General features: G+C 30.9%; 7 protein-coding genes and 1 pseudogene across 13 annotated transcripts; 3 read left to right on the forward strand and 5 right to left on the reverse strand.

Annotated features, from left to right (window-relative positions):
• Window positions 1-4518: 4518 nt before the first annotated feature.
• Window positions 4519-9724, reverse strand: LOC124821552 (putative WRKY transcription factor 47). Of its 2 annotated transcripts, none has more exons than XM_088092084.1 (6): window positions 9348-9724; window positions 9173-9244; window positions 8910-9050; window positions 7651-8046; window positions 5444-5557; window positions 4519-5319 (listed from the first exon to the last, which is right to left on the reverse strand). In XM_088092084.1, the coding sequence occupies exons 1-6, from the start codon at window positions 9591-9593 to the stop codon at window positions 4732-4734; spliced, it is 1557 nt and encodes a 518-aa protein (XP_087948210.1). In that variant the 5' UTR covers window positions 9594-9724; the 3' UTR covers window positions 4519-4731. The 2 variants fall into 2 exon arrangements, with proteins under 2 accessions (XP_087948210.1, XP_047149407.2); XM_047293451.2 differs by having other exon boundaries at window positions 7651-8025; window positions 9348-9720.
• A 5662-nt stretch (window positions 9725-15386) lies between these two features.
• LOC148198143 (uncharacterized) lies at window positions 15387-19361 on the reverse strand. 6 transcript variants are annotated; one of them, XR_015786469.1, is made up of 5 exons: window positions 18857-19361; window positions 18510-18704; window positions 17187-17253; window positions 16861-17028; window positions 15387-16509 (listed from the first exon to the last, which is right to left on the reverse strand). XR_015786469.1 is itself a non-coding variant. In XM_088114761.1 (4 exons), the coding sequence occupies exons 2-4, from the start codon at window positions 18621-18623 to the stop codon at window positions 16456-16458; spliced, it is 336 nt and encodes a 111-aa protein (XP_087970887.1). In that variant the 5' UTR covers window positions 18624-18704; window positions 18857-19351; the 3' UTR covers window positions 15387-16455. The 6 variants fall into 6 exon arrangements, 2 of the variants coding, with proteins under 2 accessions (XP_087970887.1, XP_087970886.1); XR_015786468.1 differs by lacking the exon at window positions 17187-17253 and having other exon boundaries at window positions 15387-15686; window positions 16334-16444; window positions 18857-19351; XR_015786466.1 differs by lacking the exon at window positions 17187-17253 and having other exon boundaries at window positions 15387-15686; window positions 16334-16509; window positions 18857-19350.
• Window positions 19362-25281: 5920 nt separating this feature from the next.
• On the forward strand, window positions 25282-26426 carry LOC124821550 (chitinase 10-like). Its single transcript, XM_047293450.2, has 2 exons — window positions 25282-25815; window positions 25900-26426. Exons 1-2 carry the CDS (start codon window positions 25343-25345, stop codon window positions 26264-26266), a joined length of 840 nt encoding a protein of 279 aa, XP_047149406.2. The 5' UTR covers window positions 25282-25342; the 3' UTR covers window positions 26267-26426.
• Window positions 26427-27277: 851 nt separating this feature from the next.
• LOC148198144 (cytochrome P450 705A12 pseudogene) lies at window positions 27278-28214 on the forward strand (annotated as a pseudogene).
• A 1441-nt stretch (window positions 28215-29655) lies between these two features.
• Window positions 29656-32703, reverse strand: LOC148198145 (putative pentatricopeptide repeat-containing protein At3g08820). The gene is made up of 4 exons (XM_088115716.1): window positions 32166-32703; window positions 31864-32100; window positions 30121-30173; window positions 29656-29823 (listed from the first exon to the last, which is right to left on the reverse strand). The coding sequence occupies exons 1-4, from the start codon at window positions 32701-32703 to the stop codon at window positions 29656-29658; spliced, it is 996 nt and encodes a 331-aa protein (XP_087971842.1).
• A 683-nt stretch (window positions 32704-33386) lies between these two features.
• Window positions 33387-34818, reverse strand: LOC124847365 (auxin-responsive protein IAA20-like). Its single transcript, XM_047324847.2, has 4 exons — window positions 34540-34818; window positions 34245-34447; window positions 33985-34084; window positions 33387-33889 (listed from the first exon to the last, which is right to left on the reverse strand). Exons 1-4 carry the CDS (start codon window positions 34701-34703, stop codon window positions 33829-33831), a joined length of 528 nt encoding a protein of 175 aa, XP_047180803.1. The 5' UTR covers window positions 34704-34818; the 3' UTR covers window positions 33387-33828.
• Window positions 34819-47947: 13129 nt separating this feature from the next.
• Window positions 47948-50908, forward strand: LOC124845768 (uncharacterized). The gene is made up of 6 exons (XM_047322929.2): window positions 47948-48500; window positions 48599-49457; window positions 49553-49648; window positions 49805-49870; window positions 50153-50218; window positions 50329-50908. The coding sequence occupies exons 1-6, from the start codon at window positions 48442-48444 to the stop codon at window positions 50758-50760; spliced, it is 1578 nt and encodes a 525-aa protein (XP_047178885.2). The 5' UTR covers window positions 47948-48441; the 3' UTR covers window positions 50761-50908.
• A 3894-nt stretch (window positions 50909-54802) lies between these two features.
• LOC124845767 (SNF7 family protein) lies at window positions 54803-58496 on the reverse strand. Its single transcript, XM_047322925.2, has 8 exons — window positions 58116-58496; window positions 57974-58033; window positions 57700-57864; window positions 56899-57081; window positions 56502-56632; window positions 55696-55864; window positions 55457-55586; window positions 54803-55257 (listed from the first exon to the last, which is right to left on the reverse strand). Exons 1-8 carry the CDS (start codon window positions 58323-58325, stop codon window positions 54986-54988), a joined length of 1320 nt encoding a protein of 439 aa, XP_047178881.1. The 5' UTR covers window positions 58326-58496; the 3' UTR covers window positions 54803-54985.
• Between the last annotated feature and the right edge of the window lie 6052 nt (window positions 58497-64548).

The following is a 64548-nucleotide window of genomic DNA, read 5'->3' on the forward strand; positions in this document are numbered from 1 at the left end:
GCATTTATTAACTTTCAATAGTATTGCTCAAGTTATAATTGAAATATTGTTTGAAATTAAATTTGTCTCCTTTAGTTATTTGGTATCTCTTACGTTATTATCTTTATATGGGACTGTATATAGTTATCTTGTGACAACCTTAGAATACTGTAAAAGTCATCTCTTAGTCTCATATAAGTAATCAACATTTGTGTTAAGAAACATATATTGTCAACATATAATATCATTAATATAGTTACATCTTCAACCAAATTGGCTCATCCTAATGAGATCTTTATTTAATTAGAATTTGGGGTTCGAGGATAAGAGTGAAGAAAAAGTATATATATTTTTTTGTTAGAAATCATAAAAATGTCTCAATCAATCATTAATTCTTTTAACCGTGTTAGTTTTATTTATTTAAATGTTGGTTTGAATTTAAATCCTTCTTCATTAATAAGTCTTTGTATTAATGAAGTCAATATTTTTTTTTAACATATTAGCTATGAATATTAGTATATGAGAAATGTCTTTTATTTTTAACCAATTTCCTTGTTATTTTCTTCAAACTTAAATAAATATTAGTGCATTTTTTTATTTTTCATTTGGCACGTATGAAAACAAGGATAAAAAGAAAAAGAACAATCTGGGTTCATCCTATCTCCCGCAATATTAAGACTTTGTTCACTTGAATGGATTTGAGGGAGAGTGATTAAGGAGATTTGAGAGGATTTGAAGGTAAATTTTTTTGTTGTTTATTTGAGTCAATTTGGAGGTAAGTGAGAGTGGATTTTGAAGTAAAATTTGTGAGAATTACTGTAGAATTTAATTGATGTGACACCTTAAAAAATTTTACTTTATCCACTTTCATTTACCTCCAAATTCATTCAAATAAATAATAAAAATTTTACCTTCAAATTCTCTCAAATCTCCTCAATCACTTTTCTTCAAATTCATTCAAGTGAACAAAGTCACTTTTAATAAAGAAAATAAGATATATATTACATTATTCATTTGTTGTCAAAATATTAGTTATTAAATTCAAAAAATCAAATTGATATCCTTGAAATAATTATTTAGTAATTTAATATGTCTTTAATTATTTCACGCGTTACTCGTGGGGTACATGGCAGCTAAAAAAGTGGCCACCAAATCCTTTTCTTTTTGGCTCTTTCTAATTCACGCTGCCTCTATCCTTCAACACACCTATTAATAGAAATTGTTTACTTTGCTTCTATGTATATAATTTTTCTTGCTCCAAATTCCAAACACTTTTCTTTATTCCTCATTTTAAAAAATAGAATTATAATCTCAATGGGCCTCGACTCTTTCCAGCTTTCGGGCTAGAGCTATTTACTTTCAGTTCTAACTATTTACACTCCCCTTTTCCTTCTTACACTCCCCATGTTTCCTTCTTACGCTACTCATCGCATACTACACTAACCCCTTTACTCTCTCAATTTTGTGACATGTTTCTGGTATCATAAAGATTCAATTAAAGTATTTTGTTTGTCGTCAATTAAATTAAATCATCTTCAATCATTTAATTTTACTACTTATTTTTCTCAAGCATTTGATTTGAAATACCTCTTTAGAAAATAAAAATAAAAATAGAGATAAATGTATTGGGTCCCGTAATTTGTAGAATCAGTACAAACCAGCATATTATTTTGTTCTTGTACTTGCTTCTTTTTGTGTTCAAAATAACTTATTTTTTCATATACGTTTTTATAATGTTGTTTCATTCAGACATTTATAAAAGAATGTTTGACGATGAAAAAATGTTTTGCTAAAATTTTCTATAGTGATTAATTATATAAAAATGGGTAACCATTGTATACAGTAGTGGCTTTTGACCAATCACATGAAAGATCAAAATAATATACTCAAATTTAAATATAATTTTAATGTTTAACTTTTATATAAACTTACTAAAATTCATTTTCTATCAATTCTAAAGTAGCGTGACTGAACTTTTACTTTTCTTATACATATATTACTTACCTTATAGGTAAATAAATAATATGAACAACTATATTCACACTAGCTTTCAGACTTTATTTCCAAAGAAAAAACTTTAAAAACAGTATATCCGACAAGATAGAAAGGTGAGACTACCCTTAAAGGCTCCATCTTTTATTTTACATAAATTAATGAAAAGACAAAAACTCTCATATTAGAAGATAAATAAATAAAATAAGTGCATATTAATGTGAAATAATTAATGTTTCTTTTGACATATCAGGTTTTAGATAAATGTATTTAAACATAATAGTGGTTTGATAAGATTGAAAAAATATTAGGTTAACATTCAAACATTGATAAAATTTGGACTTGACTTTTGATTGTAAATAAGAATGACAATCCACTCCAATAAAAAAGTAAACCAGTCAAAAAAAGTAGGACGCATCAAAGGTTGACTCAATTTTGTTTAGATAGATTAAAATCAACTGAAAACATTTTATGATTAATACATGCATCCATCCTAAAAATATATGTATATTAGATCAGTTTCTTAAACCGTTCTTAAGCAAATATTATAAATATTAGATAGATTTTGTAATAATTTATTTAATATTTAAAAAAACATTTTCAAAATAATGATAATTACTAACAATTTTTAAATTTTTATTGTCCTTGTCTTTGATCTTAAATTTCAAATACACTTTATATTTGTCAAAAGAAAGAATGTGCAAAAAAATAATAAAGTCATTTTGGGAAAGCAAATTATGCACATTTGTCAAGAAAGAAAAAAAAAATTCACAGATTGAAGGCGGAAGAGATAAAAGAGGTTTTTGGTTGTGATTGTTTAGAAAAAGTGAAGTTAGATATGATATCTTCATCAATGCAACTTGGTAACCAGTGGGTGGAGGAATTTGAACAATAGAAGAAGAAGAGATAAAAACGGTGATAAAACATGATGATGAAGAAAAGCTTCTTATCCAAAACCCTTATGACGAGACAGTGATGACGAAAACTACGATTTTCAAGAAAGAAGGAAAAAGAAAAAACAAGGTCGTGAAAGAGAAAAGGAACAATGAAAAATATGAATAAAGAAAAACACGAAATTTTCATGAAATGATATTAGATCGGTTATAACCAATCTAATACACTTTCTTTATCTATAAAATTATCACAATATTTTGTATTTTATTGGTTTCGCTACAATCAATTTAATATTATGGTCTAATTGATCTATTTTACGTTAATGACATATATAAACTAAAACTAAATAATAAAAGTAAATTAAATAGAAAGAACAAAATATTTATAATGAGTCAAACTAAAATACGTTATTCTATAAAAAGAACAAATTATCTCAAATATTTTTAAACCATGAAATATTGATATTATGATGTTATCCTCGCCAAGCTTAATCATCACTTTACTTATTCGCTTAAAGATAAAGAGGATATGTACCTTTTTATTTATTTTTTCCATGAATGTTGAACATTTTATAAGGATATTTCGATCTCAACAAATAGAAGTAGGTCATACGAAAAATTCAATGGTCAATATTCCAAGTAAGACCAATTTAACTATTTGCATAAAGTGAGCGTGACAAATTTTAACATCGTTCCAAAATATTATTTAATATTTGATATTTTTCGTTGGGCTTTTTTATTTTTGACGATGAATTTCAAGGAAAGATACTTTAAGAGAATAAATATAAATTAAGTAACGTCAGTTAAATTCTTTTAAATGGCACAGAAATTAGTTAAATTTATTTATTCTTTAATCTGACTGTGAAGAGTAAGGATGAATAAAAACAATAATTTGAAACTAAAAGGAGTGTTTTGGAATAAGAATGAGATGGTAATGGCAGCAGCATTTACGAGTATGGTGGAAAAGGTAGCTAGGATATCTAATTGCTGTCTCCAGATCCAATATCTCTGATTTCTATACATATTTTTAATACTTGTACGTGCCATGCTACTCATAGCTGTTTCTTCCCATTTGCCTTTCTCGTTGACTATTGTAACAAAGTTTTGTAATGTTATCAGACCCACGCATGAATGCAGGATATATGCTTTCGGGATCTTCAACATGTTCACACTTCTATCAATTAATGGACGTGCATGTTTCCTATGTTTGCAGAGCCACACAATAATAATAATAATAAATGTATGGTAGTTTTATCAAATTATTATGAACTCTAAATAAAGACACATAAAAGAAAAAGGCATTAAAACATGTTTTAAAAGAAGTACATTGAATGAATAGTCTTGAATTAAACACATTAACTTAATAGTCTATGCACTTTACTTAAACATGTTCTTCTAAAATAAGTGTGTTTTGAAGTAAACTAATTTTAAGAAATCACTTTAAAACATTAAGAACAAAAGGATTTCGTATATGTGAAAACTAATTTAAAAAATCACACAGAAGTAAAATTAAAAATGTCAGGTTTATCAAATAAATCATATCCGGAAAATTAATAATTTCCAACTCTTGCATGGTATCGAAAAGATCAACTCCTGTAAGTCCAAGTGAGGTTCAAACTATTTGTTGATAGAGTCATGCTTTTAGAACCAGAAGTGACTGTTGAACTCTTTCTCGTATAAAATAAATAAAAACAACCACGTGCTGATCTTCTCTTTTTTTCTGTATATACATATACTCTATTCAAATCACAAAGAAAATTTATTTGGTTTATGTAATTTTTTTTTCCTTCTTCTAAGAAATACTTAAAAGAAAAGTTCATCTAAATAAAGAAAATATATAGTTTTTCAAAACTAAGAGACGAGGAAGCTAGTTGGTGGAGAAAGTAGTGCATGACTGAGGAAGCTGCGGTGACCCAATGGCACCAGTAGTTCCGTTGTTGTTACTAGGTATTCCAATGATTGAGGAGATTGCTGCTGCCAAAGCTGAAGTGAAGTTTGGATCGGAAGCAATGGCTGCACTAACCGTTTCGACCATAGATGAAGTTTGTCGAGCATGAAGTAGGGGCGATGCTGCAGGTGGAAGCTTCTGTGAGAAGAACAAGGGGTGGCCTAGAAGTTGGTGACCACCGGAAGCATGCAGTGGGAGAGGGAACGTAGTAGCATGGGGTGGTACGCGGTGGAGGTGCATGGCGTTGGGGTTTTGGGTCAAGTCGAGAGTAATGGTCGGGAATGGTGCTGAAGCGGATAGGGTTGCCATTGAAGCGTAGGGAAGCGAAGAGTAATATCCCGCAGAGTTTGTGAGTGCTTCTTTGCTGGCTGTTGAACCTGACAAGAGCATGGCGGCGGCTGCTGATGTGGTACTTGCCATGGCAGTGGCAGCTGGTGGCAGAGGGTGATTGTGATTGCCTTCGTAGGTTGTTATCAACACGGTCTTGTCTTCTACGCATCTCTGCACCTGGGCAATACATAAATATATGATAATTATTTTCAACAGTAGAGAATAACATGCTTGATATGAAAGAGAGAAAAATCAATAAAACTAAGAAAAAAGAAATTTTGAGGAAGATGCAATGATTTACCTGTTTGCGCACTGGGCATCCTACAGCCATAGTACAGCGATAGTAAGCACGAGGGCAAGGGTTACCCTTTGCCATTTTCTGTCCATATTTCCTCCACTGACAACCATCACTGATCTGAAAATGCAACATTAATTTCTATGTTTAGTGAAACTAAGTAAATTATGCTATACTATTCAAATATAAATCTACATTCAGTGAAGTCAAATTTAAACAAATTTCAATTTTATTTAATGTGAATATGTTGCAAATACTTTTACATGAAATATGAATAACATCTTCAATAAGTATAATTAATTTAAGAAAGATTTAGAAAATGTAGTTTTTTATATAAAATAAAAAAATTATAAAGTAGTTAACCATCTTTCTTAACAAACGCAAAATTGACTATTTTAACTTGTATTTGAAGGTGGAGGAATATGTTCAATGCCTTCAAATCATTAATGAGAAATTTTAAATTTCATTACTTAATAAATGATGTTAATTTATACAACTTTTATAATATATGCTAATAATAATTGTGATGTTGTGCATACTACTTTATAACCAATTTACCTTTTATAATTATATTAATGATAAAGCTTAATTACTCACTTCAATCTCTTGATGGAAAAGTTTTAATTACATCATAATCTTTTAAAATGTTACTCAATTAAATATTTTTATATAAAAGAACACTAGTGACGGTAATAACATATCACATGTCAATTTCTCATTCTTTTTCTATTTTATTAAATTTTAGTTACCACACATGGCATGTTAGTGTTACATCATAACGTCACGTATCAATTTCAGTGTTATTATTTTAATTTTGATTTAGTCCTATCTTTAATTCAATTTAATATAATTTTTTTTTTAAATTGGACAACATTGTTCTCTTCAAATTGACACTAAATTTATTTATATAAATGTTTTATTGATATTTTTATTAAAAATATTTTTTAACATATCACATTATTATATATGTTTAATTCAATGTTTTTTTTATAAGATCAAAACTAATTAAGTATAAATATTTTTACAAAAAGTAATAAGTATTTAAAATAAATATATTATTAATCATGTTTTTTTATAAGAATAAATTAACTAGTATAATTTATTCAAATAACAAATTTTTCAGGTTTTCATCCAAATTTATTATTCGTATAAATATTATTAATATTTATATTAAAATTTAATGATAAAAGTTATTATTAACAAAATATGAGTTAATATATGTTAAAAAGTCATTTTTTTTATAAAAAAAAAGTATTATTATAACATTTATACAAATAATAAATATGGTCTTAATTTGGAGAGAGACAATATTGTTTTATTTTGAAAAACAAATTAAAACTAAATTGAATTAAATAGACCTATACAAAAACTAAATTAAAATAAAGATAATAAGATATGATATTAACACAGACATGTGATATTGTCCTACCACATTGTATTCACGTGTTACATCAAAGACTTGACACATGATAATATAAATTTTTACAAAAAATAATTAAAAGAAGTTTATAAAGATATCACACATTAATATATAACATGACATTAAGTTTTGAAATATTTTTTCAAAAATTAAAATTATAATTACTTAATCTGCGCCGCTCTTAGGCCTTGTTCACTTGAATGGATTTGAGAGATAAGTAAGAGTGGATTTGGAATTAAAGTTTGTGAAAATCAGTGTAGGATTTGATTGACGTGACAGATTAAAAAAATATACTTCCAAATCTATTCTCATTTACCTCCAAATTCATTCAAATAAACAACAACAAAATCTACCTTCAAATCCTTTCAAATTCCCTCAATCACTCTCCCCAAAATCCATTCAAGTGAATAAAGCCTTGATATATTTGAAGAGTCATTTGCCAGATTTGAAAATACATATTATCTTGTACTCCTATTAAAAAAAAGACAATAATATGTTGATAACCCTGTTTCAATTAATAAATATGTAACAACTTTATTAATTTATCAATTATTTATTCATATTAGTGTATTGTTATATTATTATATTAAGTAGTTCTTTTGATGGTCAACATATTATTTTTCCATAGTAAAAAAACAAGTGTTATTAAGTTAGTTTTAGTGCATCTCATTTTATAAGATTCCTCGTTTTAGTGGCATAAGGGATCTAAGTGCAATGGTCCCTTAATCTATAATGATTCTTAAAAAGACTAACTAAAAATTAAGTAGGCAAAAAAAATTGGTAAACTAATTACCAGTGGAGCTTCTGATCTAGCTCGTACGGAAACCCTGGCTTTCCTGAGAGGAATCTGATCTGCAGAAACTTGTTCTGCAGTTTTGGGTTGTTCTTCTAACTTGGATGAGCCCCAGCTCTGTGAGGAGGACCGGTCAAGAACATCTTCTGCAGCATCGGGACAAGCCTGTTTTCCAAGGTTCAGTTTAATGAATTGAGGAGCCTCATCATCATCTGTCTTTGACAATACCTCAACGTTGTTTGAGCGGCAAACCGATACCTCACCATCAGTCTTTTCATCACAAACCGATGCTTCATTTACCACCTCTAACTTCCTGCATACTCCAGCTGGGTCCACATTTTTTTGTTCCGACACCATCCCATTTGCCTCCGTATTCTGTTTCACGATGAATTTTAACTGTTGGTGTACAAATCCGTGTGTGTATGAATTTTGACAGTTATGTGTTAGTACTTTTGATTTTAACTGTCGGTGCAAGTACGTGTCACCACGTGTGTGTGTGAATTTCTTCAGTTATCGCTGGAGTGCATTATGTGCTGTGTTATCTGCAGCTAGATAAGACTTTTCCTTCATATGCGAGGGTCAAGTCAATTTTATCTGGAAGTACTTGTTGGTATTAATTGTCGTTTAGTTGAAATGGGAATTTCATATATAGTCTGAGCTCTGAACTGTGAAGGTCCTCTCACAGGGGCAAACAAATAATGAGATTTGTTAAGGGTTATATTCATGCCATTAATTAAATAGATATAAAAAGTATAAAGTATTTTAGAATAAATTAATTAATAAGAAAAAAAGATAAATGTTTAACATATTTGAAATAAATAATAACATTTAATTAAATATCATAAATACCTGGTAGCTGTCTGGAAAAACCCAAATAGTAATTAAACTGATATATCATAATTGTTTGAAAGAATGGATATTTTTATATACGCCGAGTAGAAAGAGTTTGAAAAACGACAGTGAATGAAAATAACACGCTTTTCAAATTTAAGTGATGCACGCTACCCTGTTCCTTCACTGACTAAAGAACAGAGAAAAAAATAGCACACAGACACAACTAACAAACCATTTCGTTAGGGTTGAAATTTTTAAAAAAAAAAAAAAACTAAAATTTAATCATCGGGCAACCCGTAAAAAAGGTGATCTAATGTAAGATGAGAATACCATTTTCAATTTAGTTCTTGGTTTCGAAAGATAAAAGATGAATCAATCTAAGGTAGAAAATTTAAATGCAGAAAATCTATGGATAATAAATCCACCTGAGGAAGCTTTTGTTTCTGCAGAGTGATGAATAACTGAGCTTGGAGTTGGGTGTAGCTTCTAGTAATCTGGTCCAGCACAGTTCTCAACTTACGATTCTCTTCCTGTAGTCTCCGCAATTGACTTTCAATGGAACTCAGCTGAGAACAAAACAAATATTATTTCAAACAAAAAAATAAAAAAATAAAAACAAAAACCAACACATGATAAATAATCACACAGTTTGATTTATGGTTTGCATCCCTAAGGGTATCATACAAACCTCAGCTTCATGATTTTCACCATTTTCTTCTTTTGTGAGTCCAGTACTTGCACAAGTTAAATTCAGTCCGGTCTGAATATATATACAAACATGAAAAGAAGTTAATGGAAAAGTGAGTCGCATTAAGTACACACAGTGATGCAGAATTGAAGAAATCCATGTAGGGAAAGCTCACGTTTACAGGGTGATGAGAGACGTGTGGGGGTGATCCTTGTGGATGAGTGTGATCTTGAAGTCCAACATGGTTGATATGATTGGTGTTGTTGGTTTTATGAGTAGCCGGAGATGAAGGTGATGATGAGAAGAAGTCCATTTCTTTGATGGGAGGATCGGTGTCGCGGGTTGTGTGATCGAAAGGGGGATTGAGGAAGTCGCCGCCGGAGCTTAAAAAGGTCAATTCACGGTGGTGTCGGTTCTCCATGTGTTTAATCAGTGAAATGCAGAGAGAGAGAGAGAAAGAAGAAAAGTTAGCGTTGGCAGTGAGATGAACGAAGGAAATGAGATTAAATGTGGCAATGCACCCCCTCCCTCCCTCCTTGGACCTTGAGGTAGGGGTCCCACAATAAATTTAATATGGAAAAAAGGTAATGTTGTAATGTAAGCAAGAGGTCTACCAAAAAGGTTCTAAGGGATTCACAACTCAGACGAGGGACCAGCCGTTTTTTCGCCACAATTGACGTCACCATAATTAACCCTCTTAGGGTAGGACCATAGGGGGTTTACTTATTAGCCAGGGTTTTCATATTAGTAAGTAACCACAGTAAAAAGATGTTTTATTTCTTCTTTCAACTTTATAACTACTGTTACACAAGAGAATTCAACCATGTTACTTCATTCTCTACAGTTGTCAACTTCCAATTTGAATCTCATAAAACAAGCCATTTCAATCCTTAATTAAAAAATTAACTTCATAATCATATATGTATATGTAAACTAAATTATATTTAATATTGTTAAAAGTTAACGGTGATAAAATATGGGAGCTAAGACGTAGAGGGTGTGACAATGAAAAATGGAAAAGAAAAGAGATATTTTATAGGGATTTGAGAACGGCGTTAAGAATAACGGCGGTTAGGGTTGGGGGAATGGATCCACGTGGGGTAGTCCCATAAGGTCAACCCAGTTGACGGCACGGCTCTTTCTATCGTCGACGGTAGTTGGAATGAGTGGGACCCACAGGATTGGAAAACCTAATCCCACTGACTTTGAAGGCAACCACGACGTCATTGGGATCAACCATCCATCTCAATCGAGGTTTATTGAAGACCCAACCTTTGTATTCCTTCCTATTTTTTTAGGACAACCTTCTATTTTCCTTTTATTTTTATCTATTCTTAATTACCCGATTACAATTTTATATTTGTCATTTGCATAATAAAGGTTTCTAGTAAAAGGTTCACACAATATATTGAGATAAACTTAAAACAACATTAACAGGATGTAAGTTTGAAAGTCACAAAACCTTAAACTAAATTTGTTGCTAGTAATGTATGAAAGGTTAGAAATGACATTCAACTCGGTTAAATAAATTAATATATTGTTAAAATAAATACTTTAGTAATACGTATTTCCATAAAAAAAAATGCACAAATAACAAATCTACTTTTTCGGTAAAAAAAAGTATTCTCCACAGAAGTTATTAGATTCTTTTATAGAAAATTAAAAATGGTAACAAGGGCATATGGCGTATTTTCATTTCTGAAAATGAAAAAAAAATTAATATAAGAGAGTGGAACAATAAACGATGGTGTAAAATATATTTTGACAGTTGTTTTTATATAAAGTAACTAAATTTTAACAAAAAAATATATTAAAAGTGTAGTACACTCCTATTTGAAAAAGAAAAGTGAAAGATATATTTTAAGGTATCTGGAATAAATACTCAAGGGAAAAGTGTTCAATTATGCGCCAAAAACAGATTAATAAACAATAATATTTTTTAACTAATTAAATAATCCTAAAAAATTTCATAAAAGAGTATGTGAAAACATACTTGATCTTCCAACTGTAAAGTATTTTATGTTTTTTTTGTTATTTTTTCGTTTGATGAGAATAAAGAGAAAGAATTTGAAATAAAACTTACTGTTTATAAAAGAGAATTATATTTTTTTTATATAGCTTATGTTACTTACTTAATTAATTTTTAATATTAATATTTTCTGATATATACGCTTTAATCATAAATTAAATTAATGAAATCACTTTAATATTTAATTAATAAAATATAATAATTTTAACACATTTAATTATATATATGTATATACCAAAATTGCTACAAGGAAATATTTTTTCTTTTGTAACAAGTCAATTTAAATTCGAATAAAGTTTCTATATTTGTTCTCAAAGTATTGTATAATTTCGTAAATTTACAAATTATATATGTAGTAATTTTTTTCAAAATTAAAACGGTAAAACCTTGCACTTAGCATGATTAATTTACCCTGTAATCTTTATTATCTTTATCCTTATTTCCTTTGTGAATTTGATGAGAAAAATATAAAGTTATTTAAATTTGACTCATTAACAAAATTTAAAGTTATTTAACAAAACAAAAAGTAAATGGGTCATACAATTTTTTGTTCGATGTGTTGGAATTTAGTTTGAAGACAGTTACGGGGAAGAAGACTCAATAAAATAAATAATTTTCGTGTGACAATATAGTTTTCCAAGCAACTTTTAATTCCTAAGTTTTTGTAAAATTGTATTGCGACCTATTTTCAAGAACTGTGTAGTTATGTTTATTCAGCTTCTATTTTATTCTCCCATTCTCAACATGCTTGCAAAGTTGCCGCTATAAACTTCTCAAAAGGTTGGTATCTTTTTTATTCCTCCGAAATTAAAAACTCCATTAATGTATCATAAGTTTAATTCTTGTGAATTTACATATATAAATTATATTTTACTGGTTAAAAAATTAATATATATTCTTACTGCCTATATGATCATATTTTATAATATGACACATATTATTATCCAGAAATGGATCTTGATCGTGTTTTTGACTAATTTTTTTTACACCCATATAATTTAAAAAGTAAAAAATAGAACTTTCTTATTGGTTCTCTCATTTGAAGTCAGTCACGTCTTACACACAATCGATCTTAATGTAAAACCATTTATTGATCTTAATGCATATATTATATTTCATTCCATATAAGACAATTAATGTTTTGTTGGATTGATATAACCAGCATGCGTGCTACTGGAAGGGGATCACATAAAAAATAAATTGTGAGTTTAATTGGTCAATGACTTAATGGTTCTGAAATCTGGATTTGATATGAAAATCCATGTAGTTTTTCTTCTCCTCGTGGAGTAGTAAATAATCATATAGAAAACTCAAGTATGTTCAAAGATGGCAGAGAATGACCAATAATATATAAGAAATTAATGCCATATTTCTCTTTCCATGTGAATAAGATGTGTGCAAGCTTTAGGAATATCTTCAAGTCAATGCCAAGTTACACAAATTTCTTTTAAATTCCTCTCTATCTTGTACATCACTTTGACAAACTTGCCTATCCAAATACTTTAAATTTACAACTCATTTTCATTGATCACGTCGTGCTTACCAACTAGCACCATATTCATTAATGTTTCTGAGCATTTAGCGTCACCTACAAGGTCGAACAGTGCCCTTTTTAATGTTTCTTCTCACAGATTACTCCCTTTATTCCAAACTTCATAATTTCCATTTCTTTTACATATATTAATTTTTTAAAATTAACTTCAAAATATATATAAGAAAAAAAAAGTCAATTAGTTACTGTCAAAATCGAGTATGCTCGAGAAGAAAAAGTAAAATTAAGATGCTTTTATTGATTCATCTTCTTTTTCTTCCGTCATTTTTCTTTTTTTTTTTTTTAATTTTCTAAATTCAAAAAAATCAACACATTACAAACAAAAGGGATAATTCATCTTCAGACCAACTAAAACTTCCATAATCAAAACTCTACTTTTATCCAACATAGAACCAGATTGAGGATTTTAATAAGAATGTATCAGGGACGGTAGTGGATGATTCTTCTTCCCAAGCAGCAGAGCTCTTGCAATAGTAATGTCTCTGTCACAGTGGTTGGTCAATCCAAAGATCACAGTTGTTTCAGAATCACACAATCTGTGGTGGAGGTGAGACAACTCTTTGTCGCGATAGGTTGTCTCTTCTAGAGTCATGATGAGTCTGGATTCTCTCTAACATTGATGATTTTGAGTCGATATGGCTTCCATTGTGACTCGTAGGTAGTTTGCGGTTTTACACACATTCAATTGGTAATTTGTGATACATTTGTGGTTCGTAATATATGATTGCTTATATAGAAGAGAGATGAAAAATTCATTGATAAATAAAATTTTAAACATTCATCTATAAAATTTTCAATAAGTATAATTTTTCGATGACTTTTTTTTATAATTTTAAGAATTGTTATAATGTTTAAAATGAAAATCATTAATTAATTATCTTAAAACAAGAAAATAACACGATTACCTTGAATATGTATATTAAAAACATTTCATGCATTGATCATTTCTTTCTTGCAAAAGATTATCTTTCTTAATTATTTGACAGACCAGGCATTAAAAATTGATAACAAATTAAAAGTTTGATTGTTATTTTTTTGCTAGGAAGTTTGTGTATTCCCTCTTTTCTTGTCTCTTCCCAATTTATTATGATAAGGGATTGAGTGTGATGTTACAAGAAGCGTGGGAAACTCAGACCTTACAACATGATAGTACTAATTGGGTCTACCAACGTGGGTAGAAACAAAAGTAAGCCATTCCAACATCCAAGGATGGAGATAAAATTATTATCCAAAAAGTAAAGGAAATGTAGTTAAATGCACCGGTACCAATTACATGATGGGTTGTTTCAGACTCTTTTCTAACATGAATAAATCGTTATATGGCTAAACAGTGGCTGGGTCAGAACGTTGGAAATGCATTGTGCATATCAATTTTTTTTAGTGATGCGTTTTTACATTTTTTTAATTAACAAAAAATAACATTTTATTTTCATATGGTGAAAATTAGTATGAAACATAATTAGATTTGTGAAAAAAAATTCAAAATAATTAAAACCAATTCATAATAACTTTAAACCAAACCACATTAAATTCATTTCAAATTACTGATTTCCTATATATCTATTTTTTAGATTATAATTCCAATTTATTTAATTAGATATATGAATTCAATATTTATTTCACGTACTTTTAGTTGAAGCATTTGTTTAACTAGGTTTTTATTAATCTACCTTTTTTTCGTACTAAAATAAATAATTTTTTTATATTTATTTGATGTGTTTCTTTTATAAGGGTTTATTAGTCTATGATATAATATATGACATTAAAGTGAAAAAAAAAGCAAGTTCTTTATTCATCTCTCTCATACAGAAAAGCATACTAACAAATAATAATTGAAACCAAAACCATAAGGTAAGTGTCTATTTGTCCTTATTACCTAAACTCTCATTCCAAATTATCCGAAAAAAACACCCTCATTCGCGCATATCCATTCCCTTAACACTTTATCCTTTAAAAAGAAAAATGTCTTTAAATCACTTATTCTTAATTTAAGTAATATATAAAATAGATTTAAAGTAATTTAAGTCACTAAGTCTCATAACCCTTCAAATATATATAACTACAAAAAGTAATTTAATAGTATTTGAAATTTTGAGTCCTTAATACCTTTAATACATAATTATTTTATATAAGACCTAGCCAATGTTGAACTAAGCATCCAACAACAATAATATATACATGGTTTCAAGTGACTCAACTTTAGTCGAAGTGTAATAAAATTAAAACATGATTAAGTTAGTCTTAATCACTACAAGAAAAATCATTATTATCTACCGCCAAAATCCGTATAAAACTTCAAAAATCCGTATATAAAAAAGTATTACATACGGATTATATACGGACAAAAATCCGTATATAAAATGATCGTAGCTAATATTATATACGGATTTTTCCGTATATAATTACATACGGAAAAATCCGTATGTAATTATATACGGAAAAATCCGTATATAAAATCCGTATATAATTACATACAGAAATATCCGTATATAATTATATACGGAAAAATCCGTATGTAACATTGTTTATAGAAAAAATTGTTTTATTCAACATCTGCACATACATTGATTACAATTAAACTTGTAATAACAACCAACCATCACAATAACTTTTATTTAACACCATATCAAACATTTCACATTAAGAATAAATATATATTACTTAAAAATCATATCAAATAAGTTTACAAAATGTCTAATATTCATAAATAAATTGTACTGTTCCTAAGATGTTAAACAATATAAATTCTACAATTAATAACATGTCAAACAACATAGAATGACAAGTCTATAATTTCCTAATAATCACTAAGGATTTTGTTCATCTTGGATTGATATTGTCAGTTGCACTCCATCACCACTCCATCACCGTGATAACAACTTCACCACATTGCATTTTCCCTTTAAGGTTATTGGCCAATAACCACATTGCATCTGTAAAAAACAAAAAGCTTTAAAACAAAGATATTCTGCACCATTTTAACCAAAACAGCAAGACTTTTTGGGCAGCAAACATCAAAGTTTTAATTGCAATAATAGCATCCAGAACAGCCCAAACAGCAAGGTATTAGGTGCAATAACAGCAAAGTTTTTATGTAGATTTTACAGCAAAGACAGCAAAAGTTTTATGCAGATTTTACAACAAAGACAGCAAAGGTTTTATGCAGATTTTACAGCAAAGACAGCAAAGGTTTTATGCATATTTAACAGCAAAGATAGTAAAGATTTTATGCAGATTTTACAGCAAAAACAACAAAGGTTTTATGCAGATTTTACAGCAAATACAACAATTTTTTTTTAGTGTAGCATTTATGTAGTCTATACAGCAAAGACAACAATATATAAACAAAATTTATAGCAGCTAACTGGAAGTCTTCGTGACAGCAAAATTTACTTGTTTTCTTTTCTCATTCAACTAGAAACAAGCATAGCATGTGCAGCAAGAATGCATTTCAATTCCCATTGGCTTAATAAATCCAGTAAAATGCAATACATAGAAATAAGATAATGCATGACACATCATATACCAATTCACGTAACCATTCCAAAGAATAAGCATTTAAAATAATTTAAAAAAAGACCCTTTTAGCTCCTAGATGAATAACGTGGCAGCAACCCTTGATTGGCATATTCTTCCACTTGAAATGCAATTAATCACCGTGCCCTTACTCCATCTATTCTACGTGCAACACCTATTTGCTCCTCATTCAGGCAAACGCAATATCAGATATGTCAGTACCATTGAAGCAACCACGGGCTGAGAATGGAAGAAGATAAATATAACCCAATGTAAATTTATGGGCAAGGAAAATCACTTTAAATATGCATGTTATTTAAAAGAATATGGTAATAGAAAAAGTGTATGAGCTTGAGCAGCTGGAAAATATGCAGAGAATATCACTTTACTCTGGCTTAGTTAGGGTATAAAAAAGATATATAATAAAATACATTTTAAGTCTTGGTTAAGAATTATTTTGATACCATAATCTGCTTTTTACCCTCCGACTTTCACCAGCACAATCAAGCATAGCCAAAAAGATATGGAATTCAAATTACAAAAACGATACATCTTGGTTGGACTTATCGTGAAAACAAAATAAACATCTACCTTGTATGAAACTTCCTGCTGCAATCTTTCATAATGGTGGAAATTGACCAAAGGTGCACTGTTTACGTCATAAACTATATCCTTTATGCTTTCGGGTACCAATCTTGCATCACTTTTGACAGGGGATGTAGACACGTCATCCCCAAATGTCGAAAGCCTACTTGATTTCTGAGGGCAAGGGATAACATAATTCAGCAACCTTAATAATCACACATACACGAACATACAGATTTCAACTAGTAACAACATTTTGTACAAGCATATAAACAGAGGATACATGATAGAATAATACTGCTAACATAATCTGGAGAGTTAGAACTAACCACACGAGAGTTAGAACTACCCACTGCTCCTCTTTATCCACACCCCTACTACCAGCAAAATGCTAATGCGCTGAAAAAAAAACAAAGTTCTAGCTGTTGTTGCTGCTCATCATAAAGACCACTAAAGCTTCCAAGTTACCTCTAAAATAGACCAATTGGTTTATTTCAAAACTTACAACGATCACAGCATCAATTTTCAAGAATCAATTTTGTATTTTCTTCTTCCTCAAAAACTTATTTAGGGAGAGAGTTTTTTTTATGTCAAATTTTCAATGATCAAAGCAACGAAAGTAACAATTTTCAAAGAATCAAATATTGTTTATTTTCTTCTTTCTCAAAACTGGATGGGTGGTTGAAATACAAACATAAATCTCTGTTAATAACAACATTCTATGAAAATATCCAAAAATGCCACACAACTGAAGTGGTGGTAGTACAACTGACGGCACATGAAGAAAGGATGATGTAAAGAATAAAGAATGAAGAAATAAAAAGCTTCAAGTGGAGAAGTGGGGCATGGAGAATGCATGTTCGAATTTTAATTTGGAGATGGAATGCAGCTGCCACATTTTCTAACACACACGGCCACCACCAAAAAGAGCACTAGCATTAAAAATGAATTTGGAAGCTCACATGGGTTGTACGGAAAGTGAGAAAGAATATGGATTGTGCAGCAAGCACACGACACTTCATATGACTCAATAAAAAATATATATAGAAGTGGAGGTGCATCACGTGAATGATGGGCATTCATTTATTTTTTTAATTCAAAAGTGCACATGGGAGGAGACAAAAACACACGGCTGAAAACAATAAGTGGAGGACCCTTTGTGACATTATATTATTGGAGAAATGAGAGACTTGATACGTGAAAGAAGAAGGGGGCAGTGTGGAATTAATGGAAAGGAAATGACCTATTTTCTTGGCTGAAATAAAATACATGATGACAAGGAAGCCATCCATATATAGGACATACCAAGGAAGAAAGTGGAGAGCACATATAGAACATCTTCTTTTAAGCATGTAAGTTTCTTTGTTTTGCTCCACCCCACATATTACTCATGCGTAACTTGGATAGAGATGCAGGAGCAATGAAAAATCTTATTCTCTGGTTTTTATTTCATTTCATTACAGGTATATTACAAGATATGAACTAAAATTAGTCATGAAAGAATATCAGATGCAAACATTAATGCAATCATAACTAATAAGTGGTTATAATAAAAAACTGAACAGGACCATTAAGCATTGATGCAAACAGAGCAACCCAATTATCAGACCATTAACCATTGATGCAAACAGAGCAACCCAATTTTCACTACTTACAAGAGAATATGGTCTTAGAAATCCTCTGACAGCACCAATCACCAATTGCTTGAAATACCCATAATCTCCACTAAGTTGTACATGATCAAGTTGTAGGAGTCTTAGTCTCTTCATTTTCTTGAAAGAACGAGCTTCCAAGCAATCTCTAATGCTGGAATGCAGTTTCAGGGACAATCCTTCGATAGCTCTTATCCCCTGTGATGAATATAGGAAAGATAAATAATTGTTGATTATTGATGCTTAACGTTTAGTTTAACAAGTTAACACAGTATTCTCTTTCACAACCTTAACTTATGCTTCATTCACTCTCAAACCAAAGAAAGTACAAAGGACCCAACCAGTGATACCTGCAGTTACGGCGAAAGCATGGCTCCAGCTCGACAACGCATCTTTCAGTTGTTCTCCTGAATAGCATTTGTGTGCAATTTCTTCCAAACCATGAGAATCCAGGAATACTCCAAAAACGGAGAGGATTCGACGTGAAGAACCCTAAAACCCTAGGTTGACGAAGGAAACCTAAATCGAAGAATCAATCGGTGGAAAGGCTTTTAATCGATAGAAAAGAGGATTTAATCGGTTGAAAATGAAGAAAATGGTGAAAAGAGGTTGGAGCCCTAACTAGAGATGTAGATCGACTGAATCGGTAGGACAAACGTTCGATGGTTGCAAAAGCCACACGCACGCACCGATGAAAACGAAGAAAAAGCTCGAAGGAGGGCCCAAGAAGTTCACGTCTTATTGAAGGAGAAGCATGAAGAGGAGTAAAGATGGGGAAGAAGCTTAGAGAATAGAGAAAAGTGAAGAAGGTTAAGGAAAGACGGTTCGAGGAAAGAGTCTGAAACTTTGATTTTTTTTAAATAATGATTTTCTAAAATCCGTATATAAAATCCGTATGTAATATTTGAATTATATACAGATTACAATCCGTATATAAATATTTGTATGTAAATGTAATATTTCTTGTAGTGAATTGAGATCTAATTAACTTGGTCTTGATTAAAAACATTGTAAGCCCATCCTTAAAAAGCTATTATCAATTTAACCTGGGTGCATCATTGACTCAATCTTAGTTGACACTTTTCTTACTTGGCCACAACCAAGGCATCTTCACTTTTAACTTTATTTAAAATATTAACTCATCTAATATAAAAACTAAGATAACAAACTGGTAGGGAATAGACCAAAATACTCCTTGAAATCATGCAATTGTCCATTCTTTTTTCTTTTTGGCACTTTTACATTTCTTTGGTTAATTACCATTGTACCCGTAAGTTTGTTTTGGTTGGAATATCTCGTTTATGCCCTTATTCCTTTTCTCAAACAAGGAATTAGATACGCTACCTTTTTTTATTTACTTTTTCCATTTTTATTATAAAAATTTCTAAAATTATTAGCGAAAATAAATTCATAAGTAAATTTTAATTATTAATGAATTTTATCGAAAATTTTTAAAATTTTAATCACCGACAATTTTAATATAATATGTAATTTACAAATTTAATGGTAAATTTTAATCACATAATCATATTATTTTACTACACATCACTAATTAATTATAGTGTTAAATTAATTAATTTAAAACAAACAAATTCATAACCAAATATTATTTCTTAATTATATTATTATTATTATTTGTACTGTGTTATTTTTTATATTAGTGTTATTGTTTTAATCTATTATTATTATTAGTTTTACATTTAATAAATTGATATTAAAATAATTTATTTAATTTTATTTATTTGTTATATAAAAAAGAAAAATACTCATAATTAATTAGTTATTTTTTCTCATATTATCCAACTTTTTATCAAAATTCTATATTTATAACTATATATAATTATAACACTCAATTATAATCATATAAATAATTATTTATTTAAATATAAGAATAATTAAATTAATTTTTGAATACAAGTTAAAAAACGGGTCTCATAGATCTTAGTTAATTTTTATGTGGCCTTAATTAAGACAAGCTTAGCTAACCTGAATCGAAACATCTTTTTATTTTTTTTATTTGAATTTTGTTGAAATATCTTTTTATTCCTGTAAGTTGAGACATTTAGTAGTGAGTGATCATTGACTTGATCTCATTTGATCAGAACACATTCCATTCATATTTAATTAGAGTATCTTTTACACAACTTCGACTAAAATATATGTTCACTAAATTCCAAAGAATTCTTCATTTTGATATCCAATCTTCATCTAAGTCTAGTTCAACATTTCTTTGACTCAAATTTTTAAAACCTGTTTATAATTTAAATCTGTTTTTAAAATTATATATAGCTTTAAAGCAAATTTAAAATAAAACTCTAAGACACTATAAGTTGGTTTTGTATTAGTTTGAAATAAGCAGCAGTAGTTATTATATAAGAGATAAATGAATATGATTTTATAAGGCAGTCCATTCAATTGCATTTAGAATGGACATGGATTAATTTTGGAGTTATGATAAAGTGGAAAATGGTGGAGTGGTGAGGAATATTGAAGAGGGTGTTTTCTTGAGAAATTTAATGTCTTGGAGTCAAATGTAGACAAATTGGAAAGACCTGCATTCCGTGAAACGTTGCAGTTGCTGCACGACTAGGGCTTTCAAAACCTCTATCTTGAAAGTGATGCTCAAACATTAAATGCCACTTTCAGACCACAAATTTTTTTCCAAATTAGTCATACTTTTTAAGAATCTATTTTCATTTAAAACTCTTTCTTCTGCTCTCAATTTCTTAAATAAAAGGACTTTATTTATAATTTCTATTCTTTTATTTATTATAATTCATGTTTAATTGTTTGTCTTTAAATTTAGTGGTTAATACCAATTTCGTCTTCTTAAAAAAAAACTTAATTTTATTTTTATTTTATATAATTACATCAATCAAATCCATTTCCTTATAATATAAGGATAAATTTTTATTGAATTAAACTTTTTTGACTTCTAATCAATTTTAATTCATAGAAAATATATTAGAAAAGGAGAAAAAAAGTTTTAGAAATTGTAGTCGTCTGCAAGAACAAATGGGAAGACCTAGTCAAAGTAAACCGACGCGACACTTCAATATACACTGATAAAAACGTGTTTCAGAATTATTTTTTTTCAGTTTATTAAATCATAACATTCTAATTAATTTTATTATTTTAATGATTTCTACAAATTTCCTTCTTTCTTAATCTTTGAATTTAGTCTTGTTTATTGTTATTTTAATATTTTTATTCATTACTATATTTCGGTTATTCAATATCAGTAGGATTTTGGCCGCACCTTCAATCTTAAAAGAATCAAAGTCCAACCCAAACTTCACCTGTATGTCAGTAGCTGCTACTTCGCTCCTTCTCAATTCACCCTTTCATAACAATAGTAATAATAATAATTAAATAATAATAATTACTATTATAGACTAATAGACTCTTAATCTCTTATTATGAAGCATTAAGTTTATACTAGCTAGCACCACAAATAATTAAAGCGAGCGTTTTTGCTTGTACAGTCAGGATTTTGCTCGTCTAAATTAGTAAGTAATTTTCTGAGTCTCTGTAAATGTAAATTGACTGAAGTATTTTTAAAATGTTTTAAATAAATAAAAATTAATAAGTTTGATAAGTTTTCTCACTTTTCTGAGGCAAAGATGGATCGATGTATAGAAGATGATGTCAGCACACGCATGGCATACGTGCATCTCTGACCAAGTTAGAATGCGGGAGAGATAAAGGAGAAAAAAACTCAACTAATTCAAAACCATTTTTAACTTCTTTCATAACGAATATTTAGCTTTTATTAAAAAATACTTTTACTTTATTCACTATTTAAAAGTTTTTTTATTGATTATGTTTTTAAATAGCATGATATGATTCTTACCTTGGATTCTATTGATGTAATTCTTTGTGTATGAAAAATAAATAAAAAATTATCAAATTTAAATATCTCATAAATTTAAATATTCTTAATTAATATTTTATTTTAAAACTTATTTTATTGAATATTTAAAATTTATATATTTTTTCAGCTAGTTCCAAATAACATCATGTTAGCTCTTATCAAGTTTGTATTGTTTTATTTTGAAGATAAATAAAATATGATTGTTTGATTTTGTAGTTTCAACCACAGCATCATAAATTTAGATAACAACAAAAATCAACTTCTATAACACTACTTCATAATAAAAAAAAGTGACATTGTTACATTTTTTAAAATTAAATGCTAAACTAAAAATTGTTTTTTTTAAGTTAAATACTAAAATAAAAGTTAAACAAGTTAAAACGTGTTTTAATGTTTGCACATATATAACCAAACATTGTTTTTTTTATAAAGATAATTAATTAAGGTTATAGAATTTCATTTTATATTATTGTCAAAGTTTTTATATTCTGTTTGAGATTACAAAATCAAAAAATTGATAATGAAAACTCAATTAAAAATATATAAATGTTTTAGATAGTTAATACATCATAATTTTTTTTACAAGGACTTACTTAAAAATAGTCAACTTTATGAAAAAAATTTAAATTTAACATCAATGTAACATAAAAGCCCTAATTGAATCATTTTTAACAACTAAAGCACTAAATTGAACCAGAACCAAATAAAAATTAAGGATCTAATTGATTTATTTATAAGAATTAAAGGAAAAATATTTTGTATCTTGCATGGGTCTATATAGCAATTAGGGTGGCGACTTTTGAACCTAAAAAGTCAGGGTTCGTGTTGGACCCACTTATTATAGGGAGGTCAGTCCATCTCAACAATTTCAAAAAACCTAGCAACTCCTTATGTACAGTACCCCCATTTTCAACTCTCTACTCCATTTTTATTTCATCAAATGTCACTTTTCATTTCTTTTTTTTTTTTTAACAATTCACTATATATACAAGAAAGCCAAATATTATATAAAGAAAACAAATTATAGAATTATTGCTTTGCAAATTTTTTATTAAAGATAATATTAATATTTCATATAAATTAGACTCATATTTTATTAGTGTTGGTGTTGTGTTTTGGAATGCTTTCATTTAAATGGCTGCAAAGGAAACATGAATCATTTCCGGTAAGATAAATGTAAAACATGAATGGTTAGTGGGACACTTTCTAAGCTGAATGTCGGCCTCAAAGCCCACATTTGTTTTCAAATTCAATAAATTGGGCCTAAAATACGGAGTGTGGCCCATATTCTAATTCAGGGTAAGTTGGAGAAGTATCATTGGGGCTTTAACTTCTAATTTTTCTTCTACACCCCACCCCACCCCAAATTTTACTTGTGATGCCAAATATGTCTCTGATGAATTTACTATAGAAGGAGTTATATTTACGGATCCTCGCACTCCCATGTCACTTTTACTTTCATATGGAACTCTATCGGTATTTTTTCTCTTTTTCAACTTCAGTTTTATTCTTCTTTAAATCATGTTGCGTTTCTATAGTAATAACTAAAAACAATATTTAACAAATAAATAAATTTGAAGAGAGTGAATAAATAAAACAAGAATACACAAAATAAATGAAATTAAAAAATCTAACAAAACTATAAGCACTTAAAAATAAATTAAAACGATTGCATATATACTATATTTTGGTATTACTTATAACTAAAATGGCTCCGCAATTATTGCATATATAGATGGAGGGAGTCAAAGTCAACCCTGGTTCATTTGGTGGGAAGGGCACTGAGTCATTACCCAAAAAACCCTTTGTCATCACTTAATCTTTTAGAAAATGAAGTTTGTGCATATTCTCTTCTCTTGTCTTATTCACCTATTTTTTATGCAAATAAATATATTTAATTTTTTTTTTGGCAATTGTGGGCAAAGCTGCAGGCTAATAATAATATCTAAATCCATGTTTTGAATGGCTTATTATGTCAGCACTCATTTCCACCTCAAGAAGTGCTCCCTTAACTGCCTAGAATTTTCTCCCATTTCCCACTCACACCTTTTCAAATAATCACCTTTTTCACTAATATCCTTAATTATACAACTTATATCTTAATAACATAACAATGCTTAAATGATACAAATTTATTTCTAGAATAGATATATTTCTACAAATATATTTATCACAGTTCTCCATAAACCTAATTCCAAAAAATTTAGAAATGATTTTATAAGTTTTCAAACAATTCAGAAACTTGGTGAGTATCTCGATCAATCCATTGAACTTAATTTATTTTGTCAGCTATATTTCTTAATTAGTAGACATTGAAAACAAATATTTAAGGAGGCCTGTACCTCTAAAAGTGAAATACAAGGAATTCCATTAAAATAACCTCAGGCCACCTAGTAGAGTTGACCTTTTCCATCTTCTATGTTAAAAATAAAAAAAAGTTACACTTGAAAATGGTTGCATGTTATAAGCAAATTGTTGTACGTAACTTTTTATAGAAAAATGATTTATTTTATACATCTAAATTTTTTATATTTTTTATATTACTTTTTTTTTAAAATACAAAAATTCATACTTTTATAACCATTTTATCCTTATATTATATATTAAATAAATATAAAAATGAATCCTTTTTATACTATTATATTGATGCTTTAAGAACGATGGAATAATACTTCTTAATCTCTCTCTTAAGCATCCTTCTTACTTTATTCATATTACTTATTAAATTTAACTTTCAAAGTTCATATAGTTTTATTTCTTTTATTTCTAAAGAAAAGTTTTTCTAAACATATTCCAAATTAATTTAGGACAAATAGACCTATAATTATTCCATGTGATTGATATATCAGGGAAATCAGTCCTTTTGCAATCAAAATTTTGTTCTGAAAATTCCCTCCTCACATCTATAAAAAGCCTTGCTCCTTGCTGCTGCATTTCAAGAACTAAACCACACTGTGACCAAATGACATCTTCATTATTTTCCATTCTTCCTTCCACCGTATTATTTTTCTCTTTTGCTATTATCTTCTCTGCACCTTATGGAGCTGAAGCACGGTTGAAGCCCAAAATACCCATCTCTTCTCTCATCACAAAAACTCTTTTTGACTCATTTTTCCTACACAAAGATGACACTGCATGCCCTGCTAAAGACTTCTACAGCTACGACTCCTTCATTCTTGCATCAAAATCCTTCCCTGCATTTGGTACCACTGGTTGTTTAGCCACGCGCAAGCGTGAGATTGCTGCGTTTCTCGCTCAGATTTCCCATGAAACCACCGGTGGGTGGGCCACTGCACCCGATGGCCCATTTGCTTGGGGCTTGTGCTTCAAGGAAGAAATTAGTCCTCAGAGTAACTACTGTGATTCCACTAACACTCAATGGCCATGCTTCCCTGCCAAAAGTTACAAGGGAAGAGGACCGATTCAACTTTCTTGGTAGAGACTCACTTACACATATTAATGTTTACTTTATGTATAAAGGAAGAAGAAGTTGAGTACTTTTAAACTATATATGTGCAGGAACTACAACTATGGACCAGCAGGGAAGGCGTTGGGATTTGATGGGTTGAGGAATCCGGAGATTGTGGCGAACAATTCCATCATAGCCTTCAAAACTGGGCTCTGGTTTTGGATGACAGAGCAAAAGCCAAAACCTTCTTGCCACGACGTGATGGTTGGGAAATACGTGCCTGCAGAAGCTGACATAGCGGCTAATCGAACATCTGGTTATGGCTTGCTGACTAACATAATCAACGGTAAACTTGAATGTGGGATTCCTGGTGATGCAAGAGTCAATGATCGGATTGGTTTTTTCCAAAGATATACAAAGCTCTTCAACGTCGACACTGGACCTAACTTGGATTGTGCATATCAGCAACCCTTCTAATTAACTCTCACGTTATCTTTTCTTTTTCTTTTTGTATTGATTCGTTTCTCTTGCAAGAATTTAATAATGTATTGAAAGAAAGCATCTACAACCTCCTTCATGGAATTTTCCTAATGTGCTCTATCACAAGTTGACAAACAAAGTTTTATGTTCTTCTTCATCGCTTAGTGCCACACCGCCGGAGGAAATTTTAATATGTACAAGAGGAGAGAGAGAGTACAAAAAATAAATATAAATAATGAAGTAACTAACACAAAGAAACTGGGTTAAAATAAGAAATTGGAAGTGAAGGTGTCATTCTTCTTAATTTATTTTGCCACCACTTACTACTTTCTGTATTTTTTTTAATCTAACTTTTAATCTATAGTTTTTAATTTACAAATTTTATGTACATCTATTGTTAAATGTTGACTCTTATTTTCTAACTTCTGGGTGAGTGGATTGTGACGTTCATGACTTATCTGCTAACTAAAAGAATTAGTAAATATAAGAATTCTCCGAGCTGTAGAAATCCCAACTTTTCTTTCTGACTTTTATTTGAAGACACCACCATAATTGAGGATCAGCCATTGCGAAAGGATGTTTAGAAGTCAATTATCATTATCCGTTATCGGCTTACTCTTCTATTATGTTTAACTAAATCCGGTTTAGTTAAATACAAATGAAACTATAAGATTAATTTTTGTCATTAAACCATTTTATAAGTTATTATTGAATTTGAGTAACCATATCTAATTTTATTTTAAAGCTTTTCGCTCAAATCAAAGAAAGACGATTGTCTCGGTCTGGGAAAAGTAGCCACACGCTTGCTAAATAACATTGTTTTATATGCTTTGTGATTTTATACTTCTTTTGAATAAAATTTTGTTCCTTTTTATGTGTTATTTTAAAAATTATAAGGTATTATTTAATTATACTTTTATTTTCTTTTTATTATATATTCAAAATCATTTTAATATCAAGTTTTTACTTTCAATTTACGAGAAATTCCTAAAAGACAACCTTTCTGTTATGATTGTTTGGAATTGAATAACATGGTTCTATCAAACACTTTGTGTTGTGTTTTGGGACAATTTGTTTGGAGAAATACTAGGATGCAGAGAAGATCAGGCAGCTGGTAAAGGAATCCTTCGAGCTTGCTGCAAAGTTATGATCAGGCAGTTGAGTTTCTGGGTGTATGGGAAAAAGGCTTTGGACGTGAGCACAAGGTACGATGAGTTGTTGGAGAAGGTGCTGAAGGAGCGTGAACAAAAAAGATCATCACGTGACAGTGAAGAACATCATAGTCATGCAGAAAACGAAAGGGATTTGATGGACATTCTGCTTGATGTTCACCACGATCCTCATGCAGAGTTCAAGATCACAAGAACTCATGTTAAAGCCTTCTTCTTGGTAACCCTCTTTCAATTTCACATTCAAAATTAAAATCTAAAAACATATTTAACCAAATCTGAAATGAATTTTTCTGTTGTGGGACGAGAAGGACCTCTACATTGCAGGGACAAACACCTCAGCAGAAGGCACGCAATGGGCGATGGCTGAGCTGCTGAACCACCCTGAAGCTTTGAAAGGGTGAGAAAGGAGATAGAGTTGGTGACCGACAATGGAAGGCTAGTTGAGGAGTCAGATGTTGGAAAAATGCCATATTTGCAAGCAGTTGTGAAGGAAACACTGAGACTCCATCCACCAGCACCAGTGTGATTCCTGGGACAATCCGAATGAGTTTCTCCCTGAAAGATTCTTCTTGCAAGAGGAGGATGAGGATTGGAGTGATGGTAAGAGAATGAAGTTCAATTTTGTTTCATTTGGAGGTGGAAGGAGAGGCTGTCCAGGAACAGAACTTGCTTTCATCTTCATAAACACTGAAGTGGCTGCTATGGTGCAGTGCTTTGATTGGAAGATTGGTGATGATGGAGGTTGGATGAATCAAACATACACCGGAATATAAGAGGGATCTAAAGACTCTATAGGTATGGAACTATATAGTTGAAGGATAGCTTAAAGGGATTGATTTGACTACTCATATCACCAAAATGTATTTGTTTTTCGGTAGCCTAACTGATAAGAACTCCATATAGTTAAAGCGTGCTTAGCAACTGCACCAACCAATTGTGATTCATATTAGAAAGTGGGTTTTTAAGCCTAACTCAACCCCACAAAACCGGCTTGTAGGGTGAGGTTTGCACCTCACTTATATATTATAATTTGGCCTTATCTCTAGTCGATGTGGGACTTCCAACACACCCCCTTCACGCCGAGGTATAGACATCTCGTGCGTGATAGTAGAAATTGGGTGGTCCGATAACGGCCCGATAGCGGGTGGAATAGAAGAATAGAATGCCCACTTAGAACTCGCTAGGATAGGCACTAACCTGGCTCTGATACCATGTTGAATATAGTGAAAAACTATATTTGGATTAATCTCCCTTGTGTAAAATACACACATAGGGTTCTCTATTTATAATAGAAGAAATATGGGCTAAGCCCAAAATACAAATGAGAAATAATAACAAACTAATTAAAAGATAAAAGATATAATATATCTAACACTCCCCCTCAAGCTGGAGCATACAAATTGTATGAACTAAGCTTGGAATAGATGAACTCAGTGTTGAACTAGATGATTTGTCTTCAGAGTGTGAGGCAAACACAGCAGCTTGTGAAACTTCAACTTCAAAAGTGGATGAAGGAGAGCAATGGTGGACAATGACAAACTGCAAGGACTGATTCCCAATCAATGATGGATGAGTGACGGGATCAACAGTGGTAGCTGAAAGCTAAGAGCTACAAAACTGCAGGGACTACACTAAATCCTCATCAATGATGGATGGGTGACGGGATCAACAGTGGTAGCTGAAATCTACAAAACTGCAGGGACTACACCCATATTTATGTGACTTGCAGTGTCTTGGAAACGTACTCCCCCTTAGTGTGAAGGTGGAAATCTGAAAGATCACAGTTGCTGAACCACTAAAACAAAACAAAATATTAAGCTACAATGCTGAAATAAAGGCATCAAAGATCCAAAGACATGTTGGAGGTCCAAAATTCTTTGCTGGACAACTCCCAAGTGGTGATACTTAGCCGTGTATCACAAGAAGATCGGGCTAAACTCTAGCATCGAACACAGTGCTAACTCTAGCACCAAACAGCAGCAAACAGTGCTAACTCTAGCACTGAACAGCGACAAACAGTGCTAACTCTAGCACTGAACAGCGGCAAACAGGGCCAAACATCGGGCTAACTCTAGCACCGAAAAGTGGCAAACAGTGCCGAACAGCGGCAAACTAAACGGCGCCGGACAGCGGAAACGGCACCTGGACAGCGATCAATAGTGGCTGGACAGTGGTCAAACGGCGCGGACAGTGGTCAAACGGCGCGGACAGTGGTCAAACGGCGCGGACAGCGGGAAACGGCGCCTGGACAGCGGGAAACGGCGCGTGGACAGCGACAAACGGCGCGGGGACAGCGACAAACGGCGCGGGGACAGCGGCGATGGTCTGGTTGGCGAGACCGACTCCGATCATAAGTTGGGCAGCCATGGAGAGGGAGAAACCCTAAAAATTCAAAGTACTCCGATTTATGCAACGACCACAGATCCAGAAAGAGGGCGAAGAGGCGATCACGGCAGTGCTGATCGGCGGCGGAAATCTCCGGCGACGCGCCGGCACGCGCGGCGGCAGCAGCGGCAGCGGTGACTCTTGCGGCGGCGCGTGGAGGCGCGTGAGAGGTCCGTTCGCCGCGATCTTCATACCACGGTGGTCGCCCGGTCGAGACGATTCCGATGGTGTGGTCGCCGGTCGATTCTGGAACTCCGGCGGCGGCGGCGGCGGTGGCCGGAGGCGGCGACGGACTGGCCGGAAAGAAGCGGCGGCGACGGTGGAGAGATCTGACTGCACGGTGCTGACTGTGGCACAGATTTAAGAGAAAAAAGAAAGAGAGAAGGGTTGCCCACTGAAATTTTAGGGGCTGCCGGCGGCCATGGCGGCCAGCCGCCGGGAGACAGCAGAGACACCAGAAGAAGATCAGAGAACCTGCTCTGATACCATGTTGAATATAGTGAAAAACTATATTTGGATTAATCTCCCTTGTGTAAAATACACACATAGGGTTCTCTATTTATAATAGAAGAAATATGGGCTAAGCCCAAAATACAAATGAGAAATAATAACAAACTAATTAAAAGATAAAAGATATAATATATCTAACAAAATATATATAGATTACCTTAGAGAAAAGAGTATTTAGGCAGTGGACTTTCTTTCTCTCTTCCACAAATGCATAATATTGTGTAATACCTTTCAGAGTTAGCTCATCCTAAGGTTAATAACGTATGACTTACGTAGATACATATCTTTGAAGTCCTTTCAGAGTTAGCTCATCCATAAGATTAATAACCTATGGCTTACGTAGATATCTATCTTTGAAGTCCTTTACAGTAACAGGAAATTTAGCAGAAAACATCAGAATTTGACGGGTTCCAGGAAGAAATTGAATTAGCTGTTCTATTGAAGGTTGGAACTCTGGGAAGAGAAGTTTATCAACCTGAGAAAATTATACAAAATCTCGTTATTGTTTATTTTCCTTTTTGGCTTGACAAACAAACAATACATTATTGGTGCAGAAGTTACAGGTACAAAGAGGAAACAAAGAAACCTAAGAACAAGAAACATGACATATACCATGTCAATCTCTTTGTACATCACCATCCAGTAAACATTCTAATATTTTATTCCAACTAAATTCATCAAGTAAATGAATATCAGAAGAATTAATGTTGAAAGTTCCAGAGAATGAATATGTAAAGGAAAAGGTCATTGGCTCAATACTTAAAACATGAATCAGAGTCACAATAAACGTAGCCATTGCTTCTGCTAACACCATCCAATCATTTCTTAACCTCATCTTCAATCCCTTTTGTAATGCTATAAACAGTATAAATTAGCTAATGTATCTCTATCATTTAGTAAATTTCAAGAGATATGTACTACCTCATCCAAACAAGCATAGAGCAATCTTTCAGATATAATAGACATTAAATAACTACAAATAACAAATAAATTAATCATGCATCAACAACGCAGCCAAAGAAATACTATTTTCAAACTTTGGCACCAAAATCTATTTGCGCATGGACAAGACAACAAAAAAATTGGCAGCCATATGTTCAACAATCAATATATACATACAAGGAGAAATTATAGGATATGCAAAAGGACTAGTATACATGATTTATACATTCATCAAGTATTTCTTATCCAATAAAAAAAAGTTTGTTTAAAGAAATGTTCAAAACCTATAGTTAAAATTAAGAGAAATTACTCTAAAAATATTCTCAAAGAATTAGGGGCTGACTGTTTAAGCTTTGAAAAATACTATCTCTGGCTTTGGAGGATAGCACTAAAACACTTAGTTTTAGATTGGGATATTCACATTTTTCTAACAACTTGTGAAAAATGTTGGACCTTTCTTGATCAGCAGTGTACCAAATCTGTGCCTTGACAAACTTATGATCCATGAGTCAGAGTTCGTTTTTCACAAACCGATTCAAAAAGCTGAGACTTTTTACATCTCAGAATGCATATATAATTTTTTACCAATAATCCCGACAAGAGCATGAGCCTTCATTGAAATGATGGAATCTGTATTATCTCTAATAATAATCTCTCTCTCTGTAACTTTTGAAACAAGTTTTATAGCTTCATGACAATCACCACAAACACGAAGGTTTTTAACAACACGAATCACATCTTTGACACTGGTACTGATCAGTGCGAATGCAACTGCTAACTTCTCACTATGACAGCCAAGGAAGTATTCCTTCTCCTCCTCTTCTACATCAAAGAGCACAAACTCAGTGTTGGACCATAGCCAGCTTCTCTCAAGTCCTTAAATAAACTTTCAAGTTTTTCATATATCCTGTGTGTTAAAGGATGGGAAGTGTCCCCTACACGGAATTCGTGAACAACCCAATCAACTCCAACCCAGCTACACCCAGGTAATTTTTGCATCCCTTTCTCACTCAAACTTGACCTGATTTTTTCTGCTTCATCCCATCGACGGCTCGCTGAATATATATTCGATAAGAGAACATAATGTCCTGAATTCCACGGTTCTAACTCAATGAGCTGCATCAACACTTGTTCAGCCAATTGGGTATCCTTGTGTAACCTACATCCTCCCAACAGTGCTCCCCAAACAATAGCATTCGCCTTCATTGGCATACTCTTGATCAGATCCCGTGCCTCAGCCAACATTTTTGCACGAGCCAAAAGATCCACCATGCATCCATAATGCTCTATAGTAGGAGTCACATCAAAAACACAACTCATGTGACTAAAATATCGCCGACCATCATCAACCAAACCAGCATAAGTACACCCACAAAGCAAACCGACAAAAGTGTTCCCATCAGGCTGCATTCCAACCTTTCCCATTTGGCTAAACACCCCAAAGGCAGCCCCAGCCTTTTCCCCGCTACTTTTTTAGTTCTTCTACTCTCAATTTTTCCGTTACCCATTTTTCTTTAAGTTGGGATGCATTGTAAGATGAATGAGTTTACATGAACTTTAGTGCAATAAGAAAAAGAGGGAATAGGAATATTTAGAAAGTGGAATTCTGCCTCATGGAGAATTCGAATTTTGCATAAGGATACCTACGATGAAAAAAATTGAGGAAAGGAGTGCGTAACATGCACACTTGTATTTTGTGTTGGAATATAATGAATATTCTCTTATCCTTGGTATTTTTCCTTCGTGTACAGTGATGATATTTCTAAAAGAGCTGAGAGTGTTGTCATTTGCTGAGTTAATATCTTGTAAAAATCTAAATCGAGACAACATTCATTTTGTAGTGTCTGTACTCACTAGGAGAATTTTGCTTACATTTCCAATAGTGTTTTTAGCTTTAAGGTTATTACAATTTTTATGCTCAGCATTTCATATTTTGTACCAGTAAAAAATTATGTTACAACTCATACTGCGTGCGTAAGAGGTGTTAGTATTCTATAATGAAACTGTTACTTTTGGAATCCCATTCCCTCCTGCGTGAATCCTTTCCCATAACCAGAAAATTTTCTACACTTTTTTTTTTTCTTTTGTTTAGTTAAATCTGCTGTACAAAGTGTTGATAATAGTAAGTGTTCAATGCATTTGCAATCTCAAACTACTTTTCAGATCTGCCCGCAATGTAACATTACTCTGTTTGCAGTCAAAAACCAGAAAGACTCTGGCATAGAGCATAGTTTCATTTACCCAACATATTAATATTACTATTTTTCTTTCATTTGGCGTCTGTCTTGAAAATTGAGGGAAAATGCTAATGGTGAATTAGAAATTGAGTTGTAGAAAGGAAACAAAAGTAGTAGCCCGGAAGGGATTAGAATGTACAACACTATTCTTTTCCATTATCTTCCAAGAAAGAGCAGAGTGAGCTATGCATATACATCTATCTGTGCATGCTTCGCTAATTAAAGTAAGATTTTCTAAAGTTTCTGATCAGCCACCACAGTAGAGTCTCACTCTAGAGGACAAAATTGGAAATCTCCGCCAGTGTCTGCACACTTAACACCCGAATGTGTCTACCCTCGTGATCTTCAATCTCTTTACTGTGGATAAGAACATCCTACACCATCGAAACAACAAGCACATCAATACACAGAATGGAACACATAATGATGCATTTGTTTCTCAGAGACAAAAAGGAATCTATCAACTTACTCCCAAGGAACATCTCCAACCATGACCAAATCCCCTTCTTCATCTTCGTATGTTAGTACATGGCATCTCTCGGGTTGCACTCCATTCATCTCTGTCCCCCCTGTTAACACGCGACAATATTTCACTGTTATTTCATACACTCTTTTCAACACATTCTTATAATCTATAAGTTAAAGAGGAACATTCATAATTTCATAATCTATAACAAATTATGAACTAAAAGTAAAAGAAATTGAATAGATTAAGGGCAGCAGACTCACAAAGAATGGTAGTGTCGAACATGTGTTCGAGACTCTTCACTAACTCATAATAGCTTCCATGAGCAAGTATATTGAGTTTCCTTCCTATTGGAATGCCTTCCATGTAGACCTTCACAAAGAAGCTGCTATGGTCGTTGCAATCATTAGCTTCAGCCGCTTGCGAAATGTTCACAAGAGGGTGCTGTGGTTGTTGCCAATGCCCCCTACATCATCAAATCAACACACGAAATAATTAGTCTTCAACTAATGAAAGTTTCAGGATTTCAGCATACATAAATAGTACCATAACACAAACCTTGAAATAGAAGAACCACCATGGTGAGCGGCGGAAATGCTGAGTCCAAGACTAAGATCAGTGGGAAGCTCTTGTGTGAGAGAGGATGCAGTGGAAATGAGAAGGTGGTGGTGGTTGCTGCTACTGCTGATGGAAGAGGAAGAAGAATTAGAGTGTTTTCCCATTGTGGTATTAAGGAAGTAGCAAGACTATGATGATGATGACATACCAAGCCGCCACCTTAACGGCTTAAATAAACGAAGAAGAAAGAGAGGATGGTCCTATTCGTAGAATCAAGACTTCCTCTGCAGCAGAGCCACTTCCCACCCCACTTTTTCTTTTTTCCATGTAATTGCTTGCTAGACCTCAAATGTTGTCATGGTAGCCGACAGCTACACGTGTCAATAACAAAACTCCAACTTGGCATCTTCCATTGACGTGTGTTTATTCCCTTCAATTTTTCACTATATATTTAGCTTCAACCCTCTACAGTCATAACCTCAATTAGTAGTAGAAACTTTAACAGACATTGGAGTTCTTAAGAATTTAAAAATATTAATGAGAAGGTTAAAAATGAATTTAATGATTGATTAGTAGTGATTTAAATTAAAATTGTGAAAGGGAGGGAAGGATATGGTAATGGTGAGTGTTATGTTAGAGGGAGTGAATTGATGGGGGTGGACAAGAGAACATCGATATCTGAAACCTTGTACATACATGTAATATCCGGTAATCAATGTTCAATGGATATAATCATCGTGTTGCGCATGAGTGACCTTGATTGGAGAGACAAAATATATAAAGGCATTGGAAGTGGTGATGCTACATAAACTGCTGTGTGTTCAGAAACATATTGATGTAGGTTCCTTGAAAGGTTCTGTGAACAGCAGAAAAACCATCAACAACACCACAACATACTTATGAAGAGAAGTTGTGCGCATTTATTACCCCTAACTTACTACCAGACAACCTTCCTCTCTTTTCCTTTTCAACCATTCAACTACACAACAAACAACCTTATTGCTACTATCATTTTCTTTCATGCAAAAAAGTTTTATCATCTTTCTAAATAATTCAAAATGTTTACCCTTTCTCTGTCTTCAAACCTAGACTATGTATTATTTCTGAGACAACAGTTATTTACACCAATATTATAATAATTAACTTCCCCCTATATATGTTAGATCTCTTTTTTTAAATTTACATGTCTATTTTCACAACTCTTTTTAAATTATTCATTCTACTAACTATTTCATATTATAATATGTTGATTTACTTCACAATATTTTATAGCCAGTAAACAATATACAAGATAAAATTAAAGAGGTAAATTCTTTATGAAAATTGAAATTTTTTTGGCATAATTATTTAATTGGATAGAAACCAATAATTATATAAGAATGATATGATGGGTACTAGTAATTTAACCATAATATTGAAAGAGTAATACAAAATACTCTTTCCGTTTTAGTTTTAAAAATATTTAAATTGAATAATGCTTTCAGCTTGTAATAAAATACTGTTTATTTTATTCTTAATTTGGTTTCAAATAAATTTTAACTTGCAGTAGATATATATATAACATATTTATTAAAATGGTAAACTTTTTTTAGTGCAATTATTTCAACAAATAATAAATTCTGATGTTATTAGCTAAATTAACTAGTTTATATTATAATTTATAAAATATACAAAATAGGCATAACATTTATGTAGACCTTTTGAATTTGAAAGTATGTATTAATCAATGCAAACATAAATATCAAATAAAAATATGTTAAAAATAATCTTAATTTATAAAAATACTAATATAATTTTTTTAATCTTTTCCTGAATAAGCTTATAAAGAAACTCATCGAAGAAAGTTATAAATATACTTGCTTTTCTTCTCTCATTCTTTTATATCTAATAAAATTTATTAAGGTCATCATCGAATGATTATTTGATCAGTTTCTTATTTTATTTTCTTAACTAACACAAGACATATATAAAATAGCAAAGTAGTTTTTTTTGCCTCTGAAAGTTTTCAAAAGTAACATGTAAAAAACAATTGTTTTTATTTTCAAATTTATGTTCTAATATTATGTCAGTCTAGATGAATTAAACTGGAGCTATTAAGAAACACTTTTAACTTGAATATTGCCTGTAAAAAATGTAATCTAGCCATGGTTATGAACTCTTAAAATTGGTGTTCCAAACAAGGTTTATATTCAGCAAATTGAATTATCACCTGAACTATTTATACTCCTAATTATTAGATCTTTGTTGACAGTTTATGACATTGAGCATGACCCTGAAATTACAATTTTTCTTTGTTGATATTTATTGTGTTTTTAAAACAAATTGTATCAGTGGTAAGAGTATGAAACGGTAGACATGACTATAAATTGAAGGAAGGAAGCAATGAAGAAGAGAGGGAGCACAGTGACATTGGGAAAAAAGATGTTATCAATGAGAGGGAGCAAACCATAACAAAAAAGAATCAGAATGGTGGAACATTGTGACAAGTGTGAATCTCCTAATCACTTTTTAAAACGCTCAAATCATAATGCACTCCGGTATCGGGGACACAAAATCAACCTTATTTTTCTTTTGTTTAACCAAACCACCTACTGTTTCATATTATTCTTAGTTTCACCTCCATTCAACACCTCGCTCCCACGTGTCCAATGTAGTTTTTCTTTTCCCTTTCACATGTTGTTGGTTCATAGTTTTTAATGTTTCTTGACAAAGATAAAGAGGGAACAGCAATTAAGAACCAAAAGTTAAAGAGGGAACAACAGCTTGTATGCTTCTATCTAAAGAAACGGCCAATGCTAGCTAATAAATATTCAAACAGAAAACCAGAAAAACCTATTATTCAGAATCTCTTTAACACATTTATTAAAATGAAAAGAATAGGTTTAACACAAGTAAAAAGAATGAGGAGGAAAAGGTCAAATGTTCCCCGCCACCCCAACCGTAACTCTTAAGGTTGCTTTCATTAGCCATCAATCTGTCATTTGGTCTCCAACACTGTATTTGTGTTCAACCTTAGAAAAAAAAAAGCAGAGTGTAACCTACATTCCCCTTTTGTTCAATAGAGTTAGTAAATGTCTCACTAACACATTGGCAACATCTTTTTGTATTTTACCACTGTTTTTCTTTTTAATTTCTTTAGATGTCTCTCTCTTTTTTTAAATCACCCTTTAATCTATACAAATTGAGTTCTATTTTGTGATAATTCTGTAGAAAATTAAAAAAAGAATCTGTGCACATTTAAATTTATAATTTTTTTTCTTATTTTTTAAGTTTTTTATAGAAAAGTTATAAACAAACTCTACAAATATTTGAAAATGTAATATGTATAAAGAAATGTGAAACTTAAAGGGGTAATGTTCTCGTACCAATCAATAAAAATACTGTAATATGTATAAAAATAAATTGATACGTTATAATTTAACCAATAACCAACTAGTAAAAAAACTCGATCATTTTAACTAGAAGATATTGTTAGACTAAAACCATTCAAGTTCTTATTCTCACTTACTTTTTACTGCACAAATTATATGCATTGGTTACAAAGTAATAATTACAACAATGTGATTGGCCTTAGATCATATTTTTTGTAAATTTTATTCACTTCTTGTCAGGTCATATGTTTGACAATTTTTAATTCTTTCAATTTGATTGAAATAATTTGTGGGAAAAAGATTCCAAAATTCAATTATTTTAAACTCTTAAGCTTTTTTTTTATGTTTATAATGATTTAATATAGTATTGGGTTTGAGTCATCTTATATGTTATTTTTCATTTTCTTTATATAGTAAAAAGTTTAATAATTGGTACTTTGCAATAAGAATTCACATGTCCCACCTTTCTGTCTTTCATTCTGAAGGAAGTGTACTAAGAAATGAAAATTAAATTATGCAATCATAGAAAAAAAACGGTATATCTGTCCATATTCTAATGTTGATTTATGATTAGTGATTTTACTTCTTCTAATGAATGAAAAGATTGTTTTTTCAAAACTTTTATATGTTATAGGAGATTAACAGTTTCATGCTTAGATAAAACCCTATAAAAGTAAATTAACTAAAAATAGGATATATAATTGGGTTAAATATTTTTTAATTTCTAAAAGATTTTTATTTTTTATTCTTAATAAATTTGTGAATCGTTTTGTTTCTTAAGTTTTTTCATTTGACTTCAAACTAATATGTGAAACTTTATTTTAGAAAATATATAAAAGAAAATTTTAAACAAATTTAAGGACCAATTAAAAGGTAAAAAATTGAGAGACATCAGAAAACAAAATATACTTTCAGGGACAAACATTTTATTTGATGAAAAAAAAGTTAAATACATATTAGAAACCAATATCATATTCAAGTTTACATTTTTTTATATTTTGTTAAAATATCAATTGTATTAGTTTTGTAGCTTGTCACTAAACTACATAATTTCGACGAAATCATCATTCTATTTTTTAATCCTTCATTTCACTACTAAAAAAATAGATCAATTTGGTCATATGATTTATGTTTAACTACAAATAAATCAAACATTAAAAAACACATCACATTTTTTTTAAAACAAGAAAAACTTTATTATGTCTTATTTTTAGTCATACTTATAAAGTTTGCTTGTTTATGATTACAACATTTACGTCAAATTACAAATGAATCAACATAAATTTATGTAAAATCATAAATGATCTATCATATATGAATTTTTAAAATGATAATGTGTAATTTTTTCTGACCACTTTCTCTTTTAAAAAATTTAAGTATGCGACTTTTTTCTTCTCCAATGATAATGAGTCTTAAGGTTCCATTAGTAACTAAAATAATTTATTTTTCAATCTTTTATGTGTAATTTCTCGTGATTATGTTTAATTACATTTATGTTATATATGAAGATGAGTTATTTAAACATCGGATACATTAAAATCACAATTACTTTTAGGAAATTTAATAATGTCTCTTTTTATTGTTAATTTCTCATGTCGGTTGTAAATGTGTTTGTGGTGATTACTTCAAATGCATTAGAGTTTTTGTAAGTATATAATTGATGTATGTGTTCTATATCTTGTTTCTTGAATCTTACAGAAATGCATAAATATATATATTATAATTATTTTTCTTTCTCTATTATTGTGATTTGTATTTAATATAAGTAGAACAAAGTAATTACAATTATTATATTTTTTGTATTTCAAGTTTAACTTTTAAGTCAAAACCATTTTAAAATAAAACACGAAAAATTTTCATTGAGTATTTTAAATAATAGTATTTTAAATATTTTAAATTTATTTTAAATATTTATTTATAGCACTCTGACTTAAAACACATGTGTTCAATTTTTTTACGATAAAAAAATTAATAAAATTATAAATATAATTATAAAAATAAATTCAAATAATTTTTATAATATTATTATTTTTTAGATAATTTTTTATTATAATAGTTATTTAAATTAAAAAAGTAATTAAATTTTAGAAAAAAAAACAAATGAAATTAAAAAAAATAGTTAAATTTAAAAAGTGGTGAATAAGAGAAAAATTAGTAAAATAATTATTTTAATTTTAAAAGATACTTAAAGATAAAATTGAAAGAAAAAAGAGTTTAACCTAAAAAAGAGATAGACAACCAATTATGTATGAAGTCCTCTGTGGATGCTCATCTTAATATGTTTTTAGGATAAAGTTTTACTGATACTGTTATGAAGCTTAATTGTCGTGTAAGATGCTTCAAAACTTGTAAACTATCATAAGATGTTAATATATATATACATTAATATTGATGGTGTAGTAAGAAATGAAAATAAAGACTTCATATTTTGGACATAATGTCCTGAACAAAGATGACCCATTAAGTGGAGGGAATTCTTCCTGCACCTCCAAATTTTCTTCCTGCACCTCCAAAATTATAAAATTCCCACTTTTTCCTTATGATTTTTTTTTTTAAATTTCATCTTTTTTCTTATTCTTCTTTTTACACTGCACCCATATCCTGGTACCAGAGGTGAGGGCCAGTGAATGAGGGAAAAGGAAAAGTAGGGTTAGCTTTTTACTTTCACTGAGGGAAAAACTTGGCACTTTGAAGTTCTTTGGGGTGCAAGAAAAAAAAGCTAAGAAAACATATATATATATATATATATATATATATATATATATATATATATATATATATATATATATATATATATATATATTAAAGGCAGACTTTACATGATAGTATTTCCTGATGTTAGATTATTGTTCCATTTAATTATATAATTTATTAGGGCCCAGCACTTTTGATACCTAATAAATTTTATACCTACTTTATATTTATTATTTTACTTACAATCTCATTTTTTATTTCATTACAAATATAAAAAATTACTTTTTCACTGAGAAAATTATCTTAAAGTAATTTGTCAAAGCGAGACATTTGATATAAAAAAGGATTTCTTAATCTGTTAATCGAGAATGCTATTAAAATAAAATGAGTTTAAATCTAATCTATTTTTATGTATAGTGAAATTAAATATTAATGAATAATTTAATAAGATTAAATAATAAATGACAGTCTATTAGTCTCGTTGAAATAAATATCATAAAATATAAATTTAAATTCAAAACATCTTTATTAAAATAGTTAATAAAGATTATTTATCTAAAATATATGAGATATCCAATAAATAAAATGAGAAAGTAATTAATGACATACTAGTCTAATACAATACATATTATGAACAGTATAAGTCATTCTACATTCTTTGTGAACTTAGAAAATTGATGAGAGACTTTGAAAATTTGATGAGACGATGAATGTAAAATTTGAGAAATGAGTCCTTTGAAAGTTTATACTAAGGTTTGAGTATCCTTATCCAAAAGAGCTGCTGACATAGATTATGATGTGACGCTGGAAACTTGGCTCATGCTTTTTAACTATTTTCCAACCTCTTGAATGGAATCCTATCTCAACTTTGATAACTACTTCATCAAACGTAGATACTAACAGAAAGGTGGAGAAAGAAAAAATGACTTTTTTTTTATTAAAATATCTTCCTCCTACTCCATACTAATAGATCCCAAAGTGAAGAAGAAAAAGAATGATAGAAGTTTCTTTCACCTTAAACTTACTCTAATAGACTAACTCTTTTATACTTTTCCTACTTCTACTTATAGAAACCTAACCATTTAACAGATTTACTAGCAAGATTTGCTTTCAACCAGCAAGGCCAACCTAATGATATTTATATATCTGAATGTAAACATTATTCCTAGTTTTAACTGTTTCTGCTCAACAAAACCATTTATCATCTTCACCACTGAGCTGTTTGGAACAACTTTGGACCACAATATTATTTCAAATTCCGTATTTCATCATTATAGTAGTTTTATGATAGAGGCTTCTTTAGTTTCACTTTTTCTTTTTTTTCTTTTTATATTTGACTGGATAGACTTCCAGGTGTAAAGACTCTTTTCAAGTCAATAGAAGAAATAAGTGTAGAAAAAAAATAAGTGAACATATGAAAGTATAATAATTATGAGATCATCTAATAACATGTATTTATATATTTATATTATGATTAACATGTTAATGAATTCTGTTACTATTAACTGATTATGTTTATATCATAAATAATATCATTTTTATAAATAATACATTTTCCTGATTCATATAAATTTCATACTTAAATTTTATGTTCATTGGACTATTTTAAGTCTATTAATTATAATAATATAAATTTCGATAAGTACAATTTCCTATTGTAAACTAAATCAAACGTTTTCGCTTTTGAGGTTAATTTTTTATGCAGTTTTATTTAAACTAGGTATCGATTCTGCCTTTTATTATTAGTTTTTTTTTCTTTTTCCATAAAAGCTTCTTGTTTAATGGCAGATAGTGAGCTCCCTAAAGCAATTATGGTATTTGAGAAATAAAAAACCTTTTGAGTAGTTCCTAATTGTCCTTTTTTTTTATATGTAGATGATTTGCTAAAGCTGCTAATAAAAATATTTGGCTTCAAGGACTGTTACATATACTGCAGTATAGAAAATTTTTACAATGATACGTGAGTTTAAATTTTATTTGCGAGTCTATTGTTTCATTGAATTGTAAAACCAGTCTTTCAATCTTTTAGCATTATTTCTGTACTGCTCTACCTTATAATTATGCTAAATATCCGCTGGTCATGTTTGTCAAACGGAGATTTGATAACCATATAGATAAGTTCCAACAAAAGTATTTTTTCTGAAATATTAAGGTCATTCTACTGTAAAGATTGTGGACTGGTAAAAATACAGAATGCATGCACATACAAATGCCTCCACCACGAGGCACCACAATTATTCACACACCAATACTGAGACTCTTATTATTCTCTTATGCAATAATTATAATTATTTATAGGATCATCCAACCCGTTACGTATACTTATTAAGTTGTTGGTGATTAGACATTTTAGGAAAAATAAGATATCTTTTAACAATTTCCTTTGAATACAATTTTAAGATAAGATTGATTAGAATTTTTTTATTTTGAAATTTAACAAAATAGTATTTATTAAATATATGTTTAAAGAATATCTTAAATGTAATACACTATTATAAACTATAAAAAGAATTATCGTAAATGTTACAATATACTACTTACGCTAAACACTATAATAAACGTTTAACATTTTAAATGTAATGTATAAATAATATTTTTCGTTTGTTATATAGTTTTTCTTTGTATGTGCAAATGTTAGATCCTCTATAGGACAAAGTGTTTTATTCAAAAGTTTCGTGCTAATTTAGAAGAACTTTGAGAAATACAAAGACATTCTAGGAATGTTTTTTCAATACTTTATGTTTGATCAATCAGTACAACAACACAGTTTATCACTGCAAAAGCACAATAGCATCTACCAAAGTAAATGCTCTAGAGTAATATATCTTTTTTCAAAGTTATCAATAAATAAAAGACTGCATGAAGAAGAGAAGTAACAACAATTATCATCAAGAATGAATTGATTGCACATATTCTTTCGCTACCAAAGTTTTGTCTTTGATAGTGCATCATCTAGTATTGAGAAAATATCTTTGTAACAACTTTTTTCAGATCTACTTTGTATTGATCAATAACATCTCCAAAAGAGTTGTTCATCTGTACTGGTTCTAAAAACACTTTGTTGTTTTTGGATGATAAAAAATAATTTAAAAAAGTTTAACTCAAGAAGAGTTAAACAGTTTTAGTCAGTTAAGTTATTGTAAAACCAAGAGTGGTGAAACTAGTTATAACTTGTTAAAGTTAATAAATTTAAGAGTGTTTAAAAAAAATTGACCATAACTCAGATTGAGTAAACTACTGTAAAAATGAGTTTTCATGCTTTCTTTTTATTGTTTTATACACTTAAAAAATTCTTAAGAGTTCAACCCTATAACATCTACAAACAATGTGTAACACATTGTGAAAAAAAAAATTAAACCTCATTTCTATAATTTGTCTATTATTTCATAAATTTTAATATTAAAAAATATAGTTCTTAATATTTTATCGGACAATACTCGAAACTCAACCGAGCGAAAAATAACAAGGATGATATTAAGTTGATGCTTAATTGTCATTTTAATATATATTTATAAAAGGATATACAAATAAATAAAGAATGAGTTGACCTGAATGTGAATAGGTGTTGATGGTCTCATACAACAAAGTGAAATATGAAATGTGATGGATCAATTGATGAATTACAAAAGAAATGATGGGCTTGCTTGAATGTTACTTGACAAAGGTATCATTTTCCTTTTGCCGGGGCCCAAATATTTAGAAACAACAGAAACAGATTTGAAGTTTAGCCTCAGTGGGTTGGATGAATGCTACACAATAATCACAAAGATAATAAGGGTGTTGCTTCCTCCACCACCACCCTATATTTCCTTCACCTCCCCACATTATTTTAAATACAATTATATCTTTAAGTTAAAAAGACTTTTACTTTTACCCTATTTTAAATAATTTAAAACCTTAATTTTACTTTCCCAGCACCATCCATGGAACTCTCTTCCTCTTTCTCCATTTTCGTTTCACCTCCCCACCTCCCGCACTTCCATTCCTTTTTCTTCCCAATATTTTTTTTGGTTTGAAAGCTTCCATTGTCGCCATGGTGTGGAGAAACATCGAGGAGCGTCTAGAGCATCAACCAGCGTGAGGAAGTATACATAAAAAACAAACTCTAAAATAAAAAAAATAACCTTTAAACAGAGGTGACATCTTCAACGGATGTCAACATCCGTTTAAGGTAAAACGGATGTCGACATCCGTTTTTTCTTAAACGGATGTTGACATCCGTTAAAGGATGTTGACATCCGTTGAAGGATGTTGATATCCGTTGAAGGATGTCACGTTTAAAGGTTACGTTTTTTATTTTAGGATTTTATTTCAAGGTTTATTCGAATACGAGGAAGCAAGACACGCACTGCACCACTCCACGCACTGCACCACGAGAGCGATACTGCACCACGAGAGGGAGACTGCTTGATAATTCTTTCCATCACCACCAACCTTTGCAACTTGAAGTATCTCACAACGACGAAAGAAAGAGAGGAAGAAATATAATGTTAAAATGAAAGAAAAGTATTTTACTCATATACGGGACTAAAATAAGTTATTAGTGAAATAGGTTGTGAATGGATAAAATTAAAAAATAATAACCCTAAAAATAAAATTTTAATGAGGAATAAAATAATAAAGGAGAGGTGGAGGGAGAAAGGTGTGATGGTGGAGGGAGCAACACCCAGATAATGAACACCCACCAGGCTCATATGAACGAAGTAAGGACACCAAAAATTTAAGAAAAACCTCTGTTGGATTTCGTTTACATTAAATAATGCACCTAAGATTATCTATTTATCTTGAAAAAGGACATTTTAATGTTCGAATTAACTTAAAGAAAAGTGAGATAATAAATGAACAACAAATAAACTGAAATTTATAATTGAAATTCCCACATATTTATATTTTCCTTTATTCTATGTACATTATTACTTTAGCAACTAATGGATTATCAGTGAGTTATTTCCATTATTTTTGCTGTTTGTCACTTAATAACATTACATGCTCGGTTTTCTCTAAAAATAACAGTTCTAAATGTAACTGCTAAAATTTAAGAAATGTTAGGATTTGGCCTGTTTGCACTGCTTACATGTCTACCCATTTATTTTATTTCTTTGATTTGATTTTTTTTTTAAATTTAGATAGGTTGTTATGTATGTGTAAAACTTAATCAAATTATATTTTAATAAATGTTTATAAAATAGAAATTTAATCAACACAACTATTAAAATTTACATTGTTATAAATTAGATAATGAATACAAATTTTAATACAATTTGAAATTGTTTAGAAGTTTATCATTTCAATTTATTTTAATGGATAATACGATATTTTAAAGCTTTAAATTTTCATTAATAAATAGCATATTTATAAAAATTTAAATATATATGAAATTTGATAGTTGACCTGAAGCTAATATACCAAATTTCAAATGCCTAATTAATTAAATTTAAATCGTATAAAAAAACCTATGAATGTATAATTTAACTAAGTTTTACACTTATATAAATGAATCTGTATACTGTATTATATATAACTGATAATATATGGAAGTATTGATTAGAGGTAAAAAGAATCAAACATAATTATAAAAATATTTAGAAATAAGTAAGATTATCGAAATCTTAAAAACTCAAAAAACGTAAATTACTTAACCAGTCTAGTTCTAATCAATTAAAACCTTACAAATTCATTATAAATAACATTGTTCACAAAAGATAAATATTATATATATATATATATATATATATATATATATATATATATATATATATATATATATATATTATCTAACACATATATCTGATTTGAACATGAGAATGTTTTTTTTCAAACATACTCTTTTCTCGATATTTTAGACCTAATACATTTCAAATTACTTGAAAGTAAAATATGAACAAGATTAAAAAATATGAATAGAATTCTTATAAATATTTTGATTTTGTAAGAATGTGTGTGTGTGTGTGTGTGTTTTTTTTTTTTAAAATAAGTTAAACCAGGTTATATAAAAGATAAACCTTTCAAAATATCCTACACAACATAATATATCCACAGGCAAAAGTTAAATGATGTAAATTACATATAAACAACTATGATAGAGAGATATGACAGACATATTATTATTATTATTGAAACCTTATTAGAGTAAAAATTAATATTTTAGAATTTTTTTTTCCGAAAATGAGTTTAGTTTAAACTAAATTAAATTCCTGGAAAAAAATTGGACAGCGGTGGACAATAATAGATATAATGGGCATCTTGAATATTTTGTTTGCAACTGAGCAAAATAATGGCATAGTAATTATATATATATATATATATATATGCATAAATAATTTATGTTTTTATATTTAAATATTTGATTGTGGTTCATTAGAAATTATGAAAAGTAGAAAGTAGGCATATATATGATTAGATAGTATTTATCTATTAGAATAAATTTTGATTTAAAAATTTGATCGGTGAAGGTGTGCAATAATTTGAAGAAAAATTGGAGAAGCGTGTTGTGGAAATATGATATGTGCGAGGACAAGTGTATTATGTTATCCTCACGCCCGTAGAGTGTTATGGTGTCGGGAACTGTGACTGTTGTTTGGGGGTGTGTGGTGTGGTGGCTGTGTATGTTAAAATTCCAAGTATCGATATCGATGAACGCGAAAAGTACCGACAAGAGTACACGGTGGCACGTGAATTGAATGTGAGTTTCACGTGAAAGTGGGAGACCCACTCGCAGATTTTCTCTATACCTAAGATTGAAAGATGAGACATGATGCATGAGGGAGGGTGTGCCTATGTGTGAACCCACTGGTCCCTCCACTTACATCCTCATGGTTCAGCCTCTTCCAACATCACAACCTTAGATTCCTTTTCTTCTTATTATCATCTACACGTCTCCCTCTCTATCTCTCCTTTGATTTTCCTAAATAAAATCCACAACTAACCATGTCGGGAACCTCTGCATCTTATCCTTAATCCCATTACATCTATTGCTCTTTCATCTCTTTCCTTAATTATTAAGAAATAATAATAACCTCAGTTAAAAAAAAAACAACATTCTTTAACCAGATTCTCTTCATCTCACGTAAATTCTTCAAATCCTTTTGATATGAAGAATTTGAGACAAGAACGAAAAAGCAAAAACAGAAACATCTGGTTTCATCGGCCGAGAATATATTCAAGATAACTTGTCTGTGCATGCGTGATTCAGTTTGTTTAAAAAAGAAACAAAACAAACAATATAAAGATAGAAATAATGTATATGTTTATTTAAATATCTCCTTTTGATTTGGGAACATGGTGTGTCCTTATGTTTGATATATCACATATCATTAGGAAAATGTGGAATAAAAATGCCGGAAGTTAGGAAAGGAGGAGAGATGACGCTGGTCCAATTCGCTTGTTTGATACCTAACCAGTTTCATAAGATGACAAAACAGAACTGCATGAAATTTGTGGTCACCTTTGAGAGAATTAATCCACCCACTTTTTTATTTTTTATTTCGCTGAGTACTAGGAATTAAACTGGGAAATGACTTGTATGCCATTCCAATCAATACCACATTGAGTAGTACGTAGTATTTATTACCAATTCCCTCCTAGCAGAGCCATACATTACATTCATTCCCTCACATCCCAACATTTTCCACCGTACAACAAACCACTGCAATCCATTATTTCAGCACTACTTCTCATCAACACCTATAGAGTTCGTCCTTGCACACCGCCAATTCCTCGTCACAACTTAATTTCAATTTGTTGCCTTCGTCAACTCATGTGCAACCCAGAAACAACATAGCATCAAATTCAAGCAAGGAATCTCAATTGTTTATCCCAGTTAATTTCATTCAATCAAATGATTCAGGATATGCCTGACTCCACCCGCTCCGCTATGACAAGAAGCTCCTACTCCTTGTAAGTGTTAATTAATCTGGATATCATGGCTCATATCATAATATCCTTTCTATATATTCCTCGTTTAGTTTTAATCAAAGTGAGTGATTTTGTTTCAGTTACGACAATGATTTCCTTGAGCTGGTGTGGGAAAATGGTGAGGTTGTTGCACGAGGAGGTTCATCAAATAAATCACCCAGCATAAAAAGAACAAGGTTGAACCCTTTATACTCACTTGAAGATCACCTTTCCCCTCTAAAGGAATCTGACATGAGCTCTTCGTATCAAAGCAATGCTCAAGATTCCTGTCATTCCAGCCAAAACAAGAATTCCTGCAAGCTTAACGAGGAATTTGAAAACTTATTAAGACCGGCAAAGGACTCTAAGCCCGTTACCCCAGGACATGGTCTCTTACAACAGTGTTCACCTTCATCTCCTCTCAAGAAACAAAGAACTGATTCAACTCAGACACCACCACCACCACCGAACACACGGCACATGGGGTTTGATCAAACAACAGCTAAAGTGAACTTCTCCAATTTTTCGATACCTGCAGTCTTTCTCAAATCCAGTACTTGTCATGGAAGCAGTACAACTCAGCAGACAAAACATTATTCATATCCAGCGAGAATGGAGGAGATTGAAGCGCGTAAGGTTGAGAAATCAACTAAGGAATCACAAGGGTTTCAAAAGCAAACATCCTTAACCGTTGAAAGAAGTGCAAAACCACCCCCACCCCTTGATGAGCACTCTGAAGCTATTGGTCTGGGAATTCACAGACACCAAGGTCAACTGCGTTATGACCAAACCTCACCCTCAGAAGCACTTAGAGCGAAGGAAAAAGCTTATAATAATAATAACACTGTCTGTAAAGAACCGTTCCTAGCTTCTTCTGTGTGCTCTCTTGGAGCTTCAAACGACCCAAACGTTGGTATCAGGAAAAATGAGGACACCGACGACTCAACATATTTAAGTGATGTAAGTGGAAACCTGGGCTATGTTTTTACCTTCTTTATCCCTTCGTGTTAGTTACCGTCAGTCTCATGGAACATGGATCAATTTGTTTGATGCAGAATGACGAAGAGCCTGAAAATAGGGTAAAGCAAGATGGGGAGGGAAACAGACTCAAGAGAAGCAGAAACGCTGAGGTTCATAACTTATCTGAAAAGGTGAGGAAAAAGTTTAGCATATGGTAAAGTAGATCCCATGAAATAAAATACACCTTAAAATATATATATTCACAAAAAATAAATAAATAACAGATCAAGAGCTTGTATATCTATAAATTAATTCCATGTATCTGACCGCTGTGGATATTTTTGCAGAAGCGTAGAGAAAAAATCAACAAGAAGATGCGTACATTGAAAGAGCTCATACCAAATTGCAATAAGGTACGTCTGAGTGAGTACGAGTGCATTCAAGACAAGAAACTACTGTACATAGTTCATAATCATTTTGATCTTTACTAATTTAATTTTATATGATATATAGTTCTATATCATTAATTGTTTTTCATAAATTAAGAAATTAAACTACATATATCACAGATTTACTAGGACATAATACATACCTGGTAATCTCAGACTTAACTTTCTCATCAAGTGTGCTAATCTTTACAAGCAAGAACTTCTCGCCCTTGTTTTCTCTAAGTTTTGCCTTGTACATCTCTCTAGGTGGACAAAGCATCAATGCTTGACGATGCCATCGAGTATCTGAAGACTCTAAAGCTTCAGTTACAGGTAAAATTTGAAGTCTATTTGTGTTGTATTGGAGACTTGGCCTTGATTTACAGATATAGGAATTTGAAGGAAAGTACAAAGCTTAGAGTTATGTATGTGAAATGATGCAGATAATGTCAATGGGAAGTGGATTATGGCCACTTATGATGCTACCTGCTGCGGCAGCGCCTCACATGAATGGACCACATTTATCACAGTTGGTGGGAGCTGGAATGGGATTCAGGCCACCAGAGCTTCCTGTTCCACCACTGTCAGCTATCACAGACTCCAGACTTCATCAGATGTTTGGTTTCCCCAACCAAATACCAACCATGCCAATGCCTCACGCACCTTTCTTCCCCGTCATTGGAAATTCTCCCACACAACCACACTTGGCCGCCACCACCGCACCTACACAACATCTTGCTAAATCTGCTGCATCTCTTCAGGTCTCACTCCCCACCAACTTGGACCCTCTGGAAAATGCAACAAATCAACTGCAGAATCCAGTGTCCTTTCATCCCCACGGCATCAGTACTCCTTTCATTTTTCCACAAAAGTAGAGGTAAATGTACAGTGAGTGATGAAATTAAGAAATTAGATTAGAGAAGTTCATAGGAGGCCGGTGTAGAATTTCGTTTACCGTTTTTAAAAATACACTGTACATTTTTCTCATCCCAGAATATCAGTTGCAGAATCTGACATTTCACAGTTTCGTGCGTGCTTTCAGCCTTGTACTTTACTGGTGTTTTTACCCCTGCAATACACGAGATTAAACACATATAGTTCAAGTATCTTTTTTGGAAGCCCGGGAAAATGATAAAAAAGAAACATTAATGTCAAAGAAATAAAAAAAAATGTAACATATTTCTTGAACAATTGAGTATAAAGAATAGAACAATGGAGACAGAAAGTGGTAAAACGTGTTTTGCATACCTTGTTTTGTAAGGAGATGGTATCATGTACCAAACTTCCCTGTGATTTGTCCGGCGATCATATCTTCTGGATTCTCTATAACTTAAGTTAGCAAATTGAAACATAGAGTGTGTCAATAACAATTAGGATGACAAAAACGGATTGGGTTCGACAGATCGATCGTCAACTGGTGAGAAGATAGGGGGATCAGATCAGGATATTGAACCTGTCAACCTGTATCAATCCGGTCGCTACTTCTGTGATGGCTTTTTCTGTGGGTGCTTCTTTTTCTTCAACACCATCGATGTCAAGATTATCCTCCTTTGTCTCTAGTTGAAGTTCCATGTAATATTCATTCAATTCCTCGTTATTAATTTTGTAAGTAGCAATTATGATTTGGTCCTCTTCTTCATTCATGTCATCGTTATCAGATCCTTCACTGGAGGATTTAGATCGTCGTCCTCATCACTATAGTAAACTCGGAGATTATTCTCTTCAGTCACTTCATAACTTGTATCTGATGATTGATCGGCTTCAGCCAAGTTTTCTGATTTAGAACTTGACAATGCCACAACATTCTCACGTTTGGGCCAGGTTATCAGGGATCGAGTTCTTTGTTTGCTATTCATCACAACCTTTAGGTATAAAGAAAGACAATTATTATGAGTAATTCGTATGAAATATGAATGGTTCAAATACGGTTCCCTCTTATACAACAGTAATTAAGTAATTAAGTTGCTCTAATGTGAGGTTTTATTTTCTTACTGAAAATGCATGATTCAGCCATTAATATTAACAGCCTACACAATAACATATTTGTCAAAACCATGTAATGTTGAAAGAACTAATTTGAACACTCGTAAACAGAAGAAGCTGACAATGTAGGCACCATGTCATGACCATTTATAATGGAATATCATTAGTTTGTTTGCTTCAGCTTTTTATTTGGCTATCTTTTTTAGAGTTTCGAAAGACAAAAATGATTAGTTTTCTTAAGAAAATAGACGGGACAAACGAGCTGGTCTATTAGTTCGTCACGAGATAGGATGGATTATATTTTCTTAAAATAGACTGATCCGTCCTGATACATTTTCGATGAGTCCAAAATAGATAAGGTTAAAATGGCTTAACACCTGTCTTACAACTCTTACCAATAATAAGCGTGATATCCAATTTTTGCAAATTTTTGGTTCTTTGTGTTATGCTACAACTTTAATTGTATAACAAACTACTAAACTGTAACCTAATAACAAAATGATATCAAACCTTTATATCTAATAACAGTCTTGTTCGTGACTAGTTAATGTCGAATTTTCTGGTATCTTTATCAAAAACCTCACAATACATTTAGAGTTAATTTATTTTGTTCAACAAATTTCTTTCTATATTTTTATATTTTTTATATATGTTTAAAAAAACATTAATGGTAAGACAACTTTATTTTTCAAAACTTCTCCTAACTTATATATATATATATATATATATATATATATATATATATATATATATATATATATATATATATATATACACACACACTTATGTAGCGTATTCATGATACTTTTTATGTTTATTTGTTTTAGGTTTATTATGTGTACCGTGTGATCATCAGATCAATAACAAACTAGATAGTCAACAATTAGTCAAACACCTCAAGGAATTCTTTTGTGATCAGACAACCATAAAATCGGATCGAATAGACAACTGACATAATATTAGTGTTAATGCCGAACAACTTAAGATAAAATGTGATTACCACCAATTGGATCATAATTAGATCATTACTAATGAAATGTCCACTTCATAATCTTTAAATATAGATTTGAGATAATGAGATAAGTGTAGCATTTCGTGCACCAATAACATCTCAACTGTCAAAAGTTGAAATGATTTTGATATCGAAAAAGTACATTTTGCATGTGTTTTTCAAATAGTAATGGACAAACAGTTACAACACCCTTGGAGGAAAAAACAATAAATGAACCATTTTCTAGATCTTAAATGTTGATATCGACCTTATATCTCCAAATAGTACGTAATGCTAACCATGACATAATTTATAACTTGCATGCTTTTATAATTTTGAATTGAAAAAAAGGGAAAGAAAACTAATGAACTTGGTATTAGGAGATGAAGTTGAGTTCGTAAGTTATTGCTTCATTAAACTAAAATTCTTTATTAAGTTTTTGAGGAATAAAATTTTAATCACCAAAATTGTGTGTTTGATATAGATAGTCATTTTTCACATCATCCAAAAGCCAGTGGATCATGTTAGAAAACAAAGTACAGGTGTAGATACAAATAATTGCCGAATTATTTTAGTTTAGATACAAAGAAATAGCGATTTGTTTCTGTCTAGATACAAAAAATTCCTTCCACAACTTGCTCCCATTAACGAGCATAAAATCTAGAGGACACTCAAATGAATGCATAGAGTAAGTTATAAAAGACTTCTTTTGCTTTGTCAATTCAATGGTGTGTGTTTGTCTAAGAGAAAATATAAAGATAGGATAATTTTGCTGTTAATTTCATTTATTTTTAAAGGATAGGGCAATTTTCTAATAAGTTAAGAAAACTTTCATATTGGATTGTGTTTTTAGACTGTGACTGTCTAAATAAAAATTGGGGTTACATATTACTTTAATTCTTAAATTTTGATATAAAATTATAATTCCTTATTGTTCCAAATTTTAATACAATTTGATCCTGAAATTTTAAAAATAAATAAATATAATATTTATAATCCAATTACATTAGTCATTAGCTTAAAATGATTAAAATGTATCAAAATTTTAGAAATGAACAAATTCTAATTGCATGTCCAAATTTAAAAATTAAAAACATCCCTAAAAATTTTATCACAAAATGATCTTTTGATCGAATATATATGTAAAAAAAACTATACAACTTATGTTTGTATTGCCATTGAAAAGTGAGGTAATTATAAGGATAATCTTACCGTCGGTAGAAGATAAAAAAGAATGAATGATGACCTAAACACATTTAATTTATTATAGTATTTGTAGGAACCATCATCAATATTTGTTTTTCAATTTTGAATCCCTTAAATGAACTAGTTTCACTCAAAACTAAAAATTGTTACATTTCAAACATTGGTGATTTTGGAATGAGTTGTGCGTATACAAAGACAATGATATTTTAACATCAAGTTTCTTTACACATTTAATACTATCCTTCAATATTGTTCACTTATTCTTTTTCTTTACAAATACAAAACTTTACTTTAAAACATACTGTTAGCTCCTTAACCACCCGATGCATATTGTCAACCATTAATTAATTCATCACTATCTAATAAATGAGCATCATGATTTGACATGTAGCGAGATGGGCTGAGAACAAGAAAGTAGACTAACTTTTAACTCAAGTTAGGTACAGTTCAGCAGTCGCCTCATCTCATTACGTTGTTCGTCCTAGCATCAACTAATATACTCAAATAAATAATTATCCACCTAAGAAGAAGAAAAAAAGATGATAAATTTTAAAGAGAAATCAAACCTAGTAGGAAGAGCAAACCCATGCCATGCATTGACAACTTGTCAATGAAGAGAAATCAACCTGGTCTTAAAATAGTGTAAAATGTGGTTTACCCGAAACGCTAACATTCCCAATCGTTGGTATCATAACTCCAAACAGCAAACTCTACATGCCAGGTTTTGGTCATACCAATAATACTGAAATTTTAAAGCATATCTCTGTTAAGAAAAATGAAGTGAATTGCAACAAATTACTTGTATTTAAAAATACAAATGACTGGAGACTTATCCTTAACAATAACTGTACACCTGAAATGGACACAGCTATCACCCATGCATATATAATAAAGCATAACTATAATTTTCATTTTCAAACTCACACAGCTTCCATTTCTAACTTTTTTGTTATTTTGTTTCCATCTGACACCGCCAGAGTGATTCCAGGCTTCTCAGCTGGATGGTCAGAAAGCTTGAGATTTGAGAAAGCATCGCTAATCAAATCAGTAGCTTCTGACCCTGTTCTTCCTTCTGCGTTAATTGTCTTCTCCGGGGTAGGAACTTGAGCTTCTTTCCCAACAGTCAACTCCAACTTCTTGAATTCTTCTTCAATATCTTCATCCTCAATATCCACGTATGACGGCGTTTGTTCTGCAGTCACCAAAAAGTAAAATATTGGTCACAAAAAGAAATCAAATACTTAATTATTGACATCAAACACAAGACATTACCACCACCCTGAAATCCCCTCAAGTTCAATATCTCACAAACCAATGAAACCATTTCATTTCAAAATAAACTGCAAAAGCACGGTACAAATGCATGCCACAATAGACATGACAAAATATACCTAGTATCTTTTCAATTTCCTTGTGTGAATCAATGCTCTCTTGGATATCTCTTAAACAAAGATCAACATCTTCCACGCTGATCTTATTTTCTTTAATCGCCCGAGCTCCAATCTGAATAGCTTCAGCAACCTGCTAACAAACAACCGAGCATCAGTTGTAACAAAGACAATATGCAGCTAAAAAGATTCTTCAGATTATGACGAAACTGATCAACTTTATATAATGCTTAAAATCGTGCCTTCTTTGTTGACTCAGCATCAGCGATAACACCAAGTACTTCCTCTACTCTGCTCAAAAGTGATGAACATTTTTCTCTACTATGGGTGACTAATTTCAGCTCCCTTGCATAGCTAAGGGCCAACTTTTTGTTCCCAGATTGTAGAGAAGCCAATGCTGATTTTCTCAACCTAATAAAATGAATCTGTGAGGAATCTAAACCTTTTGGAGCAAACATCCCTACCAGATGCAGCATATCTGTTAAAAGGAACGGATGATAGTATGATGTGAAAATCACTGCAACTTTTGATTTTTGACTTCTGAAGGCCACACTTCTCTTGGAACATAAATTTGTAGAAATATAACCAATCAAATTACATTGCAGTCAAACTATTGTCCGTTAATCCATGTTTTAAGAGTGGACGACCCGCAAATTATCACAAGAGGTCCAAGACCAAGGTGAAAAGGTCTTGACAATGGTCACACAACAGAAACCACAAAGTAAGATATCACATGAATGAGGATATCATGCACATCAACAATGCTATTTTGTCAATGTGTTTGGATATAAGCTTATTTGCGTAAGAACGACTTATAACCAGAATGTCACTGAGAGGTTTAAGAAAAACGAAAAGAAATTTTTCTAAAAGAATATAAAAACCAAACATAGTGTAAGATAGTATAATATTTTACTTTGGAACAAGAAAGGGAGACAGCATACGAAGGAAGATTTTGTTTTATTTTTTCTTGGAAATTTTTTTACTGTTTCTATTCAGAAGTTCGTTCAGGATACATATACAAGTATAAAGTTTTATAAAATAAACTCACAATTCATAACGCCTGTCGGTCACATCCAGTTGCTGCTGAAGCTTCTCAGTTGTCCAGATCAGGTGCAGCACATCATAGTCTAAATTGGTGACGCTAGATAATGCTCCAGCTGAAAGAGAAACTTTCACTCCCTGTAAATAAAGAAATTAAAAAAAAAAACACTAGAAATAAGACAAGTACGTAATCATTACAGATAATTCCTGCCTGCCACAACAGAATATTCTTGACCAGTATCAATAACAGTCAGATTTTTTCTGAGGTCTATTTATTTACCAGAAATGTCAAAGGATATACACGTCCCATCTAAGACTTACATGTAAAGAAAAAATCTTCCCTGATACAGAGTATCAAATGATAGTATTTCTTTTTTTATGATTGGAATAATAACTTCAGTTACCTCAACAAAATCTTTCTTGTTCACTGACAGATACTGTGCTGTTCTGCACCCAGACAGATACCTCAATATTACAGATGCCTCCTCCTGCCCTCCACATATGTCCTGAAATTTCTTCATTGTAACGACACAAGACGGATTCCAGTGACTCTCAGATAGATGTTTGACAACTCCAGCAGCCTTATCCTATACATGAAGAAATAAAACTATAGTTGAGTAGTAGTAATCTCAAATCGAGCATAATCATGGTTCTAAGTTGCAGTCTGCAACCAAAATTGCGACCACAATATTGTTGTTATGGTGCATCCCATAATCACATAAATTGCCACAACAAGTCCATAACGTAGCTGCAATAGAGTCTCAACGAAACCTCAACATCGTTTTATTTCATTTTTATCACAAGAAAAAACAAAGATTCTAATTTCAATGACAATATGGAATCAGTATTGTTGTGCTGAAAGCTGACGGAGTACAAGAGACATCTCATGTTAGTTGCAGGAGGGTAGTGTGAGGCATAGCTGTAGAATATGTATCAATAATGATCACAGTAAAAATCTTAACCAAAGATGCATAAGATAAATCAAACACTAAGGAAGGCCAGGAATTTACGTAAGAGTTATTATGGAGTGGGAGATGAACAACAATGAGGAAAATTATGCATAGGGAACGCACTTTATTTTTTCTTCCCACTCTTTGCAAAACAAACAAGAAGTCTCTCTACCCTTCCTCATACCAAACTAACAACACAAATGAAAAGAAAGGATTAAAGTTCTTGACATAAAAGGGTGCGTGATAACTGATAACCTTAAGCACAGCCGTTACGATGACACGCTGTTCAGCCATAAAGTCTGGAGTTGCTGGTCTTGTTATCAAGTTACTCACTCTTCTGACTAGTTGGGAGAATCGCCCACTCGATGGATCCGCAAGATCCACAGTTCTTGTTATGTCACCTTCATTATACATTAGAGACTGGCAAATGAAAATATGTAAAGACAAAAACAAACAAAAAATGGTTTTTTTTTATGGATAACAACATGAACTGATCAGAAAGAAAGAGTAATGACTCATCCACACTCACCAGTACATTGTCAAGACACAAAGGGGTTAACCCTCCTCGATTAAACCAATCATTCTTAACCTGAAAATAACTAACATAAGGTGAGAGAGAAAAGAAAGAGGGAAACTGAAATTGGAAAAACCCGGTATCACCCCGTACTTACTTGGGAGGGTTGAATGAGGAGGAGGCGAAAATGTGTGGCTATTTTGATGATCAATTGTTTCCAGAATAGGAAAGAGGGTTCCCAATCGCATCTTTGCCCGGAAAAAGCTTTGAATCGAGCAACGGCAATCACGTCGTCGTCCCAATCAGCAACTTCCTTAGCTATGAAATCCCTAACGATTGCACCATTCACATTCGAAATCGAATCCATCTCCCAAATTAAATCACTTCCTTTTCTTGCATGGTCTTCCGTAAACGTAACCCTTTCTTTACAAATGCTCGGAACAAAATCAGTATCTTGCTAGTGTGTTCTTCAAAAAGTCACCATAAAAAATAGTTAATTACTTCCATCTGAAATTTAAAAAATTGGTACTTCAACAAGGGCAATACTCAATTAGTTGTTTATTTTATATGATTGAAATTTCTAATTAAATTGGGCGGGTTTGTACGTGCATGTGGTGTAAGATGCGGATTGAATAGGCTTATTTGTCGAAAATGAATATGGGCCCAAGCCCAAGCCCGCAGTGATTATGAAGGATCTTGATTAATAAGAAACAACGTAGTTGTTACTTAATCAACTAATCATCTAGGGTTTTTTTTATTAGAATTTACGATGAAGATGCATTTATGGAATTAAAAATAAAAAAATTCTAATTTTTTTATTTTAAAATTATTTTTAGGGTGGTAAGATAATTTTTTCGTAACCTTAAATATTTTCGGGTAATTTTTTTTTTTTGAAATTCAAATTCAAGTTTCTAAATTAAGTTCGGGTAAGCTTTACCCAAACTTATAGGTTGTAACATAAAGAAGAAAGATCAACGAAAATGAGTAAGTTAGAGCAAATAACATAAAACGTTATAAACAGATAACATTACAAATTGCTAAAAGTAAAAAAATCACACTTTTAAATTTTCAATTATTTAGGCCACGATATATTTCTAATATATTTACTTTTTTCATTAACCTGTAAATTTGAGTTAAAGTTTTCTTTTTCAAAACATGATTTTCTTTACATAATTTTTTCTATTGATCGAATATGTAAAACTCGTCTCGTTAGGAACGAAAACCGTTAACTCAAATCTGAGAGTTAAGAAAATAAAATGTATCTTTTAAAAAAATATATTTTAGCTTATTATTTATACGACTTATCATAAAACATTTTCGAACAGCCATGTCTTTTGTTTAGTACAGGGAAAATAAAACAGTGAATGGAAATAGAAAAAAAAATAAACAGATAAAAAAATATGGTAAATTTTGATGTTTTCGATTTGAGAAAATTTAAAAAGTAAAAAATAAATTTTATATATATATATATATATATATATATATATATATATATATATATATATATATATATATATATATATATATATATATATATATATATATATATATATATATATATATACTTGTGTCGACTTTTACGGTTTGTTCATCCGAGTATTCAATAAATTTAGTAAATAAAAGCTAATAGAGGAGGGAATAAAGAAAGAAGGGACAAAACTTTGGAAAACTTTAGTCCTGTGATTTGACAAGAAAATGAGAACACATAACTTTGCATGAGAAACCATAATGAAGAGGCCCAGAAAAAAAAAAAGTTGAAAAAGGGACTACCAAAGCATAACAATCATTTATATTTTGGAGTATGCTAATTATTATTTTTTTTCAATTAAACGTGATTGATATCCATCATTGAATGATTGAGATATATTTTAGTGAGTTGTAAATATATATATGAGGTAGAAAAATAAAAAAAAAATTATAGTTGCGTACGTCATATACTTTTTTATCTGCATTGTTTGTTCTAGTGACGCACATTATGTAGTAAATGATTAGTTGATGAGACTAAAACCTGAGCATGAGAATTTAATCTTACATGTTCAAAGTTGAAATCAGTGAAAATGATGTAATCTTTATGAGAGTTGACCATCACTTCCCACTAACGCATCCATTGGTTATTCATAAGAGTTAAAAGATGCTCCATAATCCATTTCTCCTTCGACTGAAAGTCATATTGTAATAATGAGCACTTGCCATTTTCCCTCTTGCTTTCTCTTTTCTCTTCTCTTCTTCATTTTCCCATCAAACGTGACTTGATCGTACATACTCATCAAAAGTGATGTGCCTTTCTCCCCTTAAAAAGTAGACCATTCTCCCTCACTTCTAACATATCTCACTGTTGTAAATCCAAATTGGGAAAATAAATTTTTGACAAGATTGTAAGAATAGCCCCGTTAATTATGACAATTAATTAATCCGTTTAAGATTTCATGCATCCAATGTGACCAAGGATTTCTTTGTTTCTCTTTTTCTTAATTGTCATTAATCAGACACATGCATGTGCGAAATTACCTTCCGGGACAAAACTTCAAAACATTTAATTATTATAAATTTAATTTGAATCTTAAAGGAACTGGGTGTCGTTGAATAGACCAGTGTATGTGGTGGAAGTTATTAGCATGCAAGAACATGGGATGTTTCCTAAAATAAATTGTGGGATTTGAGAGAATTAGATGTTGATCTGTTGGACGTTAACATCAAGGAGTGGATTGTGGATAAGGTTGTGAAATTTAGCAAAGTATTATAAGACAGCTTAGCACGATGTCTAATCCCATTATCTCGTTATCTGAAGCTGATGGTTGATGTTTGTTGTGGTTCGTGTTTATATTCAAGGACAGCTTCATCATGGTAACTTGTTCATTACAATCTACAACGTTAACCACTTTCTAACTTCCCCCTACTAATATAACCCATCCCATCACCACACCTTTTCTTTCGTCCCCCCAATCATTAAAGTAAATGCTAATTACTAATTAAGGAACAAACAAATCAAACTCTATATATTCTGGGTTTTATTCATTGCACTCCATGTGACTGCACATCTCATCACAACTTTAATAATTCCGGAATATCAACCAAAAATCATTATTTAATCATAGTAAAAATCATATATTTTTTTATAATGTTTAACAACGGATTGCAAGCAAATCATTGGAATGCGAACAAATAAAAAGATTATGAGTGGCTAGATTCCTTTTTTTTTTCTTTGCCTTTTCGCAATGTGTGCGTTTGTTTGGACAATATATAGCAAACATTTGATTCTTAATGGATAGGGTGCAACTCAACATGCTGGAACTGCTGTGTTAATTGCTTGCCTGCAAGGAGCCAAACGCTACCCAATTTTAATGATTGATATTAAGATTAGCTTCCTCCCATTTCAAACTTCATTTAGCAAAGGAACGTTTATTTACGATCAAGAAAAATTCAGACCAAACAAAACAGTTAAAACAGATATAAAAGTTAATCTTAAACTTATGAGAAAAAATTCAAATGAAATTCTGACATACGAGTGTAATAATTTTATAAAAACTGAAATAAAAAGCAACTAAATTCATATGGATTCATTTTTGTAATAGATTAGGATATACTGATTTCATATCCAAATGGTAGCTATTTGATGTAGTTCTAAAGAGAACTCCCAGTGTTTCTCACTCAATTTAGGAAAAAAGTTTTGAAAAGAACTTCTAGCATTTTCTGGTCAGTCTAGGAAACTGTTCTAAAGAGAATTCTTAAAGTTCGTTGCTTGGTGATTCTAAAGTGAATTCATCTAAACTTTCTAGGCTTGAGAAATGATTCCAAAGTGAACTTTTAGAGTCTGTCGCTCGGTGCAGAGAGAAATGAAGACTTAAAGTGTATAGAAAATATAGACTTCCTAAATACCTCTTTTAAACTCATAATAATCCTTGTACATCTCTTTCAATAAAGAGCTTGCTTGATTTGCTTTACAAATATATGATATTAATAATTGATTGTTGGGTTTGATTGTCTCAAAATACACTACATTAATGATTAATCAATGAGTTTGACTGTCTCAAGCCCTATAAATATCGATTGATGTCCTGATAAATACACATTGATCTATTCTGACAAGATAGAGACATGGATTGCGTTCTTGCGTTCTTGGTGATTATTTTGGAAAAAGTGTGTATAATTATGTGCTTTAAAAGCATTGGGTCCTGCATGAGCTAAGTTATGTCCTATTTCTGTCATTCTTCGTCCATCTAAATAAACTCCAATAATTCAATGTTTTGTTTCAATTTCTTCTGATTATGTTTGTGTGGCTTAGCTCAGTGCTGCCCCTTATCCTCTTTTCAACTTTCATCAAGAAGATAAAAATTATTGCTAATTAAGACTAATTTACAACAAACACATTTTTAATAAAGTTTCACATTATTCTCACTCATTCTTCGTTTTCCAGCTCATACGTGTATAAACATAGCACATGCATATGAAGATAGAACTATCTTGAAGAAGACGGTGAATGATTTTATTTGCATAGCAGCATTGGTAAATAATACAGTAGTTGGAGATTGCTTTAGGCATCATGAACATGATGAACTTTAAAGGAAATAAATATAAAGCCTAAGTAAGAAGCTGTCTCTCTTTAATTAAATCAGCAAACTATTGTTGAATTGACAGGCGGTAGTTACCAGTTATTTGGGGATTGAGTTTCCCAACAGTTATTTATGTGAAAGTGGTGTTGCCCTTTTTGGCATTATATTGCCTCTGGCTGAAGGGTGATCATTTGGGTATCCCAATTATTTAAGGGAGATGACCCTAATTATATGGAGCAAGACAGGGACCATATTTGGCACAACACACGATTTTCATCATGAGGAACCATAGTTCTAGATTCAATGTCTACCTTCGAATAGGCATTTTCTTTGGGGCTTCTGTTGTTCGTCAGAGAAAGAGAACAGAATAATATAATAGAAAGGGAAATGACCTTTTAAGTTGTTTGCCATAAAAAACGAGAGAAAAGAAAGATATCAAGTATGTAAAAAGTGAAAGGAAAGAAAGATAATGTGTATGAAATGGCTTAAATCTTGTAAGTGAAAAAAAAACGCAAAAAAATAATTTGATCAGTTTCGTAATTTCATTGGTAGAAAAGGGACCTGTTTTCCATCCTATTTGGAAAGAAAGACTCAATGTTTTTGTTTTAGTATATTTAGTATTTTCATATTAGTTAGGAGTTGAAATAAAAATTAATTTAATTATATTATTCAAAATGTTTTTAAAGGATAAAATTAAAGTTTCGAATTCTAAAATACACCATATTTTAAATGTGATCATTAATTTTAATGGTATTATTTTAATGGATTTAAGGTTGGAATAGCTTTCCAGTTGTGTTTAGAAGAAAAAGAGTTAAAATAAAAAAGTAAAAAAAATGTGAATGGTTTGATAGATGTTATAAATATTTTTTAATAAAAATAATTAAATATTTTTTAAAATTAGTTATTAAATATTAAATTATATTTATCATTATATATTATTTATTTAATTATTATTATTATATTATAAAATTGAAATAAATATTTTATTTTGGTTATGTCAAATTTTGAACGTTTGTTCATATTATTTTATAACTAATCCACACAAGATTTCTAAGGTAATCATCAACTGTATTTGTGAGATAATGATTTATTAACTAAATATGGTGACATTTATGGGCCATATATGTCATGGCTATTTAATCTTCCTCTCCTCTCGCCAATCCTTGCAACGTGCACAAACCTAGCCACTTTAAGAAAGAGCCCTAAAGCTCATTTTGCTTTTTAAACTAATAAAGTTAGTAATAAGATATTCAAATTAGTTGTCAGTTGTGTCATAGACATAATACCATTAATAGACACTTTAAGAGTTATTCGCATTTGTCAAAGGTTTATTTATATTAAAAATACAATGTGTAATCTATACACTTATTTTAGTTTTCTCTTAGGGGAAATTAAATATATAGCGAATTTTTTTGTTTACCAAAGTGAAGGTTTTTTCTTTTTTTTTTTTTCTATGTTTGCCTGAGTTTTGTAATAAGGGCCAACTTATTGGTCACATTATCTTGCAAAATGTAGATGGGTGGTTAAAGAACGAAACAAAAATTAAGTTTTAAATATAAATTTTGAGGAACTGAAATTAAATTGTATTTTAGAAAAATGAATGTTAATTTGATTACAAAAATTTGTGAACTAAAACTATATTTTATTAAGTTTCAAAGATTAAAAGTACAATCAACTCTTCAATATATAATACTTTTACAAACACACGTATTAAATAATATTTTTAAATAAAAGTAAATATAATTATATTATGATATAATGTTATTCTTAATATATTTATATAATATTAATATTTAACAAAACAGAGATAATATATACGGGAGGATGAGACTCAATCCACTTACAAATAAATAAGTGATGATAATTCAACTTTTATTATTTAATTCATAAATAAGGTTCATATTACTTATTAGTTCAGTTAGCACTAAAAATTGATTTCAAATTAATTATGGTTATTTATATGGTGTGTGTAAAATGTTAGAAATTAAATTTTTAAGAGATACGATGTTCATAGACACCCTTTATAAAAAAATATATATG

This window comes from Vigna umbellata, chromosome 5, assembly GCF_029865625.1.
Source record: "Vigna umbellata cultivar VRB3 chromosome 5, Vumbellata_1.0, whole genome shotgun sequence".
NCBI lineage: Eukaryota > Viridiplantae > Streptophyta > Magnoliopsida > Fabales > Fabaceae > Vigna > Vigna umbellata.

What these genes read in the sequence shown, in the direction of transcription:
- LOC124845767 (XM_047322925.2), bottom strand. Translation starts at nt 58,325, where the DNA reads ATGGATTCGATTTCGAATGTGAATGGTGCAATCGTTAGGGATTTCATA. An exon ending in TCGTAACGGCTGTGCTTAAG is followed by an intron (nt 57,082 to 57,699) that starts GTTATCAGTTAT and finishes CTTCATGTATAG; the next exon opens with GATAAGGCTGCTGGAGTTGT. An exon ending in GGAAATTGAAAAGATACTAG is followed by an intron (nt 55,258 to 55,456) that starts GTATATTTTGTC and finishes TGGTGACTGCAG; the next exon opens with AACAAACGCCGTCATACGTG.
- LOC124847365 (XM_047324847.2), bottom strand. Translation starts at nt 34,703, where the DNA reads ATGGGAAAACACTCTAATTCTTCTTCCTCTTCCATCAGCAGTAGCAGC. An exon ending in GGTGGTTCTTCTATTTCAAG is followed by an intron (nt 34,448 to 34,539) that starts GTTTGTGTTATG and finishes TTGATGATGTAG; the next exon opens with GGGGCATTGGCAACAACCAC. An exon ending in GTTCGACACTACCATTCTTT is followed by an intron (nt 34,085 to 34,244) that starts GTGAGTCTGCTG and finishes GCGTGTTAACAG; the next exon opens with GGGGGACAGAGATGAATGGA.
- LOC148198143 (XM_088114760.1), bottom strand. Translation starts at nt 18,623, where the DNA reads ATGAAGAGACTAAGACTCCTACAACTTGATCATGTACAACTTAGTGGA. An exon ending in TTCTAAGACCATATTCTCTT is followed by an intron (nt 17,029 to 18,509) that starts GTAAGTAGTGAA and finishes CCTTGCCCTCAG; the next exon opens with AAATCAAGTAGGCTTTCGAC. An exon ending in AGCAGGAAGTTTCATACAAG is followed by an intron (nt 15,687 to 16,860) that starts GTAGATGTTTAT and finishes TGTTTTTTACAG; the next exon opens with ATGCAATGTGGTTATTGGCC.
- LOC124845768 (XM_047322929.2), top strand. Translation starts at nt 48,442, where the DNA reads ATGATTCAGGATATGCCTGACTCCACCCGCTCCGCTATGACAAGAAGC. An exon ending in TTCATAACTTATCTGAAAAG is followed by an intron (nt 49,649 to 49,804) that starts GTGAGGAAAAAG and finishes ATATTTTTGCAG; the next exon opens with AAGCGTAGAGAAAAAATCAA. An exon ending in CTCTAAAGCTTCAGTTACAG is followed by an intron (nt 50,219 to 50,328) that starts GTAAAATTTGAA and finishes GAAATGATGCAG; the next exon opens with ATAATGTCAATGGGAAGTGG.
- LOC148198145 (XM_088115716.1), bottom strand. Translation starts at nt 32,703, where the DNA reads ATGGGAAAGGTTGGAATGCAGCCTGATGGGAACACTTTTGTCGGTTTG. An exon ending in GATATATGAAAAACTTGAAA is followed by an intron (nt 32,101 to 32,165) that starts GTTTATTTAAGG and finishes TCTTTGATGTAG; the next exon opens with AAGAGGAGGAGAAGGAATAC. An exon ending in TGCTCTTGTCGGGATTATTG is followed by an intron (nt 30,174 to 31,863) that starts GTAAAAAATTAT and finishes TCTGTGCCACAG; the next exon opens with TCAGCACCGTGCAGTCAGAT.
- LOC124821550 (XM_047293450.2), top strand. Translation starts at nt 25,343, where the DNA reads ATGACATCTTCATTATTTTCCATTCTTCCTTCCACCGTATTATTTTTC. An exon ending in GGACCGATTCAACTTTCTTG is followed by an intron (nt 25,816 to 25,899) that starts GTAGAGACTCAC and finishes ATATATGTGCAG; the next exon opens with GAACTACAACTATGGACCAG.
- LOC124821552 (XM_088092084.1), bottom strand. Translation starts at nt 9,593, where the DNA reads ATGGAGAACCGACACCACCGTGAATTGACCTTTTTAAGCTCCGGCGGC. An exon ending in GTGAAAATCATGAAGCTGAG is followed by an intron (nt 9,051 to 9,172) that starts GTTTGTATGATA and finishes TTTTGTTCTCAG; the next exon opens with CTGAGTTCCATTGAAAGTCA. An exon ending in GATGCCCAGTGCGCAAACAG is followed by an intron (nt 5,320 to 5,443) that starts GTAAATCATTGC and finishes TGTATTGCCCAG; the next exon opens with GTGCAGAGATGCGTAGAAGA.